This window comes from Dama dama, chromosome 30, assembly GCF_033118175.1.
Source record: "Dama dama isolate Ldn47 chromosome 30, ASM3311817v1, whole genome shotgun sequence".
NCBI classification, from domain to species: Eukaryota; Metazoa; Chordata; class Mammalia; order Artiodactyla; family Cervidae; genus Dama; species Dama dama.
The window spans coordinates 62,355,525-62,427,613 of NC_083710.1; the positions used below are offsets into that span (position 1 = coordinate 62,355,525).

The 72,089-nt window shown below is 35.0% G+C and overlaps 1 protein-coding gene and 1 pseudogene across 1 annotated transcript; both read right to left on the reverse strand.

The window, feature by feature from the left end:
- Positions 1–18,050: 18,050 nt before the first annotated feature.
- LOC133049522 (eukaryotic translation initiation factor 4B-like) lies at positions 18,051–19,866 on the reverse strand (annotated as a pseudogene).
- Positions 19,867–31,357: 11,491 nt separating this feature from the next.
- Positions 31,358–37,949, reverse strand: SLITRK6 (SLIT and NTRK like family member 6). Its single transcript, XM_061133176.1, has 2 exons — positions 37,449–37,949; positions 31,358–35,083 (listed from the first exon to the last, which is right to left on the reverse strand). The coding sequence occupies exon 2, from the start codon at positions 35,058–35,060 to the stop codon at positions 32,532–32,534; it is 2,529 nt and encodes an 842-aa protein (XP_060989159.1). The 5' UTR covers positions 35,061–35,083; positions 37,449–37,949; the 3' UTR covers positions 31,358–32,531.
- Positions 37,950–72,089: the final 34,140 nt, after the last annotated feature.

A 72,089-nucleotide genomic window follows, 5' to 3' on the forward strand; every position in this document is an offset into this window, starting at 1 on the left:
TCTTTGTTATTTCCCAGGTGATATTCTGAAGATTGCATTATGTTTATTACTTTAAAATTTGTATGTCTTACCTAAATTAATGTGATATTTTGAAGTTTTGATCTGCAGTCAATTTGGTTCCTGCTCTAACTTTTTCTCTGGATATTTTATCTTTGTTCTGTAAAGCACAGGTGCTAGGTTATTTTCTTCTTAAGGATGATAGAATTAAATACATTAATTCAGGGACTTGTATACATTAGAGTTAGGACAGATGTTCTTCTGTCACCACACCCTCCCAATGATGTTATTAACCCATAATTGGATAAAATTCCACTTCTTATGTAATATCTTTTATTTTCTTTTTTCTATTCTAGGCAACAGATCTCAAAAGAAAGTCTAGTGTTTTCATACAGTATTAAAATATTTGAACAATTTAATAAATTCCCACAATATTTATCTTTAATATGACTACAGATAATTGTTAATTTTAAGTGATAAACATACCTATACTCCATAAAATATCAGTATTCTTAGAAGTATAATCCTTTTTTCAAGCTTGCATAGAAAGTCTTACAGAACTTTAACATCTCCATGGTTCTGTACATTACAATTTTCTTCTAACTAAAAATATTTTGGCAACAGAGCAAACAAAAAATATTAGGATAAATTATGAAATCGAACCTTCTTTGTAATTATTATTCAGGAGTTCAATTTGTAAAGACTAGGGGTTGTTACTAGAAAAAATTGTTTATGGGAGACCTAATTATTCCTTTTCATTCTCTTCATTGTCAAAAATTTGAGAGGATTTAATTAGAAAATGAAGGAAGGCATGTTTACTCAGTAATGATCATTAATATGATATTTCAGGATGAATTAGCAACTTTATGATCTTTAGTGAAAGGTAGAATGATTGTAACTTCAACAGATCTTGAGACACTTGTTAGAACTGACTGAAACATACATCCAGTAATACCTATTTAGGTGTTTCGTCCTCTGTGTCAAGTCCTGGGTTGGCTATTAGGAGTGAATGATTATATAATCTTACTGAACATAAACTTTATAATAAATATACATGCAAACACATAGATAATAAATATACTTATAAATTTGATTTTATCAATATGGTTTTCAGAATGCCCAGCTTTAAGTCTAACCAATTAAATTATTTATTCATGGAAACAGTAGGCTCCTCCTGCTTTGTATCTTTTTATATCTTGCTGTGAAAAATGTGGACCCATATCACCCAGAGAGCACCATGTGTCTCCAGAGGTCATCACATCCTGGAGATCTTAGCGCTACTTTCTCACACCTGGGAATTTAACACCAGGTGTGTTGTAAGCACGTGTGCAAGGACTTTTGCACAAGAAAGTTCACCAGAAAGCCTTTGCATCCGTGAGCTCTGGATGTAATCTCTGATATCACAGCTGAGTGAGAGGAACAAGGAAGTCCAAAAGTGATATTGAACAGGCTTGGAGTTGGAGGATCGGCTGGCATCCTCTGATGATTTCTGAGAACTGTAAATTCCTGCAGCTCTGTTAGCTAATTTCAGGATATCAGGATGGAGTTGCCCTCCCAGCGGCAGCTAAAGTGATAGAAACCACATTTCCCTAAGGGAATGGGCAGTGGCATGAGCTTTGGATTAGATCCCCAGATTATCAGTTTCTGCTGTTTCTTTTCTGGAGCCTACATCTCTTGGTGATTACACGCATTCTTCTGATAAGCCTCTGATAGTGTGGGCTGAGGCTCTGAGGGAAAGAAATGTAAACTGACAGACCAGGCATCAATCCTGAAGGATGGACTTCTCTCCTGAAGTGGGGTCGGCTTTACTCCAATGGGGTCGATATACAACTAAATGTCTCGTTGGTCTTTTTGAAGAATAATGACACCTGCTGTTGATGTGGTGGAGAGATATCACATACAGAGGCAGCAGAACATAGACTACCCAAATATGCTCCCTGCAGTGAGTGATCTGAGAGGAGTATTTTCATGGCAACTGAAGTGGTGTCAGCGTTCACTAGCAATCTCCTTGTACTTGGAGACGCAAGGTTTCACAGCCCAATTATGATGACTCCAGAGTGCCCTCTTTCAAATCATGTAATATTATGCCCCAGGGAAGATTTAATAATGTATAATGTGCAAAGAGTGTTTGGAAAAAGTTTATAGGACAGGTCTCTTTCATTACCATAAGTCTGGGGCACTTTATTCTAGATATTAACAAGGGGCAGCTTTTGCGGTCCAAGGCTTCCTCCCGCCCTCCCAATAGGAGACAAAATGGTGATAGTTGTTCAGTTGCTAAATCATGATCAGTCAGTTCAGTTCAGTTCACTCGCTCAGTCATGTCCGACTTTTTGCAACACCATGAATTGCAGCACGCCAGGCCTCCCTGTCCATCACCAAATCCCGGAGCTTACTCAAACCCATGTCCATCGAGTTGGTGATGCCATCCAACCATCTCATCCTCTGTCGTCCCCTTCTCCTCCTGCCCCCAATCCCTCCCAGCATCAGGGTCTCTTCCAATGAGTCAACTCTTCGCATGAGGTGGCCAAAGTACTGGATTTTCAGCTTCAGCATCAGTTCTTCCAATGAACATCCAGGACTGATCTTGCAGTCCAAGGAACTCTAAAGGTAGGCAAATAGCACCAGGGCAGGGACGGGAGATTGAAGTAAAGGCTGCTTGTTTGGCAGGAAGCTCAGGAGATTGTTTTGGCTGAAAATAGCAGTGAGTTCAGGAGAAGGCAATGGCAACCCATTCCAGTACTCTTGCCTGGAAAATCCCATGGGCAGAGGAGCCTGGTAGACTACAGTCCATGGGGTTGAGAAGAGTCGGACACGACTGAGCGACTTAACTTTCACTTTTCACTTTCATGCATTGGAGAAGGAAATGGCAACCCACTCCAATGTTCTTGCCTGGAGAATCCCAGGGACAGCGGAGCCTGGTGGGCTGCTGTCTACGGGGTCGCACAGAGTTGGACACGACTGAAGTGACTTAGCAGCAGCAGCAGCAGCAGCAGTGAGTTCAGAGTCTCGAAGTTCAGGTAAGACAGCATGGAGGATGCTGAGACCTCTGGGTTCTGATAGAGAATCCAGCTGGCCAATTACTAGGATGTCCTGGGAATTCAAGAATGCCATCGAGGAGCATTCTGGGAAGCTGATGTTGAACTTCCTGAAGGCGCATGCGCGAGGGTTGCTGCTACCCGGCTGGGAACCAGCGCCATTTTGGCTGTGCGGACCATGTATGCCTATCCCGGAGTTCCAGCCTAGGTGGTCCAGGCGCTACTTTTACAGGGCATTTGTTCTGCAGTTCTGCATTATTAGTTCTCCGCTTCCTCCTGGAGGAGACTCAGGTAATAGAGGGTAGAGGTGAGAAGAAGAGCTCGGACTCTTGCTGGTGGATAAGGGTGGAGCGTTTCTTCTTCCTGTTTGAGTTTCTGTCTTGCTTGTTGGAGGAACAGACCTTAAATATTAACGACAGCCAGGGTTGTTGGGATCCGGCGCCAGAGAGCTTGAGAAATGCTGGCGCTTTGGGCAGGATTCCGGGATGGCCCTGAGGGCCAGCCTATGCAAGGTGTTGTTTAGTCGTTAAGTCCATTCAGACTGTTCTGCGACCCTTCCAAGGGACAAAAACTCTTTGCTGGACCAAACTTACTCGCCTCTGAACCTCTTCTTAGGCTAGCTGTGTGTTTCTTTGTAAAACCTGGTTTCCACAAGGACTCTGCTAGGTTATTTTAGCAAGAACAACTGCCCCCAACTTCTACCTGAGAGCAGGTTTCTCATCCTCCACCGTTCCCCAGGTGGTGTCTCATTATGCTGGCTTACCGTCAGCAAGAATCCTATTTAGGTCCTTTTAGCCAGCATCCCCCTTAGCACTGCTATTTCTATAGTAATTTTTTGATCCATTGACCCCCAACTTAGTCCTACTTGTAAATTCCTACTTGGCTGTGCAGTACTAGGAATTGAGTACAGTCTCACAACCACTGAAGTACAACTATTCCCTTGGTTTGTTGTTGTGTTTGCTTTTAAGCCTTTTCGCTTTTAGGAAAGACCTCCAGCAATACCAGTGTTCATTAACAGAAAGAAATTTGAAACAAAGTTTTCATTTTATGAAAAAGGCAGAGTGTTGTTTTTCTTCCAGCCAATCATTTTTATAGCGGCAGCATGCACCCCTAGCAGCCATTTTAGCTCACCCAAGTTTTTACAGGTATGCTGTGTTTTCTGAAAGGAAAACTTGTATTCCACCGGAGTGGTCCTTGATTCCTATCAAGTGGTCTTGATAACTCACCAGCTTGAATGATGGCTTACTTACCATGATTTAAGAAAATCATTAAACTTTTTATCCCTTTTACCAGTGGTCAGACATTTAAATGAGATTAAATGGCAGGATTTTATTTTCACTTGTTGACTGCTCGAGTGTAGGGTTGCTCTCTGCTGAGAAGCAGCAAGTGGAGCTTGATTTTTTTTTTTTTTTTAATTTGTTGCATTGTAGTTGATTCACAATGTTTTGTTGATTTCAGGTGTACTTCAAAGTGGTTCAGTTATACATATATTCATTCTTTTTCAGATTCGTTTTTCATATAGGCTATCACAGAGTGTTGAGTAGAGTTCCCTGTATGATATTGTAAGTTGTTGCTGGTTTTCTAGCTTACAAATAGTGGTGTGTGTATATTAATCCCTATACACTCAATAAATTATAGTTTATCTTTTAGTTTTATATATGAGACTTGGTTGTGTTCTTTCAGATGAAAATGACATCTTTTAAGAAGTTATATGTGTCTATTGCAGTCTGGTTCAGAGTTTTCATACTTTTGTAAGGAGTTAAAATGATAAAAATAATGTCAGTTAAAGCAGAATTTAAGGCAGTAGTTTAAAATCACATTGAATTAGAAAGAAAACAACAAAACTCTAATGAAGGATAAAACCTTGTCTCTGGAAGACAATGTGTAAATAATTAGCACAGAATCTCTCAGATTTCTGAAGAAAAATTGATAGCTTTTGCTGTCTTCTATTTTTGTAATAAAATCCTGCCAATGTAATTATACTGTTTTAGTATTCAGACTAATAAAAATGTGTTTTTTGAATAGATTAATGGAATGTTGGTTGGAGCAGTTTCAGGTTTACACAAAAATTGAGCAGAGAGTGCAAATTCCCACACCACTCCTCCACTTTCTCCACATTGTTTCTACTATTATTTACATCTTGCATTACTGTGGTACATTTGTGACAGGTATTAATGCTTGACTTAAGTTCATAGTTGATATCAGGATTTATCTTGTTGTAATGTTTTGGTTTGGCCAATTTATTCCATGATGCATCTAGTATTATGGTATGATACAGAATAATTTTACTATTCTTAAAAAAAAAAAAAAAAAAAAGCTTTATTCTCCACTGACTTACCCTGTCCTCTTCAACTGAACCACTGGTGATCACTGATGCTTTTTACTGTCACTATAGTCTTGCCTTTTCCAGAATGTCATGTAGTTGAAATTACATTGTATGTAGCCTTTTTGGATTGCTTTCTTTCACTTACAAATATGGGCTTAAAGTTCCTTCATGGCTTTTTGTGACTTGATAATTTATTTCTCTTTATTGCTGAATAACATTTGATGGGAAGCAGAGCAGGCCACCTCCCAAATATGCTAAACTGGCATGTTCATTATCTTAAGTGAAAATTACTTGGGAAACAACTTACGCAGGAAGGACCCTGTGACCCTCCTTTCTGATCCCTGAAAACTGGTAATAAATCTCTCTCTCTCTCGTATGCCAAATAACTTCCCTGTACTAGGAGGTAGAGAGTCTTCATTATGGCCAAAAAGAAGGAATTTGGGGCCAAGAAGTCTGTGTAAACAAATTAGTTTCTTCACAAGTCCCCAAGCCTAAATTTCTTTGTCTTGTTATTTGAAAATTTATTGTTTGTGTAGAACATATATAAAAACCTGCTTTTATCACTTCTTGGGTTCCTTATCTATGGGCCCTTTGTATGTACAAAGTTAAATTTGTTTGTTTTCTCCTGTTAAGTTGCCTTGTGCCCGTTTATTAGAGCAGCCAAAAGAATTAAGAGAAGTAGGGGGGTAGTCCACATACCTCAACATATTCCATTGTAAGCACGTACCAACACAGTGTGTTTATCCCCTTACAAGGACATCTTGGTTCCTTCTGATTTTTGTCAGTTCAGCAATGAGAGAATTGGTTCTTCCTGCTTTATATCTCTTGCAAAGAAAAATACAAATATATGGTCAATATATTATTGTTTATATTTTAAGTCTTTTATCTGTTGTTTTGGTTATGGTCTTTCAGATGGAAGAGATACTGATTTTTTTTTTTTTGAAGCTGTGTGTATGTTGTGGATAAAGCTCCTATAAAAATTCAGGTGCTGGCTTATGTGTGGACATAAATTGTCACCTCACTTTAGTAAATATCAAGGAACATTGTTTCTGGATTGTATAGTAAATCTATGTTTAGCTTTCTATGAAGCTGACAAACTATCTTACAAAGTAGCTGGACCATTCTGCCTTCCCATCTGCAATGAATGAGAATACCAGGATTTGAGCTTGTCAGTGTTTGAGACTTTGGCTATTCTGATAGGTTTATAATAGTGTCTCCATGTTGTTTTAGTTTGTAAATCCATAATAATATATGATGGTAAATACTTTTTCGTGTGCTTATTGCCATCTGTATATCTTCTTTGTTGAATGTTCTGAACTTTGCCCATTTTAATTAATTTTTAAATTCACTTTTAAGAGTTACTTGCATATTTTGAATAACATTGTTGATCAGATATGTGTTTTTCAAAGATTGTCTCCCTTTCTTTGGCTTCTCTCTTCATTTTTTTTTAACAGTGTCCTGTGGAACATTTATTTATTTATTTTTTTAATTTAAATGAAGTCTAATCTGAAGTATCTATTTTTTTCTGTTATAGATTGAGCTTCTTAGGTGTTATCTCTCTAAAAAATCATGACCAAAGCAAGCTTACTGAGATGTGCTTTTATCTTATTTTCTAGAAGTTTTGTAGTTTTCCTTTTTTACATTTATGTCTATGATCCATTTTGAGTTCACTTTTGTGAAAGGTGTAAGGAGTCATTTTATATTTAGTGTCTAGTTGTTCTAGGACTAGTTGTTAAACAGATTATTCTTCCTTTATAAAATGTCCTTTACTCATCTATCAAAAATCAATTGACTTTATTTGTGTGAGTGTATTTCTGGCATCTTTATTATCTTTAATTTATATGTCCATTCTGACCAATACCACACTATTTTAATTATAGTAGCATTATATCAAGTTTTGAAGTTAGGTGTTGTCTACTCTTTTTTTTTTTTCTCTTTAGTATTTTGGATATTTTTTATTTTCTCTGTATTTTAGAATCAGTTGATAATTCTCAAGATAACCTGCTGGAATTTTGATTTAAGATTGCATTGGATCTATAGATCAGATATGGAAAAAATTGCCATGTTAATATTGTCTTTTATGTGTGAACCTGTTACAGCTGTGCATTTATTTAGATCATCTTTGATTTTTCTCATCAGAGCTTTCTGTTTGCCTCATATAGACCTTACACATATTTTATTAAATTTATACCTAAGTTTTTCTTCCTCTCCACCCTTCCTTTCCTTCTTTCCTTTCTTTTTTGAATTTTTTAATTGTTAGGAAATTGCTTTACAACATCGTGTTGGTTTCCACTTTTTCTCCCTTCCCCACATTTTGATTTATGCTAATGTAAATAATGATGTGTTTTTTAAATTGTAAATTCCTACTCTTTATTGCTTGTGTATATCTTTATACAGAAGTATTAGCTTCTGTATGTTTATAACCTGAAACCTTGCAATAATTGGTTTTGTTTGGTGTTTGTTTTCTATTATTTAAGATTTTCTAAATAGACAATCATGTAGTCTGTGAAAAAGACAGTTTTACTTATTCCTTCTTCTAGTTGTTCACCATTTAGTATGAGGTTAATTATAGATTTTTTTAGTTGTTTTTAAAATCAAGGTGAGGAAGTTGTCCCTTTGCATAATTTTCTGACTTTGTTTATCATGAATGGAATTTGTATTTTTTCAGATGATTCTTTTACATCTAATCCCATGACCATATGATGTTTTCTTCTTTAGCCAGTTGATGTGATGGATTACCTTAATTGGTTTCTGAATGTTTAACCAGCTGTACATAGCTGAAAAAAATCCCACTTGTAAAGATTATTTTTATAAAATAATAAATACTGTTATCATTATTTCTGTATTTTATGATTAACTTGTTGTTTTTAATATTTAAAATGTTTCAATTTTCAGTCACCAGATAAATGTGTGCACATGTGTGTACCCTCTCAACCAATTTCTGACACTCTAAAATGAAAGAGAAGTAGCTAGAAGTTAATTTGTAGTATATTAAGTGGAAGGGCAAAGCTTTCATGCTTCCTCTTTTTGAACAGTTATTTTTTTAATGTTGAAAACACTTTGAAGAATTACATATGTAGCAGTTCTTTAAAAATGAAAGTTGAAAGTGGTAGAGTTACTATATCACTGTCTTATGAAAATACTTCTATTTCCTTATGTAAAGAAGTTATTACAAACGTAAAATCTGGGAGTCCTTCTGGGACGTGATGATGTTACATGCTTCCTCTCACATTAGGTATTTGTCAGTCATTTACTTGCTTTGTTCTTTGCTCTCTTGAAATTGTGTTCCCTCTCTTTGTGCACATCTTGTAATCACAGAGGACCTGCCATCTAAGTGAATAAATAAATAGTCCTTTCTTCCAGTTGATTAATGGAAAGCCAGAAATCCTGTTAGCTGCTGATGAATAGTAACACATGCTTAGCATCTTGTGGCATCAGAACATTAGAGTAGACCACTAGCTCAAAGAAACTGGACCATTTAACAAATAGGCCTGCACTCAGAAGCATGCTCTGTAATATTTATGGATCCTAAAAGAGATGCCTACCTAACTTTGATATGTATGCATGTATACTGTTATTCTGCAAAGGTTCTGTATTGATGAAATACTGCCCTGAATGCGCCTGATCACGTCTGAAGAAAATTGCACAGATAAAGTCAATAAGAATACATGAATTGTTCACTGTTGTCATATTCAGGCTGTTTCATAGGAAGAAATTAAATGAATTTGAATTTTGGTTTTCTGAAATATCGAGGAAAAAAATAGCAAGAATCTAGCTAGCTAGACTGCTTGGAGCTGGCAGTCTCATTCACTGTTATCCTTCTGCACTTTTAGGATGTTGCTCTTCTTCAGTCGCTAAGTCCTATCTGACTCTTTGAGACCCCATGGTTGTAGCCTGCCAGGCTCCTCTGTCCTCCACTGTCTCCCAGATTTTGCTCAAAGGCATGTCCATTGAGTCAATAATGCTATAACAACTTGAAGGATAGATATTTATAAATTAATTAGGGTAAAATATGTTCTTAATGGAAGATATTAATCTACCTTTAGATTCAGCTGGTAATCAGCCTGAGTAACTTAGGAAGGGTCACATGCTGTGACTCTCTACAGGCATCTTGTGAACATACTGAGTTTTATGTAATACAAAGAATAGATCCCCTTAACTACCTTACATTATCAAATTCAGTTATAGGGATGACAGTTGATAATACATGGTTAATCCATTTGAGAGTGGCAAGCTCTTGAATGCATTTTCGTTTTTACAAAAAGGAAGTGAAAATTGTTATTTTACAATTTTGAAGATAATTCTCAGTGGATTGTGGAATGCGATATTGATAAGACTATCAAATATGAACACAAACACATCATTTATCCTACTGTTTATGTTAAAATAACCCATAGAATCTTATAAATCAATTTTGATAGAATGCAATTCAAAATCTCCAAAATTATGTCACTGTTTGCATTTGGCTGTAACTGTAATTGCTAAGTGATCCAAGATGGTGGCCACTCCCATTGATTACTTCACATTATTGACACAGTTTTCTGGGTTTTCCTCCCATAGTACCTAGGGCTGACTTATGAAACTGCAAGGATATTGAGGAAATAGCAGTGTGCAGTTTCCAAGGTGAGGTTATAGTAGACATTGCAGTGTACACTTTTCCCTCTTATATCACTTGTTTGGAGGAAGCCAGCTGCCATGGAAGGAGGACCCCTCAGTAGCACCATGGAGAAGGCCACATTGCAAAAAACTAATGTATTCTGCCAACGTCCACAGGAACAAACTTTGTAGGAAGCAGACCTTCCAGGCACAGACCCTTAAAGGACAGCACCCCAGTCAATATCTTGATGTCACAATGAGACACACAGAGCCAAAACTGCTTTTGATTTCCTTACCCACAGAAATAGTGAATAATAAGTATCTATTGCTTTAAGCTTCTATTTTAGGGAAAAACTTGTTGAGTGGTAATAGAAACTAATAGCAGTCTGTTAGTGAATAGTTCCATAAGGGTGATAGTAAACTGGGACTTCACTCTATATTTCATGTGAACTAGCTAATTATTGACTTGTTAAATTTTGTTGACATTTTTCTAAAATGTGTATGCTGACCACGTTCTATGATAATGTGAGGAGCATTTGGTCCGTGCTTAGTGCTTTGTCATAGATGTACTAAGCCTAAAAATGACCTAAAGACACTGGGGCTCAATCCAGTTAACAGTATTGCTTTTTCTGTTGCTCATAGTTTACTGAGATACCCTTGTTTTCTTACTGTGTGAAGCATTTTGTTTGGTACGTTTCAATACCTGAACAATACTGTTTTACTCTTTTAGAGGAAGCCATATGTGTTATTTATTCATTGTATTCTTTGCTGACTCTCCATGATTAATAGATACATTCTTCTTTCCCTAGAAATGAAGTTATGTGTATTTTACAGTCCCATTCCTATTTAACTATTCATTAAATTGTAACTTCCTTATTAAAGTCAAAAGCAGGCAATCATTATTATCCATGTAACATAGTAGCCAGCCTGTATTGACATTTGATAAGCATTGTGATAATGTTAATAGGTTAACATTATCTATGCAGCAGACATGATGTTTACATTCATTGCTCATGTAACACTCATAGTAGCCTCCTATTCAGCACTGGGTGTGTTTTTTTATTCCACGTTTAGAGATAAGGAAGCTTGAGTTTCTACCTAGTAACACATTGACCAGAATTTCTTGACCAGTATAGAGGAGACAGGAGTTCCTCTTAGCCATAAATTATGTTCCAAAGCTCTTTTTTCAGAAATGTGAAAACTGGGGATATTAAAAATTCTTTATTTTAAAATTTAGATATCATTTTTTTTTGCCAGGTCTCTATGCCTATTGGAATCTGCTTTCTGAAAATTTTTCATTTGTTCCTTCATTCTTTACATGTTCATCCAGTGCCTATTATATGGCATATTTTGCATTGGCTTCTGGAAATAGCAAGGAAAGAAATGATCTGACTTTGTGGAGCTCATAGTTTATTAGAGAAGAGATTTTAATAAAGAAAATACACAAGTATAGAAGTGTAATTAAGTATTTTAGTGCTTAAAAAGGGATGTGTAGTCTTAAGTGAGTGTATATACCCAGGAGTTTTGTCCAAGATGAAACATCAGACAAGGATGAACTTAAAACTAATCAATGAGTTAGTGTTGTCCATTCAAAGGGAAGATGGAAGTATTTTCTGGCAGAGAGAACATTGAGTGTAAAAAGTCTGAAGATCAGATCTGATCAGACTGGGGAAGAAGGAGGGATCTTTGTTTATTTTGATTTATTAAATCTTGCCAAAAAAAGAAAAAAAAAAAAAACAACACACCCTTGGAACCACAGTCCTCCAAGGAAATTTTTCTGAAGTTCATTATAAATATTGTGCATAACAATAGTGATGTACATAGAGTAGTGGGAAGGCCAGTTTCATAGTACAGGGGGAAAAAAAAAAAAAAGCTGAGAATAGAGAACACCAGAAATTACACCTTTTGAAAAAAAAATCTAACTCCAGAAATCTCTCCTGGAGAATGTTTAACAGATTGTGGTGAACTACTAAAGATGTCTTATTTTTAAAGAATTATTGTGTTCAAAAATAAAAGGGAAATGCATTTAATGAAGAACATGTTATATTTTTATACTTAACATCTAAAAACACTTTTTAGGCAAATATATTTTAAAAGACACGAAAAGGTATAGATTTTAGAGTTTTAACTGAGAAATTAAAATTTTTACTAGCTCGAAACATCCAGTTAGAGCCAAAATAACTTGGAAATGTCACATATTGCGTTTAATAGTTTTGTTAACTGCTGCCAGCATCTCAGGTATATTTGACCTATTTAAATCATAAGTGATCACTCATGAATGGTGCCACTAGCAGGTACTAGTAGGGCTAGATGTGAATTGTCAGTTAGCAAGAAAACTAGAAAATATAAAAAGCCAAGCAAATGAAATATAAATCAAACTAAAATTAAGTCAAATAAATCTTGAAAATAGATCCCCTACAAGAAGAAAACAGTTTACAGACAAGGAACTGCTGCTATGAAAATTTAATTTAAAAACCAGAAGATAGCTCTGCTTCTCTTTAGAGCCATTATCACCCATCAGGAGTGTTAATGATATCCTGATATCCATGTGTCAGCATGGATCATAAGCATAACTTATGATGATATGATGAATACAAAGACCATTTCAACCTATAATATCAAGAGTGTTCAGCAGATATGATGCTTTTACTATGGGATATTTGCATAAAGAAGGAAATTGAAACAGCTTTAATAGGAAACAAATCAATTGCAGAAAGAGAGGCATCATGCTCAATGAATCCAAAATAATGATCATAATATTTATTCAGTACAATCATTTTTAGCATCTTTCTAGATTCACTGACTGAGACATTTGAAAGGTACAGTCTTTCAATTATGTATTTTAATCCGGGTGACTTTATCAAGCTTTTGTATTTTCTTTCTGAAAACATATCACATTATTTATGATGCTTCTGTAAATAAAAAATCAAATGATTACTAAAAAACTTAAGAACAATCAAACAAAATCAACTGCATTGTGTTCTGCAAAAAATTGAATGAAGATATGTCTTAAGTGCCTATTATAATTTGTCACTTAGAAATATGCAGAATATTTGGACCCAGTTAGAAAATTAAAATAGTCAATGTATTCTAAAGCAAATCAATCCAAAATAACCTTGAAGACATTACACATTAAGAAGACAAACTATAACAAATTTAAGAGATAAATGAAAATATTCTCCAGTCATAGTTTTTAGAACTTTAATGTCAAGTGCAGAATAACTAAATAAAAAGAAGAAACAAAGACATTTATATTGCAATGATTTTTTTATTTAATAGCAAGCAAATTTAATATAGTATTAATATTTTTATAATATCAATATTTAAGATACAGTGAATTACTTTTGCTTTACATGTATGGCTTAACTATTGTGACTGAAACTTATTAGATTTTCTGTTTACTGCTTGTAGATCACTTGAAAAAATACCTTTCCTACATTTTCTCCAGTCTCTTCCAACTTGTTTTTTTTCTCAGTTTTGTCTCCATAAATTTTGTCAGTAATTGTATGACCTCTCACTAACTCTGATCTTAGCACACTAGTGAATAGTAACTTTAATTTAATAGTAACTTTAATAATTTCTGGGATATTTTTCTTTATTTTAAATGTTTTACATCTTTGCATGGAGGGCAGGTGTGCCATCAGAAATATAGAATGCTGAATTAAAGCATCAGTTCAGTTCAGTCGCTCAGTTGTGTCCGACTCTTTGCGACCCCATGAATCACAGCACGCCAGGCCTCACTGTCCATCACAAAATCCCGGAATTTACTCAGACTCATGCCCATCGAGTCGGTGATGCCATCCAGCCATCTCATCCTCTGTCGTCCCCTTCTCCTCCTGCCCCCAATCCCTCCCAGCATCAGGGTCTTTTCCAACGAGTCAACTCTTCGCATGAGGTGGCCAAAGTATTGGAGTTGATCTGCTTAAACTGCATTTTTCCACTGACTTCTTTGTTCAGTTTGGCAAATCCAAATCAAACATTTAACAAGAACTTCAATTAAACCACTTTCCCAACATTTTCTTACTTTGTATCTTTAGATTATTTTGTAGTTTCTACAAAACTAGTTTATAAATAAAACAATCCTGGATGTGATTGCTATCTTCAGAAACACTTTCTATGATCTTTAGCAAGCTCTCATAATAATTTGAAGCTAGTATGCTAATAAAGCCCTTAATGTTTTTAACATGGGAAGATAAATGCTATAATATGACCAGAATATAATAGAATAAATTTGATTTGTCAACTTTTTAATAACAAATGCATCACTATTTTTAATCAATTTACCAAATAGACAATTCTATTCTAAAATCTAGACAGTAAGTCACCATCCTCACACAACATAAGAATTTTATGGAAAGGAGTAAAATTACAGGTAATTTTGTTTTCTGGTGTCTTGTGTGTATGTGTATGCTAAGTCACTTCAGTCATGCCCGAGTCTTTGCAAACATATGGACTGTAGCCAAACAGGCTCCTCTGTCCATGGGATTCTATGGGCAAGAATACTGGAGTAAGTTGCCATGCCCTCCTCTTGGGGATCTTCCCAACCTAGGAATCAGACGCGTGTCTCTTACATCTCCTATATTGGCAGGTGGGTTCTTTACCATCAGTACCACCTATTGTCTTCAAGTCAGTCTCTCAGTCGTGCCTGACTCTTTGCAACCCCATGGACTGCACAAATTTAACAGATACAAATTGGTGTATGTGTTTGTATCACCAACTCCCAGAGCTTGCTCAAACTCATGTCCATTGATTCGGTGATGCCATCCAACCATCCCATCCTCTGTTGTCCCCTTCTCCTCCTGCCTTCAATCTTTCCCAGCATCAAGGTCTTTTTCAGTGAGTCAGTTCTTCTCATCAGGTGGTCTTAAATCACCATAATCAAGGTACTATAATGTTTAGGTAAGGTAGCTTAGTTTTCTGTAAATGGCTTTATCATTGTAAATGTCCATCAGTAGTGATATGTTTGAATTTCTCAGTGTCTTCATCAACTCTTGTAACCTTTGCTATTTTTTTCTTTTTGATGATTGCCATTAAGACAAGTTTGAGCCGATAGCTCATAGTGGTTTGTAATTTGCATTTCCTTGCTGATTTGTGATTTTGAGCACACTTTCCTGTATGGGTTGGCCATTTGTACATCTTCTTTGGAGAAATGTGTATCCAAGTCCTTAGCCCATTTTTAAATCAAGTTCTTTCCTTACATAGTTTTGAAATTAACCCCTTATCAGATGTATGATTTGCAACTATTTTCTCCCATTCCATGGGTTGTCTTTGCATTTGTTTCCTTTGCTTGCAGAAGCTTTCTAGTTTGATTAAAAAGGAACTTGTCTATTTTTGCTTTTGTTCCCTGTGCTTTTGGCATTAATACTATGAAATCATTGCAAATACCAATGCATATAGCTTTTATACTATATATTCTTCTAGGAGTCCTACAGTTCCAGGACTTACCTTAATGTTTTTAATTTGTTACACATTGATTTCCTTGTATGATGTAAGATAAAGTGTTCAATTTACATACACACACATATATATATATATATATATATATATATAGAATCTGGATATATAGTATTCCTACCACTAATATACAAGTTTCTCAAAAACTAAACATGGAGTCCCATATATTTCAGAAATCCCACTTTTGGACATTTATCCAGAAGTATTGAAATCAGGATTTTGGAAAAAATATTAGTGCCTCCATATTCATTGAAGCACTGTTCATAATGGTCAAGATGTGGAAGCAGCCTAACTGTCCATGACACAAGAAAGGGCAAAAGGAAACACGATACACATGCACAATGGAATATTCTTCAGTTTTTAAAAAAGTAAATCATGCAATGCACTACAACATGGATGAATCATGAGTATATTATGATAAGTGAAATAAGCCAGTCACAGAAAGACAAGTGCTCCATGATTACATTTATATGAGGTTTCTGAAACAGTCAAACTAATAGAAACAAAGCAGAGAGCGGAATGGTGGCTGCTAGGGGGTGGACGGAGGGGAAAATTGGGAGATGCTAATCAAGAGGTATAGTGTTTTAGTTAAAGAAGATGGATAAGTCCTAGAGATCTGTCATACAATATTTTGCTTATAGTTAACAGTATTGTATAATAGTTAATCTGTGAAGAGGGTAAATTTCATGTTGTGTTCTCTCTATAATAATTTTTAATGAACTAATTAAACATTCCCAGAGAATATTTACAATTGTCCAATAATTAGGTTTTGAAATAGAGAATATGCATGGTAACAGGAGCAAATTTCTATTACTATCACTTTTTGCAAAGTGTCAGTAGTAGTATCAAATTAATATTTCCTAGTAAATTAGGAAACGTGGACTCAGTGAATAAAGAATATTTAGATTATAGATTTTCAACAGTGATGATGTTCCAAAGAAAAAAGTTTTCTTAAACAGTTGATGAAGTTTGACAAAGAACAAAAGTTACCTAATTATGAATATATATTTGAGTTCCTACCATGTATATACTCCTCTGTTAAATGTGGGAACATTGAGAAGTGTAAAATATACCTCTCGACATCAAAGACTTTGCAATCTAGACACACAGAGGTTGGAAAATGACAAGAAAGATAAACAACTATATAAGGTAATGTATTTTAATGGTGTCTAATGAAGATTATTGAGGGTATTGGGAAGTGAGGTCGTGGGCTGAGAGTTTTAGAAACAGAAGGAATCATATAAACCAAAGATATAATATTAGAATCTGCACCAAATGTTCAGTAAAATTTCTATAGTCCATTTTGGCTAAACAAAAAATGGCAGAGAGGGAGTAACCAGAATATTGAAATTTGAGAGGAATTACCTTCTGAGTTTCTTATAATTTAATGTTATTCATTAATCTGTTTAAATTATTAATTTAAATTTTGAGAAATGTGGAAAAGATTGAATGACTGCTTAAACATATGTATTCTAATTTTCAGTCTTCTATTAATGATCAAAAAGTGATTAGGAAATTTTGGAATCCTGAAGTTTTGAAAGACAATAAAGACTAATTGCTCATGTAAAATTGATCATAGCTAGTTATATATTTTGGATGGTGTACTAAGTCTCTCTTATAAAATGAAATGCTATTGGAAGAATAAACCTTATTATCTTGTAAACATTTTATACCTGCTAATGCCTCAACCTATAATTTGCACTCAGTAAAGTGAATAGGACTTGTTGAACTAGTATACTTAAATTACGCTTTTAAAGCAGACTGCCATACTCTTGGATATACTTCAGTGTCGGTAAATGCCTATATAAAAATAAATTCTGTTTCATTAAATACTCTTCTGATTTCCAGAAATTTTTTAACTAAGTATATTCTATGATCAACTGGCCTTACTGCTGTGTAAAGACATGTTCCATTTGAAACATTGTTGCATTGCATTTATTATCTCAGTTTAGTCATGATCTGAAGATATATTAGAAGGATCCTAGGTTTTTAATAGAACCCAGATCATTCTAGGTTAAAAGGAATTGAATGTAAGTTGATGTTGAAATCCAGGTCAGGAAGCCCAACTCTTGCTGGGATGATGACTTGGCCATCATTAAGTCTTCCTAGCAGCCTCGCCCAGGCTTTCTTTTCACTCACATTGGATGCATAGAGTTCCAGGTACCCAGGAGAGAATAGCTTCAATATTATATGTGAGGAATATCTCAAGAAGTGAGTAAATGCACAGTCATCCACTTAAATGTTATTACCAGTAGTGGTGCTATAACCATTTGACACCATCCCAAGTACACATTCTTAAGTGCTCAATACCTCAGTCACTGTTGATCAGACAGCATCTTTAATAGTGAAACAGAAATGAAAAATCTTGCCTAGACAAGTATAATAGCAATCTAATAGTGAGTGAGGAAAGTGTCACTTAAGTGAAATGTGAGATAAATTAGTTTGCACTAAATGTATATGTTACTTAAGAGTTTTGCTTTGATTTCAAAATTAAATAGAATAAAGATGTTTTAAATCTTTTTTTTTTTTTTTTTCAAGAGATGGTGAGTTTTATTTTGTCTTGTCTGGATAGAGGTTTGATTTGCCCTTGAATGTTCCAGGGTGGAGAGAGACTAGGAGAAAGCACAGAATGCAGAGGTCTATTAGGTGTAATCTCCCTCATTTTCATTTTCACCATCAGTGGGGAGAGCAGCATGCTTGCTTGCAGAACTGAACTTTGAGGCTGGATTTTCTTCAGCTTTCTTTGGCTCAGGTGCAGATCTGGAGTCGTGATCCCTTTTGCCATCTTTTCTGTCTGACGCCTTCCAGTGGTCTTTGTTTCCTCCATCTCCCAGACCACGGCTGGAGTTCCCACTTTGGCCTTTTGGGGCACTCACCCCATCTGCTTTATTTTCATCTTTCCTTGCTGATCCCTCCTCAGATGGTTGAGCTGGAACTGCTTTCCCTCCACCACTTGTAGGGACTGCTGCTCTGTGTCTGAGCTCTGAGATCGAGCAGGAGGGTTAGAACTTCGCTTCACCCAAGCATGCTCCTTTGGTGGAGGGGCTGGCATTACCTTTAGAGGCTGTTCAGGTTTGCGGGGCTTAGAAGTTGGAGACTGACAGTCTTCCTCTTTATTGGGTGTTTCATTTTCTAGAGACTTCTCACTCTCTCTTCGTGCATCCTGGTCAGACTTATTTCTGCCAGATGTGGCTGAGGTCCCAGTCTGTGATCACTCACTCCCTGTCCTCGATCGTTCCCTTTCCTGAGTTTCTTCACTTCGCCAGCTTGGGTGTTTCTCCCGAGGCCGTCGTTCTAGTTTTGGCTCATCCAGCTGACGCTGCAGTTTCGCTTGTTCCTTCTGTAGCCTCTCTTCTATTTCTCCTTCTCTAGCAGCTTTGCCCCTCCCAAGATAGAGGCTGTAGGACTGGACTGGGAGGTGCTAGCGGAACAATCATCTTCCTTAGGAGTACTCCGAGGCTTTAGGTTCAGTTTGGGTCTTTGGGGGGGACCTCTATCATCCCGCCTATGATCGTCCCGAGAGTAATCATCTCTGGAGCTCCAGGACGGGTCATCTCATCTGTCGTATCTGTCGTCGTAGCGGTCCCCGCCTCTTCTTTAGTCGTCATCCCTACCGTACCCGCTACCGAATGCTCTTCTGCCACTGCCTATCCTGGAATCGTAGCCTCTGTCATAGTCTCTGTCACCTGGGTCATCATAGTGTATCGATCCATGTCCCAGCGTGGGCCATCACGGTGATTGTCCCGATACCCATCACAATATCGGTCTGAATCGTAACGATCTCGATACTTGTCTCCAAAGCTATCATCACCCCTTCTAGGTGGGTAGTCATCAAAGCTGTCTGCAGCAGGACGGGCCCTCCAGTCTGTATCTGTTTTGTCAGAATCATGATTTCCATCTCTGCCAGATGAACGATCATCCCTGTCTTTAGCCTGTGCTTGATCAGCAACATCCACTCAAATTCTCCTGTTATCTAGAGACTCTTCGTCGAGGCTCAGGGCGCTGAGCAAGGAATCCAGGTCCTCAAACTCAGCATAACCAAAACCTTTTAACCTCTCAGGATTGCTGGGTTCACACGGTAAATGCACGGCACTGATATTTAATCCTCTAAAGAATTCCTTAATGGAGTCTTCTGTCACATCATAGGGCAGGTTCCCTAGAAAAGTAGTGTAGGGTGGAGATTTGGGAAGACGGCTCCAGTCAATATTGGGTTCCGGAGCAGCCCGTGGAGCAGTGGGCAGGATGGAACGGTCAATTGGAGGTGCTCGATACACATCATCATCATTACTATGCCAAGTGGTTTGAAACATCCCCTTTCACATCGTCTGTTTCATCAGCCCAGCTGACTGGCTTGGGGCCACAGGTGCTGCCTCCACCAGCCCCTCCATCCTCAGCCAGAAAGTCTGTTAGGGAGACTGTCTTCCCCTTCTTATTCTTCTTTATTCCTGAGGACGCCATGTTGGGAGAGGGAGAGAGAACGCAAAGGCTAAATCTTGTGTTTTTAATCACAGCAGTGGTTATAGTCAAAATGGCAGTTTCTTTATAAGGTATAATTATGAGGTATAATTTTAATATTTTTAATATTAGATTAGAATGTTCTTTGCTATTTTATGAAAATTTGTAATACTATTTTCAGTATAAATTTTGTAGGGATACAGTGTTTTCTTGTACAAGAAATGTGTTTCTTTGTTTTGTAAATATTAATTGTCCTTGGATAAATATACAATTTGCCTGTCACCACTCAGTATTTCTAGATACAGTTTTCTTAAACTAACCAGATATCTTGACAAAACTATTTAGAAAAAGTACGATTCACTTGAAAATCTTCACTGGCTAATTATCTCTATGTTTATACTTTCTTTCTTGCCAACCTTCTTTTATCTTTATAACATATTCGACTCTGGATAAGAGAAGATCAAACATAACAGTCAATGACAGTTTTATTAGCAGCTAAGTTTTTGTCTTTGTTTAGAAAACTGATGCTGTGCACTAAAATTAAGTCTGAGGGAATAAATTCACTAGTGCAAAAATGTTATTTCTTGTCAAAATAATGAAAGATTGATAATTCCTTTTATTCTACTGATCACTTACTATCAATTGTTAGCCTCCTTATATTATACAATTTAAACATCCAGTGAATTACAGTTTTGTTCCAAATAATGACTTTTTGAAAAGATAATTTAAAAATCTCTAGAATTCCATAAAATTGACTGCAAATAATCCACTCATCATTTTTTCTGAGGCTTTCTGTATAATATAAACAATAAATTGTTCTCTATTTTATATTTTTAATTTTCTAATCTTTAATTAGTATTGTCATAACAGACAAATGAAGTATCCTTCAGAATCTGCAGCCTCTTTGAATTACATACATAAGTTTCTTCCCAGCTAAAACTCGCACTGTATCCATCTAATCTTTCTAAACAATAATTGTTCTTCAAACAAGAGCCACACATATCTTCACATATCAGTTAATAACCTTTCTTCTTGTAACTGAGTCACAAAAAGTTGAGTCTTTTACAATTTTTGAGAGCTCCAACAATTAAATGCTTTTATTTTTATTCTGTTTGATGTTTTATTGCTGTAACTATGTGTGACTCATGCACTAGAGGAAAGGGTAACATGCTTTTGAAAGGACTAAATACCCCATAGTGAAACACTGGTCCTATATCAATTCATCTTTCCTTTGACTTTAATACTAATTACACAATTATGTGTCATTGCATCATTATTTTACTAAAGGCCAAAGCAAAAAGACTGATAATCAGAGAAGTTAATTTTCAAGTGAAAAGGTCGAGGTCATTTGTAATTATTTTCCTTTAGAATTCTGTTCCTCTAGGGTTAAAAAAAAAATGTATTACAGAGGAAAAGAATCAGCTAAAGAAACTCAGATATAATGTACCCCTTTAAATCTGGAATTTTGCAGAGAAGAGTAGTATCAGTAGAGAAAAGGCAGTATTAATTTTGACAAAGGCAACAGGAAATGGTTTGGTGAACTATGACCCTGTAGTAAAACTGAAGTCTAATCACATCCAGATATGTTATGAGATATGGATTTGAACATTACCTCATCCTGAATTCTTTAGGCACCCATGGTAATCTGTTTTTGGACCTGTGAACTGCATAAATAAAATTTTGAAAATTTATTATTTTATTATTTTACTTGTCTTTTAACACTTGTAGACCTCCCTTGTAGCTCAGTTGGGAAAGAATCTGTGTGCTATGCAGGAGACCCAGGTTCGATTCCTGGGTCGGGAAGATTCCCTGGAGAAGGAAATGGCAACCCACTCCAGTATTCTTGCTTGGATAATCTCATGGACAGAGTAGCCTGGCAGGCTACAGTCCTTGGGGTCGCAAGAATCGGACATGACTTAACGACTAAACCACCACCACCATACGTTAACACATACATGCATGCGCATTATTGCTAGTTGCTTCATTTTGTAATAATTCTTTCCTCGAAGTGCTGAAACTTAACATTTTACCCAACACTGGCACTGTGATACTACATTCCTTATTTTGTTGAATTCTTTTTCCATGATTATGTAACCCATTATGAAAGCTGGGAAGAAAATAATTTTCTGTGATTTAGAAATTGGTTATGTCCAGGCATTTTGGTATTATGTGCATCAATGGCACACAGCACTAGTGCAGGTACTTTTTCTGTTGGGGAGCACATACCTTCCTAATTAACTACATTTAGCACTCCTGAGATGTGACATTTTTTCTCATACTACTCTCATATATTTCTCATATTCCTTCCAAATTGTGAATATATTGCCTGGTTTCTATCTGAATATAGACAAAAGAGATGAATCATAAACATATTTACTGTATGATTCCAGCTGAAACTAAAAGATACAAAATTGTACTTAACACATCATTTAAAAGGCATTCACTAATTTAAATTCATAAGTTGAAAAATTATGTTGTCTTTTCCTTCTGAATAAAAAAGGAAAGACTAATTATATTTTTTTTTCAATTTTCCTTCCAAACTTTGTGTATTTTTATGTGTCTGTCAGAATATTGTAAGTAACAGTACATTTCTTAGAGATATATTTAATACTGAACCCTGTTGATGCATGGTTGATGATGGTACAGAATTTTATTTAAATGTGTGTTATTTTAAAATTGTTTACAGTGACTCTATATCAGATAATTCAGAAAATGCATAGCTTTTAGAAAGTCATCTGAAAAGTCAGCTCTAGTTCCTTATTATTCAGTATTTTATTTCAGTGGACTTGGGAGGAAAATTTAAACTTCTAAAATATTTCTTTTTCTGTATTTGCAACTCAGAAATTTGTGTTTTCTACTTATATACTTCCTATGTATCTCAAAGTCAGTGAACCATAGAGAGACAACATTAGGCAAGACTCAAAACTAATTTCTTGCAATATATTATTAAAAACTGAAATTTGAAAGCAACTATGTTGTACTTTCAATGATCCATATGTACAATGCTTTACTCATGTGGTCAACATAGTCTTTCCTAGACTGTTGCAGCTTCTGGTGGTGGCCAGCAATCGGGTTTCATGGATAGTAGACGCATGCATCACTGCACTTTCTTGCTTCTGCAGTCACATAGTGTTTTTTTGTGTGTGTGCTCTGTATATCTGTGCACAGCCTTATTGTAAGAAAACTTGTTCCTAGATTTAGAATTTACCCTAAAATTCAGTATGAACTCAACCAATTACCCCAGCAAAAATTCTGTTCCCAAATACAGTCATAATCTGATGTTCTAGGTGGACATGAATTTTGGAGGACACTATTCAGTCTTTCACAATATTCATGACAGTATTTCTTCACAATGGTAGATATAGTTTTAGTTTAAATTATATGGAAATTATTAAACAAGTAGACTATATTGTTATTTACATGTATGTTAAAATATAGTTTGTATGTTATATAAAATATTTCATGTTAAATATGTATGTTAACATATAATATTAATGTTAAAATATATGTTTAAATATTATCTATATTAAAATATAAATCAAAATATTTTGCTTTACTTTTTACGATAAGGATATGGAAGCCAAATGACTGTTATTAAAAATACATTTAATTTGTTCCATTTGAATTCTATTGTTTTATATGATTTGTTGGGGGAAGTTACCCAACTGATCTAAATTATATTTCTTTCTAAGAGCTGTATTACTTTTACCAATTTCTTATTGTTATTAGGAGTTAGTAAACCATTTTCATTTAAGAGCGTAGATTCTGGGGCTCAGAAAATCTCAGGCGAATCTAGGATCTACCAATTTCCAAATGTGTGAGTTTTTGTTTCCATTCCTAGTCTGCAAATGGGAATAGTAACACTTCCTAATTCACAACATTATTATGTAGATCAAATTATGAAATCAAAAAGAAATCCAAAAGGCATTAGGAAATACATATTACAAATGAAAACCAAGCTTTGCATTCTGAAGCTAGTTTTTTTGTTATTAATTACCTATATGGTCAAATTAATAATTAGGCAAATTTTTTTTCTGTGTTCTCATCTGTGTCATTAACATGATGATGAAAGTTTGTATTCGGATAATGTAGATTCATTGTTGAAACACTTCACTAGTGTTTGAAATACACGTACTTCCCAATACATTTATTTTGAAGTTGAAATGTAAACAAACATATGGAGACTTCAGACCTCAGAAGACCAAAGGTTATATTTATATTGATGATAGGCTTATGGTATGATTAGAAGCTAAATAAACATTCAACACTAAAATAATAAGTGTGCTGAACGAGTACAATGTTTGCAGCTGTGAACAATGTAGTATTTGCCTCAGCCAACTGAACTGGTAATCACATTTTAAAATGTTTATAAATTTATGAGATGAAGCATGATAAGATGGTAGAAGCAGGAATTTTTCAAGTAAGAGAAATCTGAACTTGACCACTACTGTGTGTGTGGTTCTGAGCAATTTAACATTCTGAGGTTCATTGGCTTTATAGGTAAAATAAGGATAATACTGTTACTTGCAGGTTAAATATGAGGATTCAACTGAGTATATATGAGCACCTGCTACTAGGTATAGATGTTTGGTTGGCAAACACTAAACCATAGCTATCTTTATCATTTATGTAAACTCCCAGGTGTAATACAGCCCTTATAAAGGACAGTGCTAAGAAGAATCTTGCTAAACTCACTCTTTTACATTCATATTGAATACTCTTGTAGCTATAGGAAGTTCAGACCCAGTGATACTAACCTTTAGAATCTGATATTTTTCTCTCATATATTATTTTCTCTTAAACATGAGGTAACATGTCATGTTAATAGCACTCAAGGGTTAAATATAAAGACTAAAATAAATTATAAATAATGCAACAATCCATTTTAAATTTTGTGTGGTATTAAAAACCCAGATATTGTTATTTCAACAAGTGAGCATTTGTGTGCCAAAAAAAAAAAAAAAATCTGAATTCAAGCCTTATATCTTTCACAGAAATTTACTCAAAATGGAAATGGATCATGGGCCTTGATATAATATGTAAAACAAAAACTCTTAGGTAATGTGGGAGAAAATCTAGGTGACCTTGAATATGGTAATGATTTCATAGATACCATGAAAGGCATAATCTGTAAAAGAAGTAAGAAACTGGATTTCATTGAAATTAAAAATGTATGCTCTGTAAACTACACTGTCAAAAGAGTGAGAAAACAAGCCATTGACTAGGAAAACTATTTGATACATTTGATAAGCATCTGTTATCCAAAACACAAAAGAACTCTTTAACATTCAATAACGAAACAGACCACATGATTAAAAAGAAAGGGGCTGAAAATCTTAACAAACACCTCATTAAGGAAGATATACAGATGGTAAAATAGCACATGAAAAGGTGGTGGAAATCATATGTCACTCGGAATGTAAATTAAAACAACAGTGAGATACCACTACACATATATTAGAATTCCTAAAATCTGGAACACTAACAATTTATGCTGGTGAGGATGGGGAGTGACAGAAATTCCTATTCCTTGCTGGAGGGACTCCAAAGTGGTACAGCCATTTGGAAGACAGTTCGGTATTACAAAGCTACACACACTCTTATGGTCTGAGATTTATCCTCTTTAGTATTACCCAAATGAGTCAAAGGTGGCACTAGTGGTTAAAGGACCTACATTCCAGTGCAGGAGATCTAAGAGATTCGAGTTTGATCCCTGGGTCGGGAATATCTAGAGAAGGGAATGGTAATCCATTCCAGTTTTCTTGCCTGAAGAATGTCACGGACAGAGGCTACAGTCCGTGGATTTGCAAAGAGTTGGACATAACTGAGCAACTAACAAATGAGTCAGAAACCTCTGTCTATATGAAACCCTGTGCACAGATGTTTATAACTTTTTTATTCACAATTTCCCAAACTTGGAAGCAACCATAATGTCCTTCAGTAGGTGAATGGGTAAATAAACTGCAATACATCCAGACAATTGAGTGTTATTAAGTGCTATAAAGAAATGAGAAACAGCAAAATTCTCTAAAGCATTCTCCTTCAATAAAAACATAAATTAGAAAAAAAAAAAAAAGAAATGAGGAATCAAGCCATGAAAAAGTATGAAAGAGTTTTAAATACATATTACTACATGAAAGAAATCCATCTAGAAAGGATACATACTGTATGATTTCAACTATATGAAACTCTGGAAAAGGCAAAATTCTGAAAGTAGTTAAAAGATCAGTTGTTGCCAGAGAGAGAGGAACAGATAGAGCCCAGAGGATTTATATGGGAATGAAAACATGCTGTAGGATACCATAATAGTGACTATATATCACTGTACATTTCTCAGAACTCATAGGATGTACACCATCTACAGGGAATCCTAATGTAAACTGTGGTGTTTGGGTGATAAAAATGTTTAATGTAGATTAATCAATTATAATAACTGTACCACTCTGATAGAAAATGTTTACAGTGGTGGTGGCTGGCTTTTGTGGGATCAGTGGGTATATGGGAACTCTGCATTTTTGGATCTGAACTTAAAACTGCTTTAAGGAAAATTTACTTAAAAAGAAAAGTATAATCCTTAGTATTATAAAGCTATTTTTGTAGGATTCAGATGATGAATTCTTTGAAATAATGATCTTTATCATAAAGTGCTAGTGGTAAAGAACCCACTTGCCAATGCAGGTGACATAAGAGACACGGGTTTGATCCCTGTGTGGGGAAGATTCCCCTGGAGGAAGGCATGGCAACCCCACTCCAGTATTCTTGCCTGGAGAATCCTATGGATAGAAGAGCCTAGGGGTCTATAGTCCATAGTGTTGCAAGTAGTCGAATACAATTGAAGAGACTTAACATGCATGCAGGTAGATGTAGTTAATTCAGGTAGAGGTCTTAAAAAAGGAAATAGTGAAAATATCTGATACCATAATCTCTAACAACACTTAAATTACATAATGTTTGTACAGGACTTAAAGTTTTAAATCAATGAAATATCATGAGAACTATATATTTTGTGTTATTCTGTCAAATGCTTGATTCTCAGAAATATGACAGAAATTAAATGCTTAATAAATTATATTTGAAAAGATGATGAACATTAGTAGTAATTCTGAATTTAAAAGTAATCTATGTAATGAGTTTCTGCCTGCCATATGTTTGTGTTGTCCAGTTATTAGTGTTGTCCAGTACTCCAATGAGTATTCAGTAATTTTCTAGCTGTATCTTCAATGTGCTTTTATAACATTTTGAATAATTTAGAATTATGTAACCCATGTCTAAAATTACTCAAACTTACATCATTTCTTCCATGAAATGTTAAGTGTACCCTACCTAAACCCAGGAACAAAAAAATGTGCTTAGGGAAGACATACATTTCTGTGATTCTGTAAAGCCTGTAAATAATGTAAGGCAAAATTTTAAATCCTCTATTTGTAAAATGAAAACATTAGATAAACTATAGATATTTATGATGTGCTGATACATGGAGTTGTGTTTCCTGCATCATAATAAAATGTCTTCAAATATATATTTCCTGAACCAAAATACTTTAGAATTCTAGGAATAGGCCCATGACATGTCCATGAAAGCCTTCATTGAGGAAATCGTGTATAGCGTTTAAACTGATCTTATGCTTCTACAGTCATCATTCCTCTGAATTTCATTGTTCCTTTTCAGATACTACCATATGTCAATATATTAACTTTTAACAGTATGAGTCATGAAAACATAGTAATGGAGACTTATGTATCTTTAGAGTAGTCATAATACCAAGTAAAAGGATAGAAATACATTTAACATCCACTCACTAATTATAAAATTATCACTGATAACACCGCAAATTTAAAATTGAGCATGTTCATCTTGGCAACAGAATGATTCATTTTGTATATAATACTTGTTCAAGAACTTTATACCATCAAATATGATGACATGACAATTAAATACCTGGAGATTTTATATGAAAAAATTAACTCAATATACCATACTCATTTACTGGTAATTTTCTTACTGGTAGTGCCTTCATGATGTAAGAGGCAATACTTACTTGTGGAACATCAGGTTTTCTGCTTTCCATGTTTCAAATTTCTGAATTTAAAAGTTCTCTACTTCAAGTTTGTGATTTTAAATCATTTTACTTGGAAATGCATCATGTGTGTATGTGTGTGCAGTTTGTTTTGAATTGTTTCCATTTTTATTCACTAATCTACTGAAGAACATTCACACTAACAGGGCAGTATTTGTCTGTCTATACTTTCAGTGCAGCTACATCTGACCATCTCCTCTTTTCCATATACATAAGAATAGATGTGTGTGCAATAAATAAGTTCAGTTTTAAAAAAGATAGGTGTGTTCTATAAAAGAAATAATGGGATTTATTTCCATATAAGACAGAAATTTGTTAAAGAATGTAATTTTAATGATATAGTTATATTTTATAAGTTGATAATAACAGTTCTATATTTATTGTCGTTATAAATCTCAGGGAATATTTGGACAAATATCTGTATTTCAGTTTGTATGGAATTGAAAAGGCACAAAGAGATAACTATATTTTTAATCACTTGTCTTCTCTTCATCAAAGAGATCATTCTTGGCTTGGCTGCCCAGATATCGGGTGATTTCTTGTAATTGGGCTTCCAGGGTAGCTCAAACAGTAAACAATCTCCCTGCAATGCGGGAGGCCTGGGTTTGATCTTTGGGTCAGGAAGATCCCCTGGAGAAGGGCATGAACAGAGAAGCCTGGTGGGCTACAGTCCATGGTTGCAAAGAGTTGGACACGATAGGCTGACTAACACTTTCACTTCTTGTAATTGTCTCCTTTCATATTATAAAATAGTATCCATTTATGATATCCCACCTTCTCAAGAAGAAAATTGTGGCCACTTATATTTGAATCATAAAAGTGTTCAGGGAACAGAAATAGAAGAATCCTTAAATTAATTTAAAAACCATTTCCCTATTACCAGGAGATCCAAACTTCTTTTTCTAAATGGTCAGCATTTTCTGCACATGCATAACTCTTTTTATGTAGAGAACAGCTTCTGCCAAAAATAATTATGTGGAAAGTCTTATAAATGAGAAATAGTGTGATCTTCCCTTTGATATGTGTTTGCTTATGTTAAAGAAAACAGTTTATTGTCCAACAACTTTGCAATGTGTTTACTACTATTCTTTTACAAAGTTGAACATGACTGAAGGGACTTAAACATTCATAGCACGCATATATAAATGTATAATTATTTACATATACATAAATATATACACCAGTATATAAAAATATGCATTTTAATGACCAAGGGATAGCCATATCACTTTTTTCAATCCTGGTTTAAAATTTAAGCTTTTTAAAGTAATTGGATCAGGCAGCTTAAAGGCCACTAAGATGATCCTTCCATTTAGTTATTATTTGATTAGGAAGGAAAAATGTTCCTCTGTGGTTTAAGATTGATTCAAGAGGGAGAATAAGAGTTATTGATGTATTCCTTTTTTTCATAAGTTATAAGATTATCATCCTAGTATGGAGATCAATGGAAGATATTTGAAGAACACTCTTCAATTCCCAGTAAATATTTTAATGGTAATTGAGTGAAAATAATTCATTAAATACAGATTCATACAATTTGTGTATAACAGATTGACAATCAAAAAGATTTGATCCAGTATGATTATATATTACTACCATGATACTACAAACATCCAAGATTCAGACATGAGTGAAAAGTTGCCCTCATGTATTGTGAACAGAGACTAATGTTTGTTTAACTTAAAAAAAAAAAAACTCGAGTGATGAAAAGTCTATTTTAAGAAAGCCCAGGTATTTGTAAATGTCTGAGCATACTGAATTATGATTTGGGATTTTGAATCTAACAATTAATTGCAGAAAGAGACTTTAGCCTTGTAGGTAATAAACCAGGCAATATAATAAAAATTATTCTGTAGGTGAGGGGGCAGGGAGAAGAATAGGAAATACAGGTAAAATAACCAAAGTTCTGAGTGATTATCATGTCACAAGACCTGTTAAGAATTAAAGATCATCACGGGAGTTTCCACCTCTCAACTACTTGTAGTAGGGAAACAAATTACATAAGAAAGGTTCTATCATGAATGAAACAGCTAAGCTTTAAAAATCTGATACTCCTTGGAAACTGTAATTATTTCTGCATCATTGTAAATAATATCCAAACTCCATAGGGTTTTATTTGGTTGACAGATAAGTTCGTTAAGATTTTTTGTAACAGCATACAAGGTTGATGTTACATAATTAGGGGTTGTACCTAATTTGAAAGATATATTTACATAACACCATAGACAGTTTTGTTCTGTCTTTGATTTTTAAGTTGAGTGAATATTATTACTTTTGGCAATTAACAATAAAGATTTAAAAAAAAAATGTTTACCTCACTGAGAAGAATGTTCCTCAGGATATGTCTCTGTCTGCATTCCTGGATCCGTTCCAAAGATCCTGCAGGCAAGTGAGGTCGGATACTTCTCTGCACTTGATTGGAATCAGGAAATACTTGCAGATACTCTACTGAGCAGAAGTGCAGTAACATGAATGCTGCTCTTGCTTTGTTCTTTTTTTTAGAATGTAACATTTAAATTAATGCCTTGGAGGGTTTACTGTTCATTACTGTGCTAAGTACTTTCAGTGGATAAACATAGAAAGTATTATATACCAACGTAGATTTCCGTTTAGTAAGTGTTAATTTAGAAAAGATTTCCCCCCTAAAAAATAAATAAATAAAGATTTCTCATTTTTTTGATTTCCAACCTTAAAGGTTAATGAAGAAATGTAGATTTTCAATTAATCTCTTAATTATTAATACACAATTTGCTATTGCTTTATATTAGTATATGCAATGATTTTTTTAGAAACCTAGTGATATGATGTCATAATAGACCCATAACTGTTCTTCATACTATGCCACACGGGCTCCTGCTGCTTTTATTAAAAGGGAAGTCTTCTCATTCATAGTCAGAGAAAGAAAGTATATTTAACTAGTCATGCAGACAGTTGAGTGTTGAAAACCAACTCATTTAATAGAACATTCATGAATCACTAAAATAGTATAAAGTAAATTAAATTCCTTCCTAATAGAAAATATATTCCTTCCTAACCCTGTGCATGCATCTGAATGGTGAATACCACAGAACTAAAATACCTTGATTAATTATAGTTTGCCTTGTGAAAATTTTCTGTATAATTGATTCTGTAACCAGAAAGAAGAAAATTAAATCGTTTCTACTTGTATTAAGTAGAAAAATGATTTGCCAGAAAGGCAAAATTATGGGCCATTTAGTTGGGCTCCATGACAATCACATTGTGACACTGAAAGGCCTTTTCACACATGGAAAGAAAATGCTCTGTGTGGGTGACAATAAATAGAAATCTTGTTTTGGGTGTTTGTGCCTGAGTGCCTGCATGAATGTGCATGTGTTAATCCTGACTGGACTGAATTACAGATCAGACTAATTGAAGAAAGCACATGTTAAAAAAGGGTTTTCATTTTAGTTTTATTGTAGTGAGCAGTACTTTTAATTTTCTTGAAAGGCACCCAAGAATAATTACCTTTGTGAACCAAAAATATACAAAACTGTACAGAATAAATAGTTCATAAAAATCTAGCTATACTTTCTTGTAAAATAAAGCTACATTGTCCCACTCTTGAGGCAACTTAAACCACTTACCCTTAGATGTGCCTTTTGCTACTCATTTATGGCATCTATCAGTGTACATCAATAAAATAATTTTCCTATTTTTTTTACACCAGTGAATTATTACTTGCCACAAGAAACATATTTCTATCTTGGTATTCAAATTTACAAAGGATTAATGCTATGAAAGAATCCAAACTTAATAGATGCACTAATCATATTTACAGTTGAATATCAGTAGCATTTTCAAAATATCCCAAGAGTAAGAATTAAACTTTGAGCACAAATGACATACCTTAGCTCACAGCAGCATTAACAAGAAGATTGTCCACACAAAATGTGCAGAAAAACCAAAATGTTTTCTTCCTCATTCCACCTGAACTGTTAATCATTCTTATTTTTAAATTCAGAAAGCAATCAGTGGCATTTTTTAATTCTCGAAGTTTCAAAGTTTTGAGCCACTCATACTCTATGTAATTCAACTTTACATTTTTTCTTTTCTGTGACTATTTGTTAATTTTAAAGTTCCAGTTCGTTTTGCCTTTATTGCAAGAAAAGTTGGTGTATCTAACAATTTACACTTTTGTAAGTACATTTAATGGTTTTATAAACAAACATTTTTTACATATTATAACTACATTTACTGTTATAGTTTTTAAATGACAAAAATCCAATTCTGTTTAATCCATGGGTAATATAACTCAAGAAATTAAGGGTTGAATATTGAACCCTTTTAGATGTGCAAGAGGACATCTATGAAACGCTTTACTTATATGGGAAAATATTAATGTAATCCTTGAATGATTTGCATGCAAGGATTTATTTTATTGGGGATAGACAAAATTGCCTGAAGACAATGCAATGGCTTCTCCCAGTGATCCCTGAGTTTCTTTTTCTTTTCCCATAGGATTGCTGCTGTGCTTAAGTTCTCCGATTGATGACATATTCATATAAGGCACTTATATACAAGGTCTGGACTTAAGACAGAATCACAGCATTTCTGCAGAAGCCCTCAAACTCTATGTTTGCTGCTCTAGGACTTCTAAGTAATCAGGTTCAGCATGTAAATTAGCTTTCAGCTCAAAATACTCATTTTTAGTTTGTTCCACTAATACCTTCCTTGACCTTGAGTACATTAATGTCTCCATCAGCTTTAACTCTTCTTGGGCTCCTGGATAATGGACCTCCATATCAGGCTGAAGTTGAGCAATGTTCCTCCTTAGGTATTCTGTGATTCCCAGTTGCTGAAGCTCCCTTTCTTTCTCTAATATGTTCCTGTATAATGAACTAGCATCCTGGAAGGTTAAAAATTCAGTGGATTGGTCTGTGGTTTTGTACTTCATATTTGAACCTGTGAGTGGGGAGTGGTTTTCTCGTTCTAAAAGACTTCTTTGGAGATGTTTTGCGTCACTTCCCTCTTTCTCATTCCTTTCTTCTTCTTCTTCCAGGTGCTTTGGGCCAAAGGATGGGCTCCTATAGACGTGAACTGTGGGGCTCACCACGCGCTGCTCATAGAGTGATGCTGTGGGCCTTTCAGCGGTGTGGTGAGTTGTCTTATGGCCGTACATGCTATACTGGAGATGCACAGGGCTGGTGTCTCTCATCTGCTCATCTGCGTGTTTCTTTTTGTATCTTCTCCTGCGGTGGAGAACAAGAACCACTATCCCTGCAGCACAGAACACAATAGTTATGAATACAATCAGCAGACCTAGTATTAAAACAGACAGTGGTACAGCATCAGTAAGTGATTTAAAAATAGTATCAGCTGTAGTTGCGGTTGTAGGAGTATTGACAATGATGTAACCAGTCTGAGTTGGCAGGTATGGGTTATTGACCAAACCTGGGCAAAGAAGTTCACTATTGAGTGCTTTCAATTCCTTTTTGTGTAAGTGCTCTGGAGAGGTGCAGAGGATTTCATCTGTCACTGTGTTCTTACTTAACTTTTGTATCCATTGCTGCAATCCAACCAGGTCACAGGAACAGTCCCAGGGGTTGTCCTCAAGGTCAATCTGGGTCAGTAAATCAAGGTCATCCAAGATATTACTTACAGGTAGATGAGTAAATTGGTTTGTTTTAAGGTTTATCCTCATAAGAGGAACCCCTGAAAAAATATGTGGTGGTAAAACTTGTAGGAGGTTGTTGTTTAAATAGAGCACTTTCAGTTTAGGCATTGGGTTGAAAGTTCCAGGTAATATTTCCTTAACACCATTGTATTCAAGATATAAGTACTCAAGATTGTGGAGACCAAGAAACATACCTCCACTCAATTTGGTCAGGTGGTTACCATTCAGATAAAGCTTTTGTAATCTTGTTAAATTCATAAATGACCCTTCTTCAAGGACCTCAATACGATTGTTTCCCAAGTGAAGCATTTCCAAAGTGAAGTATTCCACTAAATCAGACTTCAGTAATGTATGAATGATATTCCCTGCAAGAATAAGCTTTCTAGGATTTTGTGGAGGAGGTTTTAGATCTGATAAACTTTCAATATTGCGCTCTTGACAGTGTATTAGAAGTCCTGATGGGGAGAGTACTTTGCAATTACAAGGAATAGGACAGTAGAGTCCCGGAAGTTGAGTGGATGGCTTTGTAATATAAGGTATTAAACCTGGTGCTTTGGTGGGTGGTTTTAAAAGAGACGTGGTCTTGGCTGACATGCGACTATCGCTTATTGAAGAGGTTACTGCCAGATGTAATGATCCAGAAGGATCCTCGTGTTCTTCGTATACTGGTGGAGTGGGGCAAATCGATTCCTTTTTCAGCCGGCTTAGTATGCTTCCTTTGAAAAATGGAGGGCTGTTGCATACAACATCACCAATTACAGACTGTGGGGGCATGTTTTCCAACCAAAGTTTTAGCTGTAATAAGTCACAATTGCAGGCCCATTTATTGTCCTCCAACTGGAGATCCAATATTCGGCCAATATGTTCTAAAAAACCAACATAAGGCAATGTTTGCAACTGATTTCCACGAAGATCTAGATGCGTTAGAGGAACAAATCGAAATATGTTTGGAGGAAGACTCTCAATAGCATTGTCATTTAAAATTAACACCTTAAGTCTGTTGAGCTTGCTAAAGGCACTTGGTTCAATCACTGTAATGAAATTGTTATCTGCTTGTAGGAATTCCAGGTTTTCCAGTCCATGGAAGGTGTCCTCTTTAAGAATTTCTAGAGAATTGTGATTGATATGAAGTTGCTTAAGAAGGCCAAGGCCATTAAATGCACCAGTCTCAATATCTGCAATATTGTTAAATCCAAGGTGTATTGAGATAGCATTGGTAAGCCCAGAAAAGTCATCTGTGTGAAGTACTGTCAAGCCATTATTTAATAAACTTAGGTGGAAAGGTCGTGATGGTGGCACACTTATTTGGGATAACTTCTTAATACCTTTCTCTTCACAATTTATTAGCATCGTGCCGTCTTTTTCCTCACAATTGCAAAGAGAGTCACAAGAACCTCTGGCTGAGGCAGAGGACATTGGAGATTGGGACTGTGAAGATATACAGGCAAGGAGAGATGAATACAAGAGATGAATCCAGAGCTTCATGTTGTCATGTGATGGATCTGATTCTGTAAAATAAAATGCAATAGCAATGGGCTTTAGTGGCCAGCAGCAGGGAGGAGATGGATGTGACATTTTCAAAATGATAGGTTTTCCCCTAACAGGCAAAATACTGATTATTTTAAATATATAAGTGCATTGCTGAGTCCACATTTTCTTTTATTTTTTACAAATATTATGACCAGGAGATTTGTTTTACTTTTAACTTGCATTATGATAACAATTTAAAATTTAGGTCAAGGATAACTTCAGTATTTCAATTTGTGTTCATATCATCAACTAATGCATTTTAACAGATATGAGGGGTATTGGCTAAATGGACCGTTGATAACTTGATATGATGCAAAGGTGTATATTTGAGAAGACCTTAACTTGTAAATTTTTTTAGCTTAAACTAGATGAATCTTTTTTTATATTTATTTTTAATTGGAAGACTTTACAGTATATTGCATTGGTTTCTGCCATACATCAACATGAATCAGTTCCCTCTCTCTTGAAACTCCCTCCCACCTCCCACCCCTCTAGAGATAGCCAGAAGCAGAGAGACCTGTAGGAAATTCAGAAATGATATAAAGACTGTATGTATGCATTTCCTTTAGTTCTATTTATGAACTGGATATCACAATATAACATCTAATAACTCTGTGTTTAACCTGATTTGATTTTGGTTTAATATATTAATTCTATTATTTATAAAAAATTTGGGAAAAATATGTCTATGTAGTAAAGTAAATCTTTATATAAGAATTTTAACTATGCTCTCTAGGATAGTTTGTATAAGCCTAAGTATCAGAGATATGTGCTTAAAGGTGTCCATTCAAATTTCACACTTTAATTTCTAGAGGTGAAATATTCACCATTACTTTTAAATTATTCTGTGGATAAGGTTAACATCATAAAAACTAAAGAAGAAAAACTGACCTGTGACACACATTTCTGGCTCTTACAAAAGAAGGAACAATACCTCATATAAACTTCTAACAAATGATTTCCTAATGAGGTCTTGAACCAGACTTTAGGGCACTGAATATCTCATAATGAAGCAGTTGATCTTCTTTATTGTAAGGCTTAATGATGCAAACAATGAACTCTGAAACAAACTTCACTCTATAAAAATATTTGAAGATCTCACTAATTAGGTAAATAAAAAGTGACAGTTCAGGATAACACATCACATATTCCAACTCCTTAAAAATTTAATATATGGATCTGAAACAGCAATTTAAGAAATTCTAACTCTAAAATAACAGCAGTGGTGTGGTAAATACTTTGAACTCTAATGTATATAATTTTATTACCCTCCTTCAAATAGTGCATTTTAAATTTAGACTAAATTAGAAGGTAAACAAACACCACATCTTGTAACTATTCAAATTTTGGAAATGATAGTTGCTTTCATTTGTCTGGATAGGATGTAAACAGTAATTTTGAATCTAATTAAAATTCACAATCAGGTAATACATTCCAAAACCCAATCAATAATCTCAAAAGTAAACTTCCATTCCATGAAAATACTTATTGAAAACATGTATAGTATGAAGTTTCTGGAAGGTAGAAGACAACCAAAGACATGAAACAACCGAGTGGTGCCTTCCTATATAAAGGGAAAGTTAGCTGACTGGGTGTCTCCAAAGGGAAATAGTTTGATTTTAAACAGCTCTGAGGGCTGTGCTTAGAATCAAGCAGCTTGGAGTTGGAGTCTTCAACTTGTGGATTAGATTCACAGCTAATCTCCATATTTCTCCATAGATGACCAAGAAAGAATACTCTTTATTTCACCAGGCAACCCGTCTTAAGAAAACAGTGAATAACTTCTAGATGAGAATCTCTTGTTATTTTTACCTCAGATGCATTTTATGCTCTTCAAAATGTAGTAGGGAACAGTTTCTAATGTTTTCAGAAATGCACATAAATATTAAAAGTGGTTCTATATTGATAGTATAGAGAGATTGTGTTAAAGAGGTAAAAAAATCTCCATGCACATATTTTCAAGTCGGGAAAAAGTAAAAGTGGTATACAATATACAAAGAATCTTTTGATATTCTGCTTGTATTTGAGATTCAACAATGGTATTTGGAAGTAATCTTTCCTTCACAGAGCACACATAGGTTAGTTTCCAATAACAAACTGCATGCTGCAAAAGAAATAGTGGCAGATTATTTTACTTCTTCTCTACAGCCAGCTGTTAGTCTAGATGTCTGCTGCTCACAGAAAAACAGGCATCTGCTACTGCATTAGTTGTGCCAGTGAACAGGAAAGAAACTGGATATCCTTTAATGCAAAGTTATTTTTTTAGAGAGGCAAACATAAATTCAATCACTTTAGAATAATGCAAAAATAGGTATAAGGAAATCCTGGAAACATTCGTCTTACCTGTAAAGCAGAGACTTCCTGACGTTATCTGTAATGCACAGCTGGAAGAGATGTTCAAAGTAAATTCAGTTTCTTTATTAAAAAAGAAAACACCAACCACTGTGTTCTTTCTTCTCAAATATCACTTTTTGGCAAGTTCCATCGCTTTATAAAGTTAAAACTCTGGTCCAAGACAAAATGCTGAGCATTTCATTGAAAACATTTCAAGCAGACTGCATACTAGATCATCCTGAAGCAGTTGTCCTTTTATTCCCCAATTAAAATTCACGGCATACTTCACAGCTATGCTGACTTTTTTTGCATATAGTTAACCATTTGCAAGCTGCTGCATGCAGTAAATAAACAAGATGTTTAACAGAGCTGGGATTGATCACTCTTGCTTTCTTAGGCTGTAGATCCAAGCTGCAGCACTGTTCTCTTTCCTCCCTTTCTAGTCTTTCTTGTTAGCTCAGTTTGTTATTAGTCAGATTGCCAAGGGCTGGGAGGTAGGCGTAAATAAAGAGACTTCTTGGCTTTTGACTCAGCCTTTAAGCCCTTCCCCATCAGAGCGCTTTAATCTGCCAGTGTCGTTTAACACTAGAGACAGCTCCACCTTGGGACTCAACTCCTCCTCCTGCAAGCGGTCTTCCTCTCCCTTTAAATGCCAAATAGAGTGCAAGTGGATTTTGGTGCAGATAATGACATATGTTTAGTAATATTTTGTTATACAGCAGACTAAATCATGCACTATACTGAAGTCTCACCTAGCACAGTATTGTACTGTTTGCACACATGTTCAGAAAAACTGCAAGCATGCTACCTATAGCTCCAGTTTTATTTTTTTAACTGGTACTTAAGGTTGAAATTGTGTACTAATTAAATCTTAAAATGTTAACATGAACTGCTCTACTGAAATACTTGTAGTTTTGTATTTACCTTTTGAAAAGCAATTTAAAGCCTCATGTCTGAGACTCTTAGCTTTTATACTTCATTATTTCTTTCCCTACAGCTAGTGTTCAATTATGAGACTAGAAATGAAGTTCTTTTTTTTTTTTTTTCAGGTAGATAGTATTTATTTGGAATGAAAATATGATCATTTAAAAATGCATGCAAGAATCTTCATTACACATGGTTTTTCTTTAGGTGAAAACAACTTATCAGCCTCAAAAATATGAAATTGTCTTTCCAGATAAAATGAAACAAGCATTTTCATCATGTAGTGATTTCAATATATAGCAATTATAATCAATCGGGTGATTTATTATTTATTTATTTATAATAAATCTGGTGATTTTTATGATACTAACTCTGGGAGCATTTTTTCCCTAAAATATAATATTTAATAAGTTACTTGTTTCTTCAGCTCTTAAAAGTTTCTGAATTATCACCAATGAAACTCTCAAATGTCAGATTCTTTATTTCCCCAAAGGCCTGTGTTTTAAAAATCACTCCTTTTTACCTACATTCCAAGGACCTGAACTTTTTCCACAGCCAAAATGAATATACTAAATGCTGTCATTGATTCATTTTGAAACAGTGTATGTTTAGAAATTCTCTTGCCTATAGGTTCTAGAGGTAACCTGTATTTTATTAGGTTCAATTTCAGCAACAGCTATTCTTTTTAAAAAAGAGGTTTTATGCAGTTTATATTATCGAAACAGGAAAATACAAGATTAAGTTGTTATTTAATGATTGTCTGCAGTTATGCACTTAGATTCACAAAGTTCTCACATCTGTGAAATTGATTTAAAAGCTAAGGATTTTAAGGCAATTTCTAATATTCTCAGTTTCCTATATTATACAGTTTCTCAAGCATTAAGTTCATCTTTTATTTTAATAGCATTATGTGCTTTAAGATAGAGATTATAATATGGATGAGAGTGTGGTAAAAGAGTAAAGATAAGGAATGAGATAATAAAGGGAATAAAAGAAGCAAATTGCTTTTTGGCACAGTCTACTGCTAGCTGAGGGTCAAGTTAACTTAAATCAGTCTAATGCTTTAGATAGGTGGTGACGAAAAATAGAATCAGTGAGAGAGAGGGAACTAGAATAATTTCCCTCCCAACACTATAGACATAATTCTCCAAATGCATTCACTTAGGTTTTAGAGGCAAAATCACAGGAGAAATGCTCTGAAGTACATTCTGTGGTGGAAAAGCTGTTCAAATAGCCATATGAGAACAACTGGAATGAAATTTTTTGTAAATTGAATATCTTCTCCAGCTGGAGGATGTGTTGATTTTATTCATAATGTATATCTAGCATATATTTGATGTTATTTATCTTGAGCCTTTTACCTATATGTAACATGTTATTTTTTTTTCATGTGTAAGTTACTGGTTAACTACACAATAGTCAGGGGGGAAAGAAATGAATAAAAGCCTTTGAAATAACTCTTTGTTGGGAACATAAAGATTAGGTAAGCATTCTGTTTGAAAAGCATTCTGTAACTTTTAACTTAATTCAAAGGAGTAATATTGATAATGCATTACTTGGTATTACCTCAAACTTAATAATATACAACTTAGCACATTCACAGTGAAGTGAAGTGAAGTGCAAGTAGCTCAGCTGTGTCTGACTCTCTGTGACCCCATGGAATATATGGTCCATGAAATTTCTAGGTCCGAATACTGGAATGGGTAGCCTCTCCCTTCTCCCGAGGATCTTCCCAACCCAGGGAACAAACCCAGGTCTCCTGCATTGCAGGCAGATTCTTTACCAAAGCCTAATAGCTAAATCCATGGATCTCTGTCTTTTGTTAACTGTAATTCCTCAGTTGTTGCACTCAGTCAATAATGCAGCCATCCTCTCCAAAATGCTCATGGCCAGTGTGTTAATTATTGTTGCATGCATGCATGCTAAGTGGCTTCAGTCATGTCCGACTCTTTGTGACCCTGAGGACCAGCCCATGGCCCACTAAGTTCCTCTGTCCATGGGATTCTCCAGGCAAGAACCCTGAGTAGGTTGCCATGCTCTCCTCCATGGGATTTATTTTAGCAACATTTTTAATTTCCAATGATTACATGGAAAAGTACTTTCCCAGCGTAGCTTGCTCCAAGTATTAATGATAAATTTAAGGGATCATAATAAACACTCAGTGTTAGTAATTTTTCCATGTAGTTCACCCCTAGTGACTCCATATTGGAGAATTTTAAGGTATAATCATTTTTAATGATATCTTCTAAGTTATGCTTCTTTAGAATGTGCATCTTAAATAGTAGACAAGAAAGTATTCTAGTCACAGTGAAGAGTACCAAGCAGTCAGAAGAAATATACCAGTTTGTGTTAGTTCCTTTAGAGTGACAGCATATGTAAGGCAGCACAGTTCATTCACTGTCAGGACTTTGGAAAGGCCTCTCCTTCCCTGCTTAATAGGTAGTGGAGGGGATCATCTTACAAATGTAACGTGACAAAGACCAGATGAAAGAATATTTTATCAGACTGATAATGTATATGGAACAAAGAGAATGAAAATTGCTCACTGGAAAAAGGAAAAATAAAAATAACAGTGAGAGATTTTTTAATTCTGTTTAGGTCTGGTTCTACCTCTGAACATCTCCCCACCTTTTTCAGTGCCACATTTAAGTGGTAAAGTGAAGATGTATGTCAAATTTATTTTAACTTAAGAGAATGGAAGGTTTGAAGAGAGAAGCCTTTTGTACCAGGTGTGGTATAGTCTGCACCTGTGTGCTCATTGGTGTCTGACTTTTTGTGATCCCATGGACTGTAACCTTCCCCAGCTCCTCTGTCTACAGGTTTATCCTTCCAAGAATACTTGAGCGGGTTGCCATTTCCTCCTCCGGGGTATCTTCCCATCCCAGGGATGGAACCCACGTCTCTTGAGGCTTCTCCATTGACAGGCAGATTATTTACCACTGAGCTACCTAGGAAGCCACTGGCATAGACTGAGGCATATTTCTGTACTCTGAAGTTAGAATGTATAAAATCTGGCGAATCTTTCGGGATGATAATACTACAGATCGACTTTGAATATGTATTGGTGATTTCATACTTTTAAGAAAAAATGTAAACTTTGAGGAAAGAATTTAAAGAAATTATTCTAAGCAAACATTTTTAAAGTACCTATATCATTATCGTAAAAGAAAAACGCAATACACATCCTTGAGAAACATATTATTGTGGGCTCTATCTGCTCTGTATTCTCAGGGAATTACAATCAAATTCATGATAATACTGTTGAGATTGGATATTAAAATATTTGCAAATGATATCTAAATGTATAGATATATAGAGATCTTGTGCACTAATTATATAAATTTTATAAACACACATTTTCTTATTTCAAATTAAGATTTATTTAAAATAATAATGAGGTAAAGTCTACTTGAAAAAATTTTACTTATATATACAAATCTCATTCATAGAAAATAATGATAAAAGAATGTTGTCTATCTTATGCAATGCCATGTTGTACAGTAAACTCTGAATTTGATTCCCAATTATTGAACTTAAGATTCTCTTTCACAAAAAAAAAAAAAAAAGATTCTGTTTCACATTTCACTGGAAGAGAGGCCCCCAAACTCTTTACTGTAATTACTTACTTTTTTGGTTCTGTTAGAGTCAGAACATAATGATTATGGATACCTTCACTTCTGACAATAACATGCAATTTAGCAAAAGGAATATGACCTTTGTATGAGGGAGAATAGATTTTCTCACGTTTTAGCAGTAACATCTTGGTATTTGAGGACATTTGCACACATTCATGCAGAATAATGTCTTTTCAGTGAAAAGTCTATACATCTTAGAAAAATTAGTATGATAGATATACTTTATAAATTGACACATGAAGGAGTGTTTAAGAAACTTGCCTTTTGCGTTGAACCTTTAATTAAAAGGTTCATTTGCTATTTAAATCTTGTTTCCTTCATGCTCAATTTGATCTGAGAGAAAAGGTGTAAACTAATAATGAAATTGCCTTATTCTAAGACAGGCTTTACAATAAAACTTCCTGTTTTGATTTGAAATTTGTTGGCACAAAGGAACTCTTTGATACCATTGCTTAACCTGGCAAAACTAAAAACAAAACAAAACAAAGCTTTCTCCTGGAAGCTTGGACTGAAAAGTTGTCTTCTCTTCATAACAAAAAAAAGAAAAAAATTCCCTACTTCAAATGGATGACTAAGAAGACTTAAAAAAAAAAAAAAAAGTTTACAAATTTACAAAAAACAGCTAAAAATTGTTGATGGATATTTCCATGATGAATATTGAGGAGTGTGTAAGAGAACAGGTCCAGTGGGATAATGGTAGACACTGTGTGTTATTAGATTGATGATAAAGATTCATTGAGGGAACACTAGTATCTGCTTCATAGTTTTCCCCAAGTATCAGAATTGCACTTAGAAAACAGTCAAATGAGCAGTTACTCAAGTCAAATAATTTCTTTGTATGTTCTCACTATCCTGGAGTCTTAGGACATTTACCTCCTTGTTCTCAGGAACATATACAGATTTATTTTAAAATTTTTGTCCATATAACGAAATCTAATGCTAAAAATAAAAATTGAAAAAAAATAAATAAATAAAGATTGATCCTCATGGATCCTCCCAAAGGTTGTCTTACAGGTATTTTAACACAACCTGTATGACTAAATTACTTTGGATTCAATGATTAACAGTAATGGTAGGTAAATATCACTGAATTGAATATGCATGATAGGGTTAGTGGAGTATCTACAGGGAATTTTAAATTCCTGGGTGTCTTCCTATTGCCAGTCACCATTTGGACCTCACTGTCTCTTACTATCACATATTGCTATGTCACTGAAGGATGCAATTACTTAATTTAATACTTTTAATCTCTAATTGTGATATTCAAGCATTTTTATAAAATATGTCAGTCTCATTTAGTTCATTTTACTTCAGTAAGATAAAGCTATGACTATCATAACCTTGAATATAATGTATATATATAGAGAGAGAGAAAAATAATTTTGTGTTGCAATTGGATCTATGTTCTATAAAGAAAAAATAATTGACAAGGTATACATGTTTGTTGAAAACTCTAAGTATATAGTTCAAGAGATGATTCATTTTTTATTTTGCGTTTTAACTCAGTAACAGTACTGTTAATATAAAAAGACCCTGAACTATTAATGTCATGACTGGAATATTAATATTAACCAAGAAAGTGAATGAATTATTAGTGACAGATTCCACTGAATATCATTGGCTTATTTTGTTAATGGAAATCATGCTGAATAACTCCAAAACAAAATATGAAATTTTGCATTTTGCTATGTAATATTTTTCAAAGTGTTACAGAACTTAAGAGAATTAACTTTTGAGTTGTAAATAATTTGCTCAAATACCCAGGGAAAGCTATTCCTTCAGAATCAATCTATATACATGTAAAAAATGCACTGATCATTTACCTACACACCTACATGAAAATAAACATAAATTTTTTATAAATTATCCTTTCAATGCTTTTACCATATACTTTTTCTTATGTATCTGGTATATCTTCTGGAATAAGTGCAGCTTTCTTATGACATATTTTGAAAGTATATATATCCCATATAACATTTCTATGTTTACTTTATGTTCAGGAAAATAAGTGAAGTATTACTTAAAATTTTTATGTATTCCTGTATTGAAACAGGGCATGGATAATTTGATACATAGTAAGTAACAAATACCAAAAAATATTAGCACTTAAGAGATTCTAATAAAAATGAAGACCTAAGAATCAGACAACCCATAATGTTATAACTTGTCTAAATTGACAGACAACCTTTTTTTTTTTTTTTTTTTTAGAAGGGAAGGACAGAGGGAAGAATCAAGTTGATTTTAGATATATCATACCAGATTTCTAGGGGAAATAAAATCTAATCTTCACAAAACACTCATTTGAACTGAGAAGGACTTTCAGTTCCTTTAGCATCAAATAGTATTAAATTTGAAGTCACATGACTATAGAAAAGCAAATACTCCTTGAAATATTTTATAGTTTTTTTTTTTTTGCTAATTATAGTCAGAGAGGCATTTCTAAAAAGTAGTTTTATTTGTACCTGTAACATATTCAAACTTAAGAGCATTAAACTTTAGAAATTTCACAGCTTTAAACATTTTTTAAGCCTTAAAGCAGTGTTAAAAACACAGTTTATCTAGCTTAAGAACAGAAGAAATTCAAAATAGCACTTACCTGCTCTTTCTTCCTATACACAGAAACACATGCTTTCAGCAAAACATTAAAATCATTGAAATTAGTAGAAATCCTCGATATGGGGGGAGGGATGAAAATAAGGATTTTCAATCTAAAAGTAATCTTGAATATTGGTATAATATTGATAAGAATTAGGAGACTCATTTCTAACACGTCCCTTGGTTTTAAAGCTTTTTCTCTCTTTCAGCACCCTCTAGTGGGTACCTTAAAAAAATTTTAACAACTGAAAAATTGGCAAGTATGCTAACTTGTTCAAATTTTACTCTCTAAACATGCAGTTTTTTTTAACCTTAGTTATTTAATATTAATAACAAGTAACATTTTATACAATTTTGAGCACTCCCCATGTCTGTAACTAATGTTGTCACTCTAATTATAGTAACACCTTTACTCTTTGAACAAACTAATTCCACAATTACTATTACAGTAGAAAATTGGAGCAGGAATATTATTTGTACAGTGTTACAGAACTGGTAAGGGCAAAATCTAGATTTTTAATCTACCAAGTTCATTTATGTCTTCAGAATTCATTTTTTCAACAGATAACATTGCAACTTAACACAAATATTTTAATAAGTGGACGTAACTTATAATGAGATCAAGTGTTAGTCATCTACATAAGAGAAACAAATTTGAAAAGAACACTTTTGTTTGTCCTTTTGAATAAAAAATTGTTTTCTAAAGCATGTCATTCAATGTGTAAACTTTATTAACAGTTGTGGGCAAATCATTGCATAAATGGGAAACACAAAGATGAGTTATTTATATTTATTCATGTGTATACATGTATATGGAGGTTTCCCTGGTGGCTCAGATAGTAAATAATCTGTCTGCAATTTTGGAGACCTGGGTTCGATCCCTGGGTAGGAAGATACCCTGGAGAAGGGCATGAGTACCCACTCCAGTGTTCTTGACTGGAGAATCCGATGGACAGGGAAGCCTGGAAGGCTTCAGTCCATGGAGTCGCCAAGAGTTGAAAACAACTGAGCGACTAACACATTCATACATATATATGGCTCATACATATTTAGATGTATCTGAAAAACTGTAAGAGTGATGAGATGTGTGTATCAATAGCAGATTCTACAGCATGTTACATTATGCTAACTATACTTCTAGCTCTATGTCAAAGAGAACTAAGATTAGGTATAAAGACTGGTATTAAAAGGAAATTGGTTTATATCAAGTATTCTCTTCTTACTCTAGCTATGCCTGAGGGAAGAGCCTCTTGTGAAGTATACAATTAGAAGGTCTTTGGATCAGACTGATGTTTCATGTTCTACATTGCAGGACCTCTGTACTCTTCCTGACTTAGAGTGGACCTCATATATTTCTTAAAGTTCCCTAGGTAGATACATAGTATTTCCTTTATAATATTCATGTCTCCCTCCATCCCACCCACCCCAACCTATAATAGATACAGGTGTATCTTAGTAATTGAAGCGGTGAGCTTGTGCTAATGATGTCAGTGGACATCCACCAGACCCCTGGATTCTCGAAATAACAAACACGAGCAGGATTGAGATTTGTGGGAACAAGCCCATCAGGCATGACAAAGCGCTGAGGTGCTATCAGTTTCTTTCTTTCTTTTTTTTTTTTACAAGTTTTGAGTGTTCTGGGTCTTCGTTTCTGTGTGGGCTTTCTCTCGTTACGGTGTGTGGGCTTCTCATTGCAGTGGCTTCTCGTCACAGAGCACAGGCTGTAGGATGCGTGAGCCTCAGTAGTAGTGGCACCTGGGCTTAGGTGCCCTGTAGGCTGTGGGATCTTTCAGACCAGGGATCTAACCAGTGTCTCCTGTATTGCAAGTCAGATTCTTAACCACTGGGCCACCAGGGAAGTGCTATTATTGATTTCTGATCACTTAGTTCCTCTTCTCACAACAAACATAATAACTAATTTAATACTGCTTTTCATTGTCCTGAGGATTAATTGGGCTATTCTGTTCTTTGTTTAAGTCCTAAAATATTAAACTCTTAATTTGTTATGGTGGGGTTCCAGCGTGCAGTTGTCTGGATTTCCAGCCTGTGATCTTCCATTTCTGACTGCCTGCTTTGTGGACTTTAAGCTGCAGCATTGGATGCAGAGACAACATCAGTGATAATGGTGACTACTTGACTAGCTCCCACGATTGTGTAAGATCACTCCTTTTGACAAATTCATTGATCTCTATACTCCTAACTAGAGCTTCTGGTTGAATCTTGACCAATACACTTAATAAAACTTTGGATAACTTGTAGATTTTAGTTTTTTTTTTTTTTCATGAATTAGAGAGGGATATATTTAATTTACTTATGTATTAGTTTATGTATTAAACCATGTAAAATTAAACAATTACCATTGTACATGGTAGTTTATATCACTTAGTAGGCAGGATCATGTAGATTGGAATATATAGAGAGGTATATTACTTAGGTATGATGTATATTGCGTTATATATTATTATTATTTAGGGATTATATATTAATGTATATTGTCACGTGCTGTGCTAAATCGCTTCAGTTGTGTGTAACTCTTTGCAGACCCATGGACTGTAGCCCGAACCCCCTCCTGCGTCCCCGGCTCCTCTGTCCATGGGATTCTCCAGGCAAGAATCTTACAGTGGGTTGCCATGCTCCTCCAGGGGATCTTCCTAACCCGGGGATCAAATGCACATATTGTGCACTGCAGACAGGTTCTTTAACACTAGCACCACCTGGGAGGCCCTTATATTATCATGCCTATTTTTAAATCTTTAAATATTATATCCAGATAGTTATTATGTAAATATTAAGCAAAGATTCTAGTTGTTTGTTTAAACTTAATATTGTATGAGCAAAGTAGAACAGAGTTTATTTGTATTTATTTAAATACATATAGACTTTATTATCTTTATATATATAAAGATAGCATTATAAGGTGATAGTAATTTTAACAATACACTGAATGCAAATGCTTAGTGTTTTAAATTGATCTGAATTCTCTTAACTAGAAAGATTACAGATACCTAATACATTTCTAGTAAATATATTTGAAAACACATCTTCCTTTTGCTATAAGTTTTAATATATAGGAGATGTGAAAAAAGTGTAAAATTGAAATATTGCCTTTTCCTTTGTAATTAAAATATGCACCCTAATATATAGTGAAGCATATTTTCAGAAAGTAATTCACCATCTTCCAAGGGCTGCTCATTATCTTGTGTTCTGATGTTATCACTGACATCAGTTTATATTCCCAGTGACTTCAGTGTCAATCCTTCAGTTCAGTTCAGTCACTCAGTCGTGTACGACTCTTTGCGACCCCATGAATCGCAGCACGCCAGGCCTACCTGTCCATCACCAAATCCCAGAGTCTACCCAAACCATGTTCATTGAGTCAGTGATGCCATCCAGCCATCTCATCCTCTGTCATCCCCTTCTCCTCCTGCCCCCAATCCTTCCCAGCATTAGGGTCTTTTCCAGTGAGTCAGCTCTTCACATGAGGTGGCCAAAGTATTGGAGTTTCAACTTCAACATCAGTCCTTCCAATGAGCACCCAGGACTGATCTCATTTAGGATTGACTGGTTGGATCTTCTTGGCAGTCCAAGGGACTCTCAAGAGTCTTCTCCAACACCACAGTTCAAAAGCATCAATTCTTCGGCGCTCAGCTTTCTTTATAGTCCAACTCTCACATCCATACATGACCACTGGATAAACCATAGCCTTGACTAGACAGACCTTTGTTGGCAAAGTAACATCTCTGCTTTTTAATATGCTATCCAGGTTGGTCATAACTTTCCGTGCAAGGGGTAAGCATCTTTTAATTTCATGGCTGCAATCACCATCTGCAGTGATTTTCAAGCCCAGAAAAATAAAGTCTGACACTGTTTCCCCATCTATTTCCCATGAAGTGAAGGGACCAGACGCCATGAACTTATTTTTCTGAATGTTGAGCTTTAAGCCAACTTTTTCACTCTCTTCCTTTGCTTTCATCAAGAGCCTTTTTAGTTCCTCTTCATTTTCTGCCACAAGGGTGGTGTCATCTTCATATCTGAGGTTATTGATATTTCTCCCAGAAATCTTAATTCCAGCTTGTGCTTCCTCCAGCCCAGCGTTTCTCATGATGTACTCTGCATAGAAGTTAAATAAGCAGGGTGACAATATACAGCCTTGACGTACTCCTTTTCCTATTTGAAACCAGTCTGTTGTTCCATGTCCAGTTCTAACTGTTGCTTCCTGACCTGCATATAGGTTTCTCAAGAGGCAGGTCAGGTGGTCTGGTATTCCCATCTCTTGAAGAATTTTTCAGTTTATTGTGATCCACACAGTCAAAGACTTTGGCATAGTCAATAAAGCAGAAATGGATGTTTTTCTGGAGCTCTCTTGCTTTTTTGATGATCCAGTGGATGTTGGCAATTTGATCTCTGGTTCCTCTGCTTTTTCTAAAACCAGCTTGAACATCTGGAAGTTCATGGTTCACGTGTTGCTGAAGCCTGGCCGAGAATTTTGAGCATTACTTTACTAGCTCTCTCTTTTTACCACTGCAGCATTCAATTTATTTTGAAATTCTGCTGTTTCTCCCTAAATGTTTATTCTTTCTCACATTGGTTTTGTATTTTATCCACACTGTTTATTCAGCAGTCTTAATATTTCTTCTTGCATACACTTAGGATAATTTTTCTAGTTCTAATTTTTCTTTCCACTAATAGATGCTACACATCACTACAATTTTTATTTACTAAGCCTGTTTCCCTGCAGCTCACAAATTTTCAATGAAATAATTGATTTTTGTTGTTGTTGTTGTTAGCTTTGACTTTTCTGATAGCTTAGAAATAGACTTTTTGGCACTTAACTCTGTTTCCTTCAATCTTCTCTTTTCTCACCTATTAAATATACTCCTCCGATACCTAAGAGTTACATACGTGAAGACCTTAGTTAGGGAATACCTCTTTAGCGCCTCAAAAAATATTAATTTCTCCTTCTCCTCTGTCCTATAGCTTTTACCAAACACGCTTACTATTTGAGTCTTTTATTTGTTTCTGTCAGTCAGTGACTAACTTCTAAGTTGTTTAGAAATTTTTCTTTTAACATTTCCTGCTTGTGTACTAACAGAATTTGAAATATTTTATAGTTCCCTCAGATATAAAAATATAAAAGAAATCTGTTAGACCACTACAAAAAGTAAGACTTAAAAAGAGTATACACTATTTTAAGTAAATACTTTCAGTACAAGTGAATTCACAACATGTCCTTGTGACTTTAATCTAACATAATTGATTATTAGTTGGAAAATTAAAGTGTCAGTTGGAAACTTGTACCCACATAGAAATAAAAATAGATTTATATTTTCCAATAGGCTTCTGGCAAAAAATAATTAAAATGTTTTATGAATTTTAATATATGTTCAGTAACATTCAAAGCATAATTTTAATTCTTATTTTATTAAAATATATCACATTGATCTATCACTGGTAAAAGTTACATTTTTTACTTTTTCTTCCTTGAAACCATGCAGTAGAAGCATATGGGTTATAAACTAACTAGAGTACCCTGAACAGTGTCAGTGGCTAGAGGGAATGACCTGCCCTTATCATCTTCACACTCATGAGCAATGGCTGGCAAATAAATTCACGAGTAGGTCATTAAGATTTTCTGTGTGTTAGTTGCTCAGTCATGTCCAACTCTTTGTGACCCCATGGACTGTAGCCCACCAGGCTTCTCTCTCCGTGGAATTTTCCATGCAAGAATACTGGAGTTTGTGGCCATTTCCTTCTCCAGGAGATCTTCTTGACCCAGGGATTGAACCCAGGTCTCCTGCATTGCAGGTAGATTGTTTACCGTCTGTGCCACTAGGGAATTTCTACCATTTTATTAATCTAAGGACTCAACCTGACATTAGAAATTCTACATAATTTGACTTCTAAATTCTTACACACTTCTTATATGCCTCCATGTATATCTAGCAGTAGATCATACTTACAGTTGATTCCCTCATTTCTTCTCTTTACTATTTACTTAAGCTGTTCCTTCTGACTGAAATATGTATTGCTTCCTTTTGCTCATCTTGCCTGTCAAAGTCCTTTTTCTCCCTTAAGACTGATTTTGAATCCAGGATTTAGGTGAATATTTGATTCTTGTTTACTCTGTCATTTGAATTAATGGATAGAAATTAGAGTTGTTGGTTCTGCTAGTAGAGAAAACATTCTTCTGTAATGGGAGCTTATTAGAAAAATTCTTTGTAAAGTATAATAACAAAACAGTTCAGAAAATGAAGTACTTAACAAGAGTCAAGTTTTAATCATTCTATATAGAATAATGTTGCATCTAAATGAAAACTACAGCAATCTTTCCAATGAGAATGATATAGTGTGTGCATATTAGTTGTTCAGTCGTCTCCAACTCTTTGCAACCCCACGGACTGTAGCCCACCAGGCTTCTCTGTCCATGGGATTCTCCAAGGAAGAATACTGGGGTGGATTATCGTTCCTTTCTCCAGAGGATCTTCCAAGCCCAGGGATCCAACCCTAGTCTCCTGCATTGCAGGCAGATTCTTAACCATCGGAGCTACAGGGACATCCTGAGAATGATATAAGCCCAAAGGAAAACTGCAGCCACTAATTTTATTATAATTAAATTTGATCTTATACTTCCATTTGAGGTCATTAAAGTAACTTTGCTCCAAGAGACAGCTGTGTGGTACCAGTATTGTCTCATTCTCCACCATTCATTTCTTAATATCCTTTTTAGGAAATGTATGTGATTGGGATGGTATTTTTTTCCTCTAATATATGCTTTAATGAAGAGTTGAAAAGAAGCTTAAAATACCACTATAACAACAGTCATATATGGATGTAAGAGGTGGACCATAAAGAAACTGAGTGCCAAAGAATTGATGCTTTTGAATGGCAGTGTTGGAGAAGACTCTTGAGAGTCCCTTGGACAGTAAGTAGCTCAAACCAGTCAATCCTAAAGGAAATTAGTCCTAAATATTCATTGGAAGGACTGATGCTAAAGCTGAAGCTCCAATACTTGGGCCACCTTATGTGAAGAACTGACTCATTTGAAAAGACCTTGATGCTGGGAAAAATTCAAGGTAGGAGGAGAACGGGACGACAGAGGATGGGATGGTTGGATGGCATCACTGACTCAATGGACATGAGTCTGAGCAAGCCTGGGGAGGTGGTGAGGGACAAGGAAGCCTGGAGTGCTGCAGTCCATGGGTTGAAAAGAGATGGTTGTATAACATCACCAACTTGATGGACATGAGTTTGAGCAAGCTCCAAGAGTTGGTGATGGATAAGGAAGCCTGGTGTGCTGCAGTTCTTGGCGTTGCAAAGAGTCGGACACAACTTTGCGACTGAACTGAACAGTTAACTATTTCCAATTAAATTTCATGAAGACAAAATAAAAGACTTTATATCAGAGTAATGCCTTATTATATGAATTTTAACATATTGGATTATACTTTAGACTCCTAAACCCAAAAAGCCTATTATAAAAATAATTCTCTCATACTTTAGAAGTCCTCCCAAAATATTTTATTTTCTTATTATGCACTGGATATTTCCGTAGAAGATCAGGTCACACACCTGGTAGTTCTTGAAGTCTGCTATTATATACCTACTTATTGGCATAAAGGAACATGAATTTTGGAAAAAAGAGCATTTTGCTAGTTAATATGTGTGTGTGTGTTTTAGGTCTATTATGATTTTTGTCAGAGAAGGCAATGGCAGCCCACTCCAGTACGTACTCTGGCCTGGAAAATCCCATGGATGGAGGAGCCTGGTAGGCTGCAGTCCATGGGGTTGCTAAGAGTCGGACACAACTGAGCGACTTAACTTTCCTTTTTCACTTTCATGCATTGGAGAAGGAAATGGCAACCCACTCCAGTATTCTTGCCTGGAGAATCCCAGGGATGGGGGAGCCTGGTGGGCTGCCGTCTATGGGGTCGCACAGAGTCGGACACGACTGAAGTGACTTAGCAGCAGCAGCAGCAGCAGCATGACTTTTGTTTCCTAACAGTGAACCGGGCTAATACAACATAACTTGCCAATATATTAGTTAAAATTATAGTTTCATTTTGATCACACTTAACTGAAATCTTTAAATGAATAATTAGCTATTATAATAAAACCCCAAACACAGAGAAATGTTATACTAGAATGACTATACTGTACAGGACACAAACATGTAAATTGCATGCTTAGTATTTAAGTCATATCAGACACATCTGTGTTTATCATATACAAATTATTATACAGTATAAATGCAGAGTTTCAGAAATGTTTTACATAATCTAGTTTCATATGATGATTGCATAATTGCATATTTTTCATGTATTCATTACTTCAATGAATATTTCTCAAATTCTAAAAATAGTAATGATAATAATTTAATAAATATATATTGACAGTTTTTAATGGGAGCTTACTACTGGGCACTTACTGTATTTAAATTTTAAAAAGTTGTCACAGCAGCACTATAAATGACAGTATTTTTATTCTCATTCTAAAGATAATGAAAATGATATTAAGAAAGAAAAATAACTTGCTGAGGGTCTCACAGCTAGTAAATAACAGAGACAGCCATTCCAGTCTGGCTCAGGGTGAAAAAGCCATTCTCTACTGCACCAACCAGTTCTGATAACATATAACATGCTTAAGATGGGTATTATTTAATGTTTTACTGTGAGTTACTTAAGTAAAACATCAGTGATATTCCTATTGGCATAATGGATATTCAGGTTTTCTAAAGGACTTTGTTGGTTTTGAAACAGATTCTGGGGAAAAGATGTATTAATAAAATAAAGACTGTATTTTCTCAGGAAAATTAAGTTCAAAATAGGAGTCTAATTGCCTACAAATCATTCTGCAAAAGATGTGTATTGAAAAACATTTAATTTGTAGTTCAATATCTCCCTCTGCTGTTAGAAAACACTAATGAAAATTGTTTAAGCATATGTTTACTTAGATGTTTGACTGTCTTTATACACTTAAATGGAGAAGGCAATGGCAACCCACTCCAGTACTCTTGCCTGGAAAACCTCATGGACGGAGGAGCCTGGTAGGCTGCAGTCCATGGGGTCGCGAAGAGTCGGACACGACCGAGCGACTTCACTTTCACTTTTCACTTTCATGCACTGGAGAAGGAAATGGCAACCCACTCCAGTGTTCTTGCCTGGAGAATCCCAGGGACGGGGGAGCCTGGTGGGCTGCCGTCTACGGGGTTGCACAGAATCGGACACGACTGAAGTGACTTAGCAGCAGCGGCAGCATACACTTAAAACATCAGAATACATTAAAATTTTCATAAGCTTTCTTTTATTCTGTGTTGAAATTGTGATTGTTATATTAAAAATTCCATTCCTAACTCTTAGACATTAAACTGATAATACTAAAAATTTATATCATTAATTTTCTCTCCTGAAAGTTTATGTCTATCATAAAGTTGTTTTAGGTATTCATTCTATCTAGCAAGTATTACAAATAAAAGAAGAAGGCAAACTTTTTCTGTTATCCCAAATGATAAATGTTTGCATCCATACTAATTTGAATTGGAATACTGATTTTCTTCCATTATAAAATTAAAATTTAGGGGAAAATTTCCAATTTTAAAGATTTACAGGATAAGAAATTACTGTAACTAAACATACAGTTTTTAAGTAGCTACATAAATAAATTGACAGACTCTAAATACAATTTAAATAAAATTTCCTAACAATAAAGAATAAGAATCACAAACAAAAAACCGTAGATCATATAAATATATTACATGATTACAAGCATTTTTCTTTCTGAAAATATAACATAGATATTAAAAGGAATATAATGGTTGTTTTTTATTTTCTGTTAAGTGTTTTATAAGTTATTTCCTAAAATTATGTTTGTGGTAGGTAGTTGAATGGATAACATTTAATACTCTCTATGTTTATGACAAATCAAAAAACCCAGAAATTTGAAGATTAAATAAGTAGAAAATCTAAGTACTTTTATCAAAGGACAGAGATACATAGCAATTAAATTAATCCAGATTAATCTAGGTAGGGGAAAAATGCATAAAAGTATTTGTAATCTGATGAAATGTATTTCATAATGAAATTAATATGTTATTTATAGAAATATATGTAGAGAAATATATAATATAATGGTTTAACATAGTGAAAGCTAAACTATACCTGTTTGCTCCCATTTTACATCTGGTCATGTAATCCTTGACCTCTTTGTAACAGTTTTTGTTCCTTTGAGCCCAAGGATCAAAATCTTTACCCACTCTTCCTTAGCTCCTTCCAGCAATCTAACTATCTGCCAGGGATTCATTGTGCCTTCCTTTGAAAGAAATAACTGCCTCCCCATTTTCTTTTCCACTTAAATCTTCATTGTGATGGTATAGCTATCATTCTACCATGCAGACCTCTAATAATTTTTTCTAATTTCTTCCTCAGCTATTCACTTCCTCAGTCACATACTGTTCCTTGTCACAGTCATCACATGCCTCATCTTTAATACATGAATTTAATTAAGTATGAAACACTCTTTAGTGATTTGATAGTTTAACACCCAGCATCCTGGGAAATAACCATACAAATCCAAAAAAAAAACAAAAACAAAAAACCAACAACAACAAAAATAATGAGAAAAAACTTGGTACATGCTGTTTGCCAAATTGTCTGGCATAAATATTCCCAGACCATCTAATTAAAAGATAATATTTTGAAATTATTGGGTGTAGAGTTATGAAAAGAAGCACAGAATCACACAGTCAAGCCAATTCCAGCACACAACTAATCTCTCTGACTACAGTCTGCATTCCAGTCTCCCTGTTTGTTTAAATATTCCCATTACAGCTTATTTTAAACCCCATATGAATTTCTAGTTAATTTTTATAGTCCAGTTTATCTTAATTTCCTATAATAAAAATAAATGTCTTGCTTGCATGCACTCCAGTGCAGTTATTTCTAGCCAGGAATCTGTCCTCTTCACAGTGATTAAAAGGTCCTATCTCTGTACACTGTGGTGGTTACAAATTTTAAAGCCTTCAAGTCCCTCACTTCTAGTTATGGAAATAGGGAAAAAGAGAGAGAATGGGAAAGATTGCCAGAGCACTATAAGGCAGACCCAGAAGTGGTATATATCATTTTCACTACATTACATTGGAGGTCTGGATGAACTAGATATTTGGTAGAAACTATATGTCACTAGTTAGAGAAGAAAATGACAACCCACTCCAGTATCCTTGCCTGGAGAATCCCATGCACACAGGAGCCTGGTGGGCTACAGACCATGGGGTCGCAAAGAGTCGGACACCACTGAGTGGCTTACAATGGCTGCAGTCACTAGTACATTTTGTTTATTGCAACTGACTGACTTATTTTTGAAAGTTGTTGTTCTTCAGTCGCTAAGTCATGTCTGACTTGTTGCAACCCCATGGACTGCAGCACGCCACGCTTCCTGTCCTTCACTATCTCCCAGAGTTTGCTCAAATTCACGGCCATTGACTTAAAGATGCTATCTAACCATCTCATCCTCTGCTGCCCTCTTCTTTTGTGTTCCATCTTTCCCAACAACTGGTTCTTCGCCAGTGAGGTGGCTCTTTGCTTCAGGTGGCCAAAGTATTGGAGCTTTAGTTTTTAAATAACAGTGGTACTATCTTGTATTCTCTTTGATTAATAATCATAGAACAGTTGTTACTTTTTTTTTTCTGATGAAACATGCCATGCTCCTATTTTACCTCAAGTTGAGAGACTGTATGATTAAATTCCCTCCGAGACCAGGAAAAAAAAAATAAGCTATGGAAAACTGTGTCTGCCATGAAGGATGATGAGAAATATAAAAGGTAAAACGTTAGAACCATAAATCTTTGCTGCTTTACCCCTCTTTTCTCAACTCATTGCTTAACCTTGAAGAAGGGCATATACAATAATCCAAATAAATACCAAATAACATAGAACATGAAATCAACTAGTGATACTTTTCTCTGGATATGATGTGGAGGGAGTCATAGTCCTTAAGACTCACATCCATCTATGTAACTATATTCATAACTATGGAAGGGTGATATAAGCCTAAAGTAAATACTCATGTCTGCACTCTTTCTTGTGATTTTTAAGATATAATGAAGTTCTCATGTACTTTTAGGAGATGATTTATAGAAAATAGAAATTTAAAAAATGGTTGGTTTGTAATTTGGGGACATAGTTTGGTTTGAGAATTTAATACTCCACATAGAATTGATTTTTGTACTGGCATTTATGGGAAAATGAGTCATAATATGGCTTGATTGTGTGTATGTATTTGTGATAATGGGGTGTTTTTTGTGAAAAAAAAAAAATGAAATATCAGAGTCTTATAATTGCAGTTGTCATTGCTAAACATTTGGAAGGAAACTAAGCTTGTGATCTATACCCAGTGAAGATCAGCTGCTTTTGTATATTCCATATCCTCACAACACCATGGCCAGGTGTGTATGTAACTGAAGATCTCTTTTCAGTTTTCTTCTAGAGCTGAAGTACTTGAAAACACATAATGAATCAGGCTACAAAACCTGCATGGTAAGCTTTTTCTTTTTCTATTTTTTTTAAGGTTAGTCTGTGTTGCACAATCCAAGAAGAGATTTAAGATCCTGAGGACCTTCCACCCCTCAGGTTAGTGTTTTCCTTTATGGTAAAGTTTTAAAATTAGAGGTACATGAAAGGAATTTTAGCAATAGAAATACATAGAGAAGGCTGTCTACTCCCAAGTTGACTCTGGAGAAACTATGCACATGGTGTGTAAGTGTGGATCTTGTAACCCCCAAAACCCTGAGTAATGCCTAAGGTAACATGGGTTTCCCCAATTTGTGTCCAGGAGAAGACATCTTAGGATGGAAAATTTGGGGCATAGCAGACTAATTTGAGTGAAAGCTTTGAAATTTTGCTCTTGTTTTATTTCCATTTTTACTTAAGAGTTTTGCCTGCTCATTTCGCCAAGATGCAGAAATTGGCAGCCTTAGCTGATGGTGTTAGGTCTGGGTGGACATCAGATAACAGGTAAGCTGTTGAAAGTACAAATTGACTGGCCAGCTGTCATCCATCCCTCTGCACTCCCTGTCTTGTTTCTCCCAGGGAGTAGACAGTACCTCCAATACCAGAAAAGTTGACCTGTGCACTGGCCACACAAGATTACTGATGGTGGTTTTGTGGCTGCTGGCACTCTTCTGTCTGTGTGTAAAACCTCTTCCCTCTCTAGATGAGTCACTAAAGAGCTTAACTTTTATTTAAAGTTATTTATTCTTATTTAGTTGGGACTGCTTCACGTTTAGGAACCTAAATTGGAAAAAAGGATGTTGAGCTTCTTTATACCTCTATAGAACCCCACTTACTCTGCCACCATTGGCATGCATCCAGAAACAACGGCGTCTGTGTGTGTGTCTGTGCGCCACCCCATTCACACGCGGAGACCATGTTGTGTTTGGATGCATGCCAGTTGGGATCGGCCTAGTAAAGACAGGTCACTTCCCTGGTGGCTCAGATGGTAAAGAATCTGCCTATGATGCAGGAAACCTGGGTTCAATCCCTGGGTTGGGAAGATCCCCTGGAGAAGGAAAGAGGAACCCACTCCAGGATTCTTGCCTGGAGAATCCCATGGACAGAAGAGCCTGGTGGGCTACAGTCCATAGGGTCGCAAAAAGTTGGACACAATTGAGCAACTAGCATTTTCATTTTCACTTTCACTGGTAGGAAAGGCAGGACTTCGTTGATGCTAAGTGATCTGTTATTCCTCTGGCATTTTTAGATGCTTAAAGCTGACCCTTTAACTTGAGGTGCAAATTGTGACATATTTTATGTTCCTGCTCTACTACACTCTCTGTGATAGGGAAAATTGTGTTTCTCCAGCTTCATACTTTTGTTTCTTCCTCTTGCAATTTCTTTCTGAGGTCTCTTTTGGTCTTATGCTTCCAAGAAGTTTTTAAGGACAAAGAACTTTTAAAATGGCTACAGACCTCCTACTTCCCTCTTAGCAAAACATTTGGTTCATGGCAACTCTTGGAGAGATGTCCTTGAAAGACTGTGGACATTCTAGTCATTGTTCATGTAGTTATCTTCTCTTACTCTGTCATTAGAGACCTGTTTTTTATAGACTTCAACTTGCATCTAGGTTTGTGCTTGGCCCATGTCCATGTCCATCACTTCAAAATCAGGGGGCACGTGTTATGAGTGGTCTCCTTGAGCCCCTTCTCAGCACAAATTAGAAAAAAGTAAATTGTTTTCTGTGGAATTAAGAAATTGTTTTCCATGGAAATTAAGAAAATGCCACAGAATTAGAACATTTTCCAAAGAAGTTATCTCTCCCTTCAGAATGTATGCTTATACCTGAAGGCTTATGATGACTGTGGTCTCAAATCAGATTTCTGCACCTTTATTGTTTGTCTTATGTATGTTAAGTACCACCTTGTTTTGGGAATGGGGATCCTAGCCAAATATTTACTTATCATGGTGTTCTGATACCTCAGTCAAAAGTGATTTGGAACAAGTGACATTTTAACAGTGTGTTACAATATTAAAATTAAATGATAATGTGATATCATCTAAGAACTTTAACTCAATTTTTACACCTGAGCTCCAATTAAATATCAGTTTGATTTGATGTGCACTCTTTTGTCAAGTAAATACTTGTCTATGTTATTTATTGTGTCATTTTAGCTCCAGAAGGTATAGAAGAAATTCTACAGCAGAAATGTGATAGAATGTATAGGAGATACAGAGTGGGGAAAAAGAAGACTTAAAACCAAAATAATATCTGACAAATAAAAAAGAGAATATAGGGCTGGTACACTGGGAAGACCCAGAGGGATCGGGTGGGGAGGGAGGTGGGAGCGGGGATCGGGATGGTGAACACATGTAAATCCATGGCTGATTCATGTCAATGTATGGCAAAAACCACTACAATATTGTAAAGTAATTAGCCACTAAATAATAAAAGTAAATGAAAAAAGCATAACAAAACAAAAAAAAAAGAGAGAGAGAATATAGGGAAGGACATGTCCTAGTCAAATCTGTCATGACCTTCTTCTGAGCATGGAGGGATGTATTAGAAAATTTAAATGCAAATTCAAAGGCCAGGGTCTTTTACTTCCATCTCCGTTGGGGGCTGTAGGAAAAGATTATATTTCTATTAAAATCACATGACTGCAACAGTAAATTCCTGCATGATGCCTTCTAAAAAGCTAAATAGAACCAACTATGTCATTAAAAGTCAATGTAGAAATGGAATAGGTGAGCTAATCCATGATAAGAATCAAAGGGAATCTGGTGGATTAATCATGTATTTAGGTCTTACTCTCCCCATTGGCACAGATTGCATAACCCTTTTCATATACAGATAGATGCCCTCTTGGAAAGGAAGAGGTAGAAAAAATCTATAAGATTGAGCTTTTATCTCTGTTATAAATAAAGAAAGAAACTTAGGTGATACGATTTTATTTAACACTTCTTGATGTGAATGGTCTTCTTTTGGGAAACTGCAAAATTCGGCATTAGGCAGGAAATTTTTATAGAACAAAGAATAAAGACAAAGAAAGGGAAAATAGAAAATACCAGATTGGCTGTGGGTACACAATCAGTCTTGTTTGCAGTGAGAAAGCCTAGATTTGGCTTGGTGTTTGGGGATTGGCACCTTGGATATACTATTCTTCTGATCAAGCAGAGCATTTAGAGGGACACTTTGATTATATATTTAAATCAATGCTTAATATTCTTTAAGCCAATGAAGTGGTGTTCTTTATAAATTCATTTTGGTAATACTAACTGAAGGTAGAGAAATATGCATCTATAACACAGGAATGTAGACATATGTAAACACACAGACATGAACAGAGGTCTTAGAGCTTTCCTTTTAATATTTTAGCCATGGAAAAAATCCAATAATGCAAAACTCACCAGGTTACAAAAGAGCAGTTGTATTTAAATTGAGTTTCTGTCAGGTAGAATAAGTAATGGTTACCTGTTCAGATGATATAAACTTTTTTTCTAATATTTGTGGAGAAGACGTCAAAGATTTTTACATTTGCTTAGTTTCTGAATAGATTTCTCTCTGGATTTTTTTCTTCTGAAGTTTGTTCTTTGAAGAAATGTCTCTTAGTTCCTAAAGAAGACTCGCATCTCAGAGACACAAAGAAAGAATGAAAGTTCCTCTAAGAAGGATCTTTGTTTCTGGAGCACAGAATTTTTACAGTACATTCAAGGGGAGGTTTTAGGATTGAGAAAAAAATAGGCAGGTTTTTTTTCTGTTCTTCCAGTCTCAATTTTTCAGACAAGTTATATAAGTTGTCTGCAATTTGTAGGACAGATGTTTTCAACTCCTCAAAGAATTGGGTTACAACCTGAATTGCATTTTCTTCAATTTGCTTCTTTACATCGGAGAGAAGTCCTTCAACTAAGATAGAAATCAGATAATACCTACATTCTAGATTAAGAGTTGCTTGCCGTTGGAATGTTTCCCTCTGGGTTAATAGTTTCATTTTTTTCTCAGAGAAGAAGGCCTAAAAAAAAAATCAGCTTTTTGTATCAGCTCCTAATTTGGCCAGCTTTAGCTGGAACAGCCAACAAATATTCCTGGCAGTATTGAATGACCCAATAAGTGAGAGAGATGTCCTTAAAGAGGATGCAACAGATACTACCCTTCCATGATGTACAGCCACTTCCAAAGAGCCAAAGACTTAAACCTGAGAACTGACAGGAGTCCATGGGACCCACACTGCAAATAAAGCAAATTCACATACCTGATTACAGTTAGTGCCAAACCCACATTTCTTTCCTTGACATGCCTTTGGATCCCCAGCCAGAAGGTTGAGGTGCCTGCATTTGTAAGAACTGACAGTCTGAGTGTCCCAGGTTAGCAGAAAGCCAAGCCACCTTCTCAGGACACAAAATGAAACAAACAAGAAATCTTTTTAGCCTTCCCTAGAATGGAATATTTATCCCTGGAAGAGAGAAGAACCAATAACCAATACCAGGCAATGTGAAATTTTATCTTCTTCCCTCAACTGGACACTACAGAGATTCGAGAGAGCTGACTTTGGTAAAAATTCTCACTCTTTGCTGACATCTTCTGGTTTTCTTAAGATCCCATCTTAGGATCTCCAAAATGAGACAGGTTTAAAGTAAGGAAGGTAGCCTCATTAACTAAGAGAATTTGGCATGGTTTTTCATCAGTGTTAATTTTAGCTTCTCCTTAATTATTTAAAGGAACAACTGGTAGCAGAGAATCCCTTTGAGTTCTGTTAACCCTGGGAGATGTTCATATGGGGTACAAGGGTACATTGGGAACGTTCGAGTTGGTATTTGACAAAAGTTTCAAGGACAGTCTTTTTTTTTCTCCCAATGTCCTAGTTGACTGAAAATAAGACACTATTTTTCTGCCAGTGTTTTGGTGGTGGAGCCCTGCGAGGGTGAAGTAGGGGAGGCACAGGGTTTGGTTTCCAGGTTTGCAGCTGCTGCTGTTGTAAGACTTCTGTCTCCAGTGTGTGATTTCTTCAGTGAGGAAAGGCCGTTCAGGTAGAAGATTTGTAGACAGAATATGGAAGGATAGAGGGGAGTAGTGGGAATCATGTTAGTATTATAGTCTCTTATTTTTGGTATCTCTTGTGTCTTTAATTTTGCACTAATCTTTTACGATGAATCTTTCAGTTAAGCTGTTTTGGAAATTTGAAGTCTTTTGGAAGCCTTTTCTGAATGTCAATGGAAATAAATATCCCATTCAGTTTGATTTGAGGAGCCTTGCTTGCGAGTGCACTTCTTAAATGATTGGTCTTGTCTAATTGGAACATTCCCATCATAGCCATTGTAATATGTGTAGATTAGAAGTTAGTATGGAGAATGAAGAGCATGCGTACTTGGTGATGTTTATTCCATTACTTCAATCCCTTGTAGTTACAGTTTTACATAAAGGGAATTTCAAGTTTTCTAATTATGTATATTGAAGTATGTCTCTTGAAGAACTCTTTAGGTTTTGTCTTTGGTAGACAAAAATATATGCCTATGTCAGGATGAAATAAATATATATACCAAGACTGGAAAGAAGATGTGATAAAAATGAAAACTCCTTATGATGCACTGAATACTTTCAACCTGATGAGTCCTTTAAGTTTACTTTGGGGGATGCCAAATTTGTGCTTATGCGCATGGAGGAATTATGGGCAAAATCAGAAGATGCTGTCTTTAAGGAAATTTCCATCAGATAAAGTTTTGGGTGGAAAGTTTACAAGTCTTACTGTTGTTTTTGCTTGTTTGTTAAAATATGACAAAGTGTGGGCCAGAAGAGAAAGGTACTCATTTCTAAAAACAATACAGAGCTCCTCTAGAGCTCAGATAGCACGGGCACACTCAACATGAGAAGAACACCCCCCTGATTATGACGAGGTTACCTCAAAGTAACAGAGAAGGCAATAAAAATGAGAAGCTACAAAAAGGAGAACTACATGTAACACTGACATGATCAGATTGGCTTGTGGGCGTCAGATGTTGATGCTGAGAGATGCTGTAGAAACCAGTAGAAACGCTGGGGGATATTACAGTGGTCTTAGATTGAAAAGGAAAACTAACTGACTTGTTTTAATCTACAGGTTAGTAAAATTTAGGAATATTTAAATAGTAGGATGTCTCTTTGGAGTTTAGGTGTGTTTAATCATGGCTCTTGTTTGGATATTTGATATATTACTAAAAAGCCCCAAGTTAAATTATTAACTGCAACCATCTAATTATTGGTATTGCATTTTATCTAATTGGAATGAGTGTCCTATAGGGCATTCTAGTTAGAGGTGATGTATACATATACAGGCCGTCTTATTTTAAAGTGAACAAAATATGAAAAAAATGTGGTTTCTTAACATGATAAATTTAATTCATATGGAAATTTATTTGTGTGGAATTATTCCAAATTAAATTTTCAAGGTTTTGTTCTATTATGTTAATTATTATTTATTGATTATTATTATCTTATTTAAAATACTTATAGAGCTATAATTTTATAATGCCATTCATAATGCTAGTTTTAGCATGACATTTTGCATAACAAGTGGTAGGTCTGTTGAGGCACTAAATACATAAGCATTTTTTTTTCTTTAAATATTTCTTAAATATTTCAGTAAGATGTATTATCTGTTATTATTATTGTATTAATAATGTTAAATTCATAAATATATCAGGTAACAAATGCTAAAATATTTAAATCTATTGAATTCAATTATTTGAATATTAATAGTTTTTAAAATAAAATATAATATTGCAAGTACTGCCGTCTGCTGTAAAAGAGCTATCATAGACATGAGATAACTGTGGTAATGGCTCTATACTTAATTGAAGAGAAGACTGTACAGGAATTCCAAGTTACCCCAAACTTTATATAAATTTAGAAAATAAATCATTGAGATAGAATATTTTTTAAAAGCTTCCATATTTAATTTGTAAAATATATCAATTCACCAATAGCTTTTGACTATAAAAACAGTCTGTCACTTCCTAACAACTTTCAATATGTTGTACTATGCCTTCTGAGGAAATAGAGCGATCAGTTTTTCTACATCATCAGATCAAGAAATGGATGTCTAACTATGCCTGATATCACCAGTTTTGCTTGCTTCACAGGCTATAGGTGATTACAAGTATAATTTTGAAGTTAGATTACTGGTAGAAAAATCTTATTTATCTGAGTTACACAAGTCCCGAAATGTATGTATTTTTAAATTTGGAGAAAAGAATACATCTAGGAGAATAGAAATTGAGATTACTAATGACCTATGACTATGTACAATTTTTCTTAACTTTTAAAGTCACTATAATAATAATTTCATAGAAATATGTCTGAAATAGTTTATAAACTTCTTATTTTAATGTTTTAGAGTATTAATTATTTGAGATAATGCTTTAAAAAGATTCTAATTAAAAGCTATATATCATAACAGCACATATGATACTTTTCCAGCAGATGGCAACACTGAAAATCTCCAAAATATCTTAAAAAGTATTTAAATAGTCATTATAAAAATCAGGAAGTAATGTAGTGTTTTAATTAGTAAAAACTAGCACAAATTACATAAATTTCTGCATGTTTTCCTTTAGTTAGTTGATGAAAATATGGTTTTCATTTCCCAGAGATTTAACCAGAAGTCTTTATTAAATACATCAGATGAATCTTATGGCTAAAAATTGAATTCATTATTTATTAAATAACGATCTATTTACTAATGTTTACATGATATTACAGTAAAGCTGTCTATCATAAAAGGTAGAAATTAATCAGCAACTTAGGAGACATAAAATTCTGAAAATTCTTAAAATACACCAAAGTAACATGATAGAAAAGGTTTACCAAATTCATAATAAATTATCTCAGAACCTAATTTTCAAATAGAACAGGGACCATAGGCTAAACTTGTGAATAAGCAGTTGACAAATTTATTTAACAGATAAATGGGTCTTAGAAACACTATTTTAAGTAAATGGAGCCATTGAAACCATAAAGCCAGTGCAAAATTGTGAATTGAATGTATGCTACAAAATGCTACAGAAAGAAGTGAGAATTTTGGAAAGCACAAAATGAGTATAACTTGTTTCATCTGTTGAGACACTTTAGAATTTAATAGGACAATGTGATAATTGAGGCAAGATGATATAAAACATGAGAAGGGATTAACCTCTAATATATTTCAGATGAAATTTAGAATTATTGTGGAAGAGCCATGGAAGACTTCCTGGTCTGTATGAGCCTAGAGAATCAATAGAAAGTCAATACTAAAATAGGAGGTAAATATCATAAAGAAGTTACAAGACAATAAAATATGAATGGTAAATGTCTAAGATAGTTTTAATATATGTGTATTGTATAGATTACATTTGCCATGGAGGAATGCATATGATTACACTCCTGTGAGACATTACAAGTATAGAATCAATATAGAAAAATAAAATTAAATATGATTAGAGTAAATGGAGATGGCTAGAAGTATTATTGGCAATGTGAGTTGGATCTCACAATGCAATGCCCTAAGAGTTTTTCAGAATATGGCATTACTAGCAGTTTTGGAGTAGAGAGGTTGAAGACAAGGAGAAAGACTAGAGATATAGGCAACATTTCAATGTAAAGTTAACTAGACTTTAAATTAGATTGATAGTAATAGAATATAAAAACAGATAAGAGATACTGACACATACAGACATACATTGCTTTAAAAAGTGGTGGGAAATTTAAGTAGAGGGACAAGGGAAATTATTAAATCCATAATTCATCACAGCTTTAAATCTATTACATTTGCTCATTTTGAAGGTTTGTGTTTTGTTGACATTAACAAAAGATAATTGTAATGAGGAAAAATAAAACATGGTAAAGAAGATTCATTGTTATTATGCATATCTAAAGTTACCTTGATAAAAATTAGAGAAGAAAACAGACTGTGAGATGAGAAAAATATGAACATTTTCCAGCCCTCTTCTGGGTAAATACTCTGAAAAAGTACATGAGTAAGCACAGAGTTAGTGCATATATGGATGGAGAACCACCTATTGAAGAAACATGACCACTGACATGAGTGAGGGGGATTTGCGTGTCAACTGTCAATTGCATGTCTCTTTAGAAAGTGTGAACAAGTATTTAGGAGATTATGTGGACAGACTGTCTGAAAGTATCAGCATGAATTCAGTGCATGGAACAAAAATCATTAAATATTTAAAGCAGAAAAGAATTTAATACAGAAAATGAGAAGATATTCCAGTTGCAGCACCTGTGAGTAGACTTAGGAGGATGTCTCTGTCACTTCACAATATGAATGTCTCAACCTCATTCAGTCACCAGAAGGGCAGTGAGAATATGGCCTCTGTGTTAATTAATCATCCAAATCTCCTTTCAGTGCATCTCATTGGAACCAACTTTATATTCAGAATCCTAGCTGCAAAGGAGTATGGTTTACTTTCTCATAATCTGTGATTGAGGGTGCTCATAGAAGGAGATGCTGAGTGAAGCCCAGAAATATGAGAGAGGAAGAAAAAGTAAGAAAGGATTTTGGTTGATGGAATAAATGTGACAATGACAATTGAGGTCTGAACCTAGTTGTAATGCTAATGTTGAGGGTTACTCTGAGTTTCAATTGAAAATTATGGCAACACTAAGACATGAAAAAAATTACACACAAGAATAATATGAGACTACTCAAGAGTTGCATCTTCTCTTATTGCCAGAAACATACTTTTCAGCATTTTATAAATAACAATGTTTGGAGCATCTCCAGTGACCTCAAACATATGAACTCTAATAATATAGTTCATAAAAAGGGGGATAATTGTCCCCTCAAGACATTTTAGGCAAAAAGAATATGTAGCTGAAAATAGTAAACCATTTAGGGACTTGAAAATTTAGGAGTATTTACAGATTATTTCAAAAGCATTGTTGATTTGAAATCAAACTGACTTGAGAACCAGTTAACATAGGCTTTTCCTTTTTAAAATTACAATCTGTGTAATTGTGGGTATTTCACTTGATATACCTAAGCTTTTCTTTTTTTAATATGTCTGTTTGCTCAGTCACTCAGTCATGCCTGACTCTTCGGGACCCCAGGAACTGTAGCCTGCCAAGCTCCTCTGTCCTTGGGATTCTCCAGGCAAGAATACTGGAATGGGTTGCCATTTCTTCCTCCAGGGGATCTTTCTGACCCAGCAATTGAACCCGTGTTTTCTGTCTCCTGCATTGGCAGGTGGATTTAGTTACCACTGAGACAACTCAGGAGGATACTAAGGTTAAAGGAAGGGATTTTCCTAATGTTTAAATAAATTTTTGAAGAGTCAAGAGGCATATCCAAGTCAGTCTGATTTCCAGGTCTGCACTTTCTTAACAGCCATGTTAGATTGCCCCCTGGAGGATAACTTATGGTTGAGATTTGCCCAAGACAAATTATTCCCAGTAAGGAAGTTATTCCCAATAAGGAAGTCTCCAGCAAGTGGAGAAAAAGTAAGTTACAGACATTGGAATCAATTTTAAGGTAACTAGTCCTCTACAGATACAAGGCAGTATCGTGCAGTGGTTAAAAGAGGAACTAGAATGCAGGCAAAACTCTGGAACCTTGAAATACTGTTCACTCAGTTGCCTTATCTATAAATTGGGATAATAAAATACCTATCTTTTGATTTGTTATGAATGTTTGATTAAATTTAAGTTGATGCACTATAGGACATAGTATAGAGCCTGATGTTTGATAATACTTACTAGATATTTAACTACTTTAGAGCATTATTTTTCTTAGCACAATAGAGTTATTTTTAAAAAATGATGGGGCTAGATATTATTTACCTGCCTACATTCCCATTTTGAAAAAAGAAAAAAAATTGAATTTAGCACTTTTCTTTTACCAGTGGTATGTACAGCCCTGAAATATACTAAAGAATACTTTAAGTTTCCAGTCATTTGTTTCTGCCATAGCAAATGCCTAGCTCAATGAAAGAGTATGTGTTACAATTAGAATCAGAGTTATAATTCCATGGCCATGTTTAGATGTTAAGTTTGACATATCTCGTATGTGGTATGCTCAGATTTTTTGTTCTCTATTACACATGTATTTCACTGAACAAAATAATTCACAGGATTATCATTGATAAAAACAAAAATTAAACTCAAATATTTTTATTTAGGATATCTAATTCTGTCCACGTTTTAAAAGAGTTGTTCAATTGTTAAGTTTTGTCCAACTCTTTCAACCCCAGGGACTAGAGCATGCCAGGCTTCCCTGTCCTTCACTATCTCCTGGAGTTGACTCAGCCTCATGTCCATTGAGTGTGTGATGCCATCTAACCATCTCATCCTCTGCCGCCCCCTTCTCCTCTTGTCCTCAGTCTTTCCCAGCATCAGAGTCTTTTCCAATGAGTCGGCTCTTTGCATCAGGTGGCCAGAGTATTGGAGCTTCTGCTTTCGCATCAGTCCTTTCACTGATTATTCAGGGTTGGTTTCCTTTTGTATTGACTGGTTTGATCTCCTTGCTATCCAAAGTACTCTCAAGTGTTTTCTCCAGTGCCACAGTTAGAAAGCATCAATTCTTCAGTGCTCACCATTTTTATGGTCCAGCTCTAACATCCATACATGACTACTGGAAAAACCATAGCTTTGACTATACAGACCTTTGTCAGCCAAGTGATGTCTCTGCTTTTTAATATGCTGTCTAGGTGTGTCATAGCTTTTCTTCCAAAGAGCAAGTGTGTTTTAATTTCATGGCTACAGTCACCATCGGCAGCGATTTTGGAGGCCAAGAAAATAGTGTGGCACTGTTTCCATTTTTTCGCCATCTGTTTGCCATGAAGTGGTGGGACCAGATGCCATGATCTCAGCTTTTTGGATGTTGAGTTTTAAGCCCATCTTTTCACTCGTCTCTTTCACCTTCATCAAGAGATTCTTTAGTTCTTCCTCACTGTCTGCCATTAGGGTCTTATCTACATATCTAAGGTTATTGATATTTCTCCCAGCAATCTTGATTGCAGCTTGTGATTCATCCAGCCTGGTATTTTGCATGATGTCCTCCACATATAAGTTAAATAAGCAGATTTAGGGAACATTCCTAAACATTAGAATTCTGACTGACCCACTTTAAGTCCTGTAAATTCAAATAATGCAAATATTAGTCTTCAGTAGAGAGACCCTTGTTGTGAAGCACCTCTGTGGCTCTCAGAACTGTATTTCACATGCAACACCTTTCTCTGCACTGATTACTAAGCTCCAGTGCTGAATATTTTCTTGGCTTGGTTATGCCTTCATACCCTTCCATAACAATTGCATCTATCGAGGTCTTTGCTAGGGATATTTTTTTTTTCTCTGAACTGTGATTTTCCAAAGCTTGAAAGTTTGGTATCTTCACTTGAATGGCAAGTGATAAGATGACTGCATTACAGATAATGAGGACTGTATGTAGGGGCCAGAAGGAGAAGGTTAAAGTGATGCAAAAGCTTCCACAGTTCTGGTAAGAGCTACTGGGGGCTGAGTGAGCAGAGGAGGGCCATCAATCTGTTTTTTTTTTTGAGGGGGGGTCATCAATCTTAATACACAACAAAAGAACCTGAATGTTTATCCAACTGCTAAAAGACACTGAGAATTCATTCATATATTACCGTGTTTTATGCACCATATTCAACTAGGGAGACCAAAAAGGAATCATGAGGGAGATTAAATGAGTTACATAAGATGTTCAGTGTGAGTATTTGTGGTCCCTATACATCTGTGACACTTCTCTCTCTTAGTTTTTAATTATGTCGGTCTTCTTAGTTCACTGGATAAGTCCTTTAATAAGGAAATTTTTCAGGATTTTGTGTTCAGATATTTTGTAAAGTGAAGGGGGAAATTTATTTCTCTCATTAATGAAATTTTTAAAAAGAGCACTTATACACATCTAGTATATTACTTTCAGTCCTTCTTCTTGATATAATTAAGGCACATAATTTCTTCATGTATATAATTTAAAAACGGAGGATGTTTGGGCCCTAGAAAGTCTAGTATTAATTTCTAGCTTATATGAAGCACAAAATAGCAATAGTTGCTCTCCTGAATGCAGTCACAATTCATTGACTCTCTATTATGAGATTTGATCTTAAGAAGATTAGTCTGGTGGATTTTAATCATGGTAAATTCTATAGCATGATTTTGTTATTAAGCACACCATCTAGAATATATATTAAAAGAGCTGATGTTCATCTACAACTGATATTTGTCAGGAGAAATGTGATATAAAAATTGCTTCTGTCTTTATGAGCCACTGTGGTTTTAAAATACTATTTTGGGGAGGATATCAGCATGTTAGTTAATGTACGGATGACTCTAATATAAAAAGCAAAGCACTCTTTACTGTTTTGACTTTGCTTAGCACTGAATTAATCAGATGATTTTCTAATGATTAACATTTGTTTAAATGTAAGATGATTTACATCTGTCTAAATTTTAAAATGTATTAGTTATTATTTAAAATTATGGATTAAATAAAGTAATATTTTCCAAATACATACGGATTGGTTACAAAATTATTGAGCAAAATGATCTATCTCTCTAATGAACATTTTGAAGCAAATGAATTCAGTTCTCTTAAGTGTTATACTCATTGTCAAAAACTAGTGAAACCAAATATATAGACACCTTAGGTATAAAACTAAAAACACATGTAAAGCAAAAGTGGTCATGTAATGATTTAATTGTTTTTATTTTTCTCATTTTTATACCTTCATAAGCTGCAGTTTTTATGTTTTTAGTCTTTCAGTAATTCTACAAGAATTTAATTTTAGTTTCTTAACACTATAATCTTATAGTATTGAAAGGGAAGGAAAAAATCTCATAAACCAGGTGAAGTTGCAAATCCTGTCTCTATGAACAATTTATTCCTGATTATTATGAATGAGTTTCCATTTTATAGATAAATTTATGTCAATAGAAATACACAGCTCTCATAGAGATTTCATTTTATGTAATATAAACTTTCTTCTGAAATTGTCTATGTTCATTCATTTCACCGGTATTGCTGCTTTGAGGGCTTTCCTAGTGGCTCAGTGGTAAAGAATCTGCCTGCCACTGCAGGAGGTGCCGGAGATGCAGGTTCAATCCTTGGGTTGGTAAGATCCTCTGGAGAAGGAAATGGCAACCACTCTAGTTTTCTTGCCTTGGAAATCCAATGGACAAAGGGGCCTGGTGGGCTATAGTTCATGGGGTCAGAAGAGTTGGACACAACTTCATGCCTAAACAACAACATTTCTTTGAAAACTGCTACGCCATATCTCTGTAGTCAGTTCCCTGGAGGATCATGGTGGAACCCAGGCTGTGTGTCATGTGTAGACACATGTGAATTGTCCATCACATTTAAAATGATTTAGGAGGCACATGTGCAATTCTTTTTTTTCTAAGTAGGCAAATATGAAAACTGAATCATAGCTAAGTTAAAGAAAGCTGGAAAAAATAGGTATTGTATTGGGAAATGGAGGAAATGATATGTATAAATAAAATCCTACCCAAATTCCAAGAGTGCTTTACCACACACTGAATTATCTAAAGTGCTCAGAGGAAACACTGTACTCACAGATGTAAGATATGGATGGGGAAACCTGTAAATCTAAAGAGAAGGTACATGTTTAAATACATATAAGCAAAAACATGGAATTTCCAGTATGTTTATAATAGTTAATTTGAAGATATGTGGGAAATTATCTCATTTGACGTGAAAATAAAATTATCAAATGCCTAAACTAAAATTAGTAAAATAATTGTGTATTATTTGTTAAAAGAGCAAAACTTTATTAAAAGACAAAAGATCATGTCTGGACTATTTTGAAGCATATTACATCTCAGAAACTAACACTGAGAAATGTGAGTTCTGTTAAAAATTAGTACATAATTCTGATGTAAATATAAAATGGTAGTTGAGTTGATAATTGTTTTACTGGGGGTGGAAATAGACTAAATAGCAAATAAATTTGCACCCTGGGAGGGGGGAAACAGGAGGAGGTGGGGAACTAAGTCCTGTCTATAAAAAACAGTA

What these genes read in the sequence shown, in the direction of transcription:
- SLITRK6 (XM_061133176.1), bottom strand. Translation starts at nt 35,060, where the DNA reads ATGAAGCTCTGGATTCATCTCTTGTATTCATCTCTCCTTGCCTGTATA.